At 42.1% G+C, this 72,089-nt stretch overlaps 1 protein-coding gene across 1 annotated transcript; it reads left to right on the forward strand.

Moving 5' to 3' along the window:
• The first annotated feature begins 2,811 nt into the window (after positions 1-2,811).
• On the forward strand, positions 2,812-13,976 carry bsdc1 (BSD domain containing 1). The gene is made up of 11 exons (XM_006807478.3): positions 2,812-2,846; positions 3,370-3,424; positions 5,908-6,024; positions 6,121-6,288; positions 7,388-7,442; positions 8,154-8,269; positions 8,357-8,425; positions 10,383-10,467; positions 10,551-11,018; positions 11,181-11,284; positions 12,459-13,976. Exons 1-11 carry the CDS (start codon positions 2,836-2,838, stop codon positions 12,486-12,488), a joined length of 1,278 nt encoding a protein of 425 aa, XP_006807541.2. The 5' UTR covers positions 2,812-2,835; the 3' UTR covers positions 12,489-13,976.
• Positions 13,977-72,089: the final 58,113 nt, after the last annotated feature.

The following is a 72,089-nucleotide window of genomic DNA, read 5'->3' on the forward strand; positions in this document are numbered from 1 at the left end:
GAGAACTTCAATTAAGGGAGAGCACACTTCCAGAAGCTTGATGCCTGTTCTTTTTACATTTTATGCTTAGTAAAGCCCAGCTCCCCACCACCACCCCTTTTCACTCAGAATACTGATGAGGGGAAAGCACAGCTGCTGGGGGTCAACACACATATGCAGTATGGTGTGCACATACGCTCACATGTATGCACACAGATGTACAGAGGAGGGAGATTGATGGAGGGACTCGGGCTGGAACTGCTTAATGCTGATTAGTCAACATAATGTCTGAAGAAGGAACGCACCGGTCTGGATTTGATGGGTTTCATAAACAGCTTATTGGTTAAATTAGTATTAATTAAAAGAGAAAAATCAGCATATTTTTAAATTATTACTTTCCTCCATGAAAGATCTGGGTTATAGTTTCTCATTGTTTCTCTGATGCACGTCTCCAAACTATGCTGTCAGATTGGTTGGCTGCTTTTGGTCACAACAGCAAGAATATTGTTTCCAAAAATGAGTGATGAGACTGTGTAACTGTCAATAAAAAATGATTTGTAGGTCAATTAAACCCTCCCTTAATCTGAAAATTTAAAATGGAAAGGTTGTGTAATACTTAGGAAAATAACTGGTGGAACATCGTTAAACTAGTCAGTAGGATATTAGGCTATTATTAAAAAAAAATACCATCCAAGAAAAGCAGAGATTTCCAGAAGTAAAGGTGAGGAAAGCTAAGCACTCTTGCCTGCATGTAAGGAGCACGGTAAAAACCACGACTGAATGGCGTTGGCTTTTGGGTGGTGAACTTGGAAATCACTCCACAGGCTCAGGAACACCAATAAGAACATACAAGTTTTTGCAGCATCCAAAAAAGCACATCAACACTTTACCATGTCTGGAAAAATATTAAAAAGGCCAAAAAAAAAAAAAAGATCCAGAAACAAAGCAGACTTGTCCAAGCCAAAGCTCAGTGAAGATGAATTAAGTGGAAATCTGTCCTGTGTTCTCAGCAAACTTAACTTGCAGAAATCAGGAATGTACATCATGAATAATAAATCTTGAAGACTGTTTAAAAGCAGCATCCATGATGGTGTTTTGGTGCATTTGTTCACATTAACGTTGAACATTACATACAGGTTTGAGTGAGTTGCCATCCATGGAAAGTGCATATTTCATCAATACAAAGCATTGTGGGCCCATGGTAAGAGCCTTGGCTGATCACAGTTTGTTGGCTTCTGCTTGCACACCTGTATTTAAAGGACTGAGCATAGATTCCCAGTCTGATTAAGATCAGGGGAGTTTTCTGGCCACGGTTTCAAAATGTACTTGTCACGAATTATTACTTTTTCCCTGTGCCACGGTCATCCACCATGTTTCATAATGCATAAATTGTCACCAAACTGAAAGAAGTTGATCTTTCAGTATGTTTTTAGTTTCGTCAAAAAAAGTAAGGCAGGTGTACAAGCAGAAGCTGTCAGGGCTGCAGTGGAAGGCCGTGTGGAGGTAAGATAAGGACCCAATACGCAGGCACTGCTGATCTGAGTGAGCTTTATTATGGAGAGTGACATACAAACAAGAGTGAGGGCAGCAAGAAAGAGAACTAAGAAAGACTCTAAACTGGGAAAACTAATAAAACAAAACTGAAAACTGAAACCTGAATCCCGAATCCCGAATCCCCAGGAGGACACAAAGAGAGACCCTCAGGGCAATGACATGGCGTGACACAGGGAAGTAACAGAGCACGGAGGGACACAGATGGACCAGTAACAAGCAGGAGAAAACACAGGGCTTATATACACACAGGAGCAATCAGGGAATGAGAAACAGGAGGGAGACACAGCTGGGGTAAATTATACATAACGAGACAAGGGGAAGCAAAATGAGACTCACTGTACGTAGGACTGGGAATATCAAAATAAAACAGGAAACAAGACACGATTCACAAAGACGCGGACTAGACACTGAGAGACAGACTGAAAGAATATGACACATGGGACACAAGGAAGATAGTGACTCAAACTAGAAACCAGAACAACAAATAACATCAAGAGAACAAAACAATGAATAACCAATAATCAGGAAATTAACTTAAACACAAAAAGCTGGGAAACACCCAGGGCAATGACAGTAGCCCACAAAATGTGATGAAGTGATATCAAATGATGAGGCAAGAATGGATTTCAATGAATCAGGGTTTGGCCCAGACTATGCTATCCAAGATGCCACAAAGAATTTCAGAAGTTACTTAAGAAATTGTTATGATTGTTCTTCACTACATCATAGAAGCAAATAAAAACAATCTAATTAAAAAAAAAAGCAGCAAACTTTATGAAACATAACCATATTATTCATGAGTACTAATCCTGTTTTTTTTTTTTTCCAAACGTGGTGCTGGCAACAATATTAGCACTTTCCACTTTTGAATTTTGTTTAATTAACATTTCACGATGCTTTTTACTGTAAAAACACGGCTTAAAACATTTATAGTAACGGTAATTTACGTTAAATAGTTTCTGTCAACTTGTGACTTGATTCTGTGCTATTGTTTTTACCTTATTAGTGCAGGTTCGCCGAAATACATGCGAAGAGAAACTGATCATACGCGCTCCCGGACTGTTTGGTCCTCTGCAGCCACCGTAGACAGGACACAGAAACTAAAATAGTTGTTTATAAAAACCAAACATTGGTTTTTAATGGGTTTATTTAATTGAGAATGTGATGTGGACATTAGTATGCTGTAGATGAGAAGTCATTAAAGTCTGTGTTTTCTTCTACTCTTTTTCTTTTTTTCCCTTTTTTTAAGCCACGCTGTCGGGGTGAGAGTTCAGTAAATACTGATGATGTCATCGTGTGAAGATGGCTGAAGGGTGAGAGTGAAGTCGCAAATTATTTTAACTTTTACACTTTAATCTTACAAAGAGCGACGGTGTCATGCATGCGTTTTGTGTCGCATTGTGTCGTGTATCTAACCAGATATAGTGTGTTTACTTTGCGTAAACTCTAGCGTGTAAAGCTCTCGGAATCTTTTCAGGAAGTGCGTTTGTTTACCAAAACACAGCCTGGCTAGCGTTAGCATATGCTAGTTAGCTTTTGCTGTTTATCTTTTTAAATCACGCAGTGAGAAACTCCGGGCTGTGTTGACTCATCCTTTTTACACTCAGTGATCATATTTAGCTTTGAAAATCACTTCGCGACTTATTCGAGCATTTAATCTAGCAGAGCTGACGTTAGCTTACTCGTTATCTGTCAAAGCTGCGTGTGTTTCTGGAATCCTTGACAATCTCAAACTCAGATCTTTTGATCGATTACGAACAGACCGTAAATGAAAAGCTTTGGTGCTGATTGTTAATATTTCCTCTTCTCTTTCTGGATTTATGTGCGTGGTCACAGAGAAGGCTGGTGGGGAGGCTGGCTGCAGCAGAGCTTCCAGGCCGTCAAAGACAAGGTAATGATCTCAAACCAAAAGACTTCCACATTATGACACTTAGTAAGCCTTTGTTTATGTTAATGCTCAGGAATATTATGAAATACTTTGAGGTTTTAAAAAAGAGGAAGAGCCAAAATACACCAGACAACACATTTTCATAGAGTCATTGCTGAGTAACAGTGCCAGCTGTTTCTCAGTTTTTCCAAGTGCCTTCAACGGGCACAGGCTTAAAGTGTTTTGAGGTTGGATGCTGATCCACAAAATAAGTCTCAGTGGTATAAATGTGGAGCTGTGTGGCAGAGAAATACACATGTCACAAGCATCTGCTCTAAACCAGATTTTGGGCAAAGCATGTGGTTTCTTAGCACTACTGCAATTTTCAGAAGAATTGTGTAGACCTGTTGCTTTTGCACTTTCTCTGGCATATTCTCCTCCAGAAACCCATTCAAAGTCATGCCTCACAATTTGATGATCAGTTATTTGTTATAAAAAAGGATTCGAAGTTGATTTTTTAGCAGAATAGACAGTTGTGGTCAGAATTTCCATCCATTTATCACGAATATTTTGGTAATTTTAGGCTTATAACGACTTCTTTAAACTGTTCTTTTTCCCAGGGTGGAGTGATTGTACAACAAACAAGTGTTGGATGCACAAGTTTGAATTTATTTGGGATTTTCTCTAATCCACATGGGATCAAAAGTATACCCTCCCCCCCATAACATTTGGTTAAATGTCACTTAGAAAGTTACACCTTGACCAGATGCTTTTGGCACACATAGACAAGCTTCTGATAATTCCAGGTGGATATTTAACCACTGTTCACGGTGGATTTAGTATAATTTGGTTGGTTTCTTGGTGTTCTGGCTTTTAACCACAGTCCACAAATTTTCAACATGGTGAGGAATTTTGGAAGCTCAAAGTTAGTCTGTTTTAGGCTGTTTTGTTGTGTGTTTGGATCATTTTTTTCTGTTTGAACAACCAGTTGTGTCCAAGCTTCAACCGTCAAGCTGCTGATTTGGAGAATTTGGAAGTAGTTCTACGTCTTCATTATTCCATCTGCAATGCTACCACCACGCTTGACAGGCTGTTCCGGTTGAATACCTCATTGTTACTTCTCCAAACATACCTCTTGTCATTGTGACCGAACAGCTCAATCTTTGTTTTGACACGCTTCAAGGTATAGGTTTTGGAGGTGGGGCTCTTTTCTTGGTACCTCAGTCTATGGCGACGTAAAACTAGCTTCGCGATGGACAGTGACACTGAGGTTCCAGCAGTTCCCAGTTCATGGCAGGTTTGAGCATCTGAGCCGTGTTTCTGGGTTGTTCTTGAATATGCGAATCAATTTTCACTCACCTGAAGGTGACAGTTTGGGTTCTGGACACAAAGGAATGACTTTTACTTAAGTACAGTTGTTTGAACTGATGATCTTGGAGTCTGCAGTTGATTAGAAATGTCTCCAAGAGATCTTCACGATTTGTGTGAATCTACAATTCTTCTTAGGTCTTCACTGAGTTCTTTGGACTTTCCCATTGTTCTGAGTATTGGCCTGAAGGCAAAGAGAAACAATAATGGTGACTAATGAAGTTAAACATGCATAGGACTTGTCAGATATTATAGAACCTTCTGCACCATTTATTTAAATGTATACAAACAGTCACTTAAATCTTTTAGCCTATATGGATACTTGTGGCCCTGTGTGGATTAGAGAAAGCCCCAAAATAAATTCAAAGTCATTAAAGCTGTATGGTGTACAATCGTTCCACCCTGGAAAACGAACAGTTCAAAGAAATCACTAAAGTCCCAAATTCCCTTGACATTCATTCCTGTCATGAGTGGATGTTGTTCACACCTTTACGAGTTGTAGTTATGTGCTCCACAGTTTCAGAACCACTAATGGGTGTAACATGTTTTCAGTCTGTAAGCATCCATTTTGGCTCCTTCTAGCGCCTGTACTGTAAGTGGACAAGGAGACACTCAGCAGTACTTTTATTATGGTGCTTCACAAAAAAAACAAACTGTGGTCAACACTCCCTGTTGGACAGGATGTGAGAGGAGAGATGAAGACAGGGCCACGGTTTTATAGAAGAAATGAGTTATATAAAGCAACATGGTTGTGTCAGCCAGCATTTGAATGTCATATCAGTATACGTTTAAAAACTCACTTTACTGCAACGGTTTCAACAGTTTCTACTTTTTCCTCAATAAAAAATGTTTGCTTTAAAGCTGAAGAAAAAAAACATATGATCTTTTACTTTAAATTTCATACTCGGTAGCATTGTACCACCGCTCAGTTTAGATCAACTCAGATACAAAAAGATGAAATGGTCCCAAATAAATGATTTCTTTAGAGTAATTAAACAAAAGACCAACTCATATTTGTAAGAATTTTGGCACCGTCTTGGTGTATCGCCGCTTGTGACTTTGATAGGCTGAAGCAGCAATTTCCTGAGAGATATGATAAGGTTGAATCTGGATTTTGATCTTTGTCCTTTTCTTTACAGTCATCTGAAGCCTTAGAATTCATAAAGCGAGACCTGACTGAGTTCTCCACTGTGGTGCAGCATGATACAGCCTGCTCAATTGCAGCTACGGCCACTGCCGTCAGAAACAAACTTGCAGTAAGTGTTAGGCTTTAACTGCGTCGTGTCTTTCATGAATATCTCCCAAATGCCTGCTTACATGCAGATCGATTGTGTATTTATTCTGCTTTTTAGGTGGAAGGTTCCTCTGAGACTACAGAAAAAGTGAAGAAGAGCCTCTCTAGTTTCTTAGGCGTAATATCAGACACGCTCGCTCCACCTCCTGATAAAACTATTGACTGTGATGTAATCACGCTGGTGGCAACACCAGCAGGAACCACAGAAGTTTATGACAGTTCAAAGGTGAGTATTAAAGTGTTTGTATTAGCACGCCCGTTAATTCATTAGTTAAAAATGGCTAAACACACATGAGGTCCGAATGCATCACGCTGTTTGCACCTTTTCTCACTTGTTTAGGTCTAAGCATGAAAGGCTGTTTAATGGTTTTGGTAACAGTTGAGATTATGGTTGAAATCTGCAGTTTCAGTTCTTCACAGGGCCTCATTATTGTTTCCTAAATCTGATGCTCACAGTACAGTCAAAGGAAACGTTTTTGTGACATTAGCTCTGAGAATAAAACAACAGGTTTTGAAGATCTCACAATGAGAACAGGACATGATACATGAGAGGAAACATCCTGACCTGACTCACCCAGCTGTTAATTATCCTTATGGAGGCCCAGCTCCACAAGCAGTGGGTGCAGTTGAGTTTACACGGTCATTTTTGCTGAGACTGAACTTATTTTTAATTTTGGTCTCTAGCTCAGATGGAGGATCACTAACAGACTGAGCTGTTCTCCTTCAGACTAAATTATACTAACACTGAGAGACTCCCTAAATCCTGTTCTTAAATGCTCTGGGCACAAGTATTACTGGAGCTGCATAGAGTGGCGTAAATTGATTGGAACACCATCATGATAATGTTCCCTTCAAGGGATTGTGGAGGGGAGAGATCGTCTGCCTCAAACAAATCCTCTGAATATTGACTTCTTTCTTTCCATTTTCCAATTCCTGCTATATATCTACATCTCCACCGTCTCCTCTGCCTTTTGCCCATTTTCAACAAGCTTTGCTCCTGATAATATTTTGGCCACTGTCATAGGGCTGTTTTGGAAATAGAAGTTACCATATGTGGTGAATATAGACAGACTAAGGTTGCATGATACAGATAGACCTGGTAAATTAACTTGTTAAAGCTGGAGCTGGAATTTTGTGTGAGACGAAGAGAGAGCGAAAACCTTTTTGCTGAAAATCTTTGAAGAAAATGCTTCACGTTGCGTTTATCAAGTACAGAGTCCGTCTCCAGTTTTAGTCTCTGTTGTGTTATCAAACTGCAAAAGTGAGCACATGATGTGCGTGTGGAAACAAAACGATCTCCATTCAGCGTTTGTTGTTTCCTGCAGGCACGTCTCTACAGTTTGCAGGCTGACCCAGCAACATACTGCAACGAGCCAGATGGTAAGAAAAATCATGATCAACTGGTTGAAGGTCTGCAACCGGTGTTCTGTTGCAGACATTTACAGTCGACACTTCATTAGGTACACCTTGCTATTGGGTTGGAGCCTCTTTCAGAACTCTTTGGAGCATAGATTCAAACAGGTGCTGGAAACATTCCTCGGACGCTTTGGTCCATATTGACATAATAGCATCACATCAGCGTGATCCTGAGATGCTGTTCTGTAGATATGTTTTTGTAATGAATTATTATCAGCTCAAAGCAGTCTGACCATTCTTCTCTGACCCCTGGCATCAACAGGACGTTCTCTCCCAGAGAAATTGCACTTATTGGATATTTTTTCCTTTTTTGCGCCATTCTCCGTGAACTTTAGAGATGGTTGGATTGGAAAATCCCAGCAGATCAACGTATTCTGAAATATCTATACCAGCCCATCTGGCACCAACAAACATCCCACATTTAAAGTCACTTAAATCCCCTTTGATCCCCATCCACGTCATTGGCTGATTAGATATTTGTAGTAAGAAGCATTTGAACAGATTTGCCTAACAAATTGTTTGTTGGCAGACGTATTGATGTAGTGTTTTGTTTTCTCTTATACCTCTGAGAGACCTGTATTTACCTTTTGCGGGTCAATAAAATCTTTAGGCCATATATTTCAATCTTTTGATCAGATTTACTGGAGTCCTGAAATGTTGTTTTTTCTTTGTCAGGCCCCCCTGAACAGTTTGAGAGCTGGCTGTCCACCTTCAGCCTGGAAGATAAGAAAGGCGAAATCTCTGAGCTTTTGGTCAACAGTCCCTCTATACGAGCGCTTTATACCAAAATGGTATCACTTGTTGCTCTCTTCGAACGTTTGCTCCTCGTCTCCTTTTGAATAAATAAAGAAGATAAGAACTTTGTCTCTTTTGTGCAGGTGCCAGCAGCCGTAGCACATTCTGAGTTCTGGCACAGATATTTCTACAAAGTCTTCCAGCTGGATCAGGTAAACCTGCCGTTTCATATGATTTTCTTTTTTCCTATATACACATCTTTCATGCAACTTAAATGTTTTGTCTTGGGTGCCACCTGCTGGCCAGTTTACCAACGTGCTCAAACTGAACCTTAAAATGAGCCACGTACACAAAGAACTATTGAATGAAAATTTCTTTTCCAAATGTGAAAGCTAATCCAGTAACACGGTCTGTGTTTGGGCGGGAGGATATTTGTGGTGTTTTCTTGTCATTATGATTTCTTCACACTGACACAAACTCACAGGAGATGAGATTTGCTGAATAACAGCGGCACTCCCGTTGGTGCCTCTTTGTATTCTGTCTGCACGTTGCTCTCAGTGTGAAATAGGAATTATGCTTTTAACGCCTAATTACCCCGTGTGCATTTCTATTATGATGTTTTTCTTCCCCAAACGGAGAAGACGTTCTCCTCTTCCCATTAAAGTTGTTATTCAACACATTATTATGGAAATAAAGGCTGCGGCAGTAAAGAGTACTTTTATGTATAAAACACAATAATTTATTTATGAAAGTCGCTAACATTACAGCAGATTGTTGATTGCCGTTTTCTCAAAAATTGCACATCCAAACTGTTTTAAAGACATTTGCAAAAGGAAGGCAAATACAATCAGTACATTAAAAATTAAATCATGTCTGATTATGTTGGAACCAGTGTGAGTTTTAAATCATCAGTTTTACACTAAGTACAAATCCTGTTTGAGGTTTTTTAGGGTAAAGTTGAGTTTAAGGTTAAACTAAAGAACTGGTACTTGGCTGTGTTCATGTGATTGAATGTCCTCGGGGTTTGTCACTCATGGTGAAACATGAGATCTGCTCATCTGAACAACCACAAACTCAGCTGATGCTAGCAACCTCAGTTAGCTACGCTGCATTAATAAACTGAATGGTCACATCAGACATATATCGGCTAATTAGCGCTAAGTAATTACTAGAATTTCCCTTAGCAAATAGCACCTGAAGCACAAACTTGGTCTGAACTGCACAGCCGTAAGATTAATCAGATACGTCCAATAAAAAGATCTGAAAAGGGTGAGCTGTCGATCAAAGAGGCTTTCCTCTTTTCTTTTCTGTTCTTTCTTCTTTTTTTTAAAATTTTTAAATGAAGGGAACTTTTAAGAACCAAAACCATTTTTTGTGCCAGCCTCTAAATGCTGCTTTTTAATGCTCTAAAGCTGAGACGCTTCGGGGGCCAACGTACTTTTGGAGCCTCAGATGGCGATTAGAAGAACTGTAGATGGTGGCAGTTGTTGTAGCTGTACAATGCCCGACCATTAAATGACAGAAAAAAAGTTTTACAGTATTTACAATTTACAGGTTCCTACAAAATTTACAAATTAACTTAGGAATTTACAGTAAAAAATGTGCAAATAGCAGAAAGAGATTATAAAGATTATAAATTATAGGATTATAGGAAATGTGTGGTGATGTGATGTGTGTGAGAGAGTCCAGTCCTACACCTGTACACCTGTACACAGTCCTACATATATATCGGCTAATTAGCGCTAAGTAATTACTAGAATTTCCCTTAGCAAATAGCACCTGAAGCACAAACTTGGTCTGAACTGCACAGCCGTAAGATTAATCAGATACGTCCAATAAAAAGATCTGAAAAGGGTGAGCTGTCGATCAAAGAGGCTTTCCTCTTTTCTTTTCTTTTCTGTTCTTTCTTCTTCTTCTTTTTTAATGAAGGGAACTTTTAAGAACCAAAACCATTTTTTGTGCCAGCCTCTAAATGCTGCTTTTTAATGCTCTAAAGCTGAGACGCTTCGGGGGCCAACGTACTTTTGGAGCCTCAGATGGTGGCAGTTGTTTTTCGGGATGGATGGATGCTGCTTGGGACAGACATATAAAGACTTGTTGAATTTTTAATGGGTCTATGATTCACAGATATTGAGACTATAGAAGCTTTTGTTTTTCTGTGTTATCTAGGAGGAGGCGAGGAGGTTGGCGCTGAAGCAGAGAGCAGAGCAAAGTGCGCACACAGAGACGCTGGGCTGGGAGGAAGAAGAGGAGGGTATGTTCGGGAGATTTAATGGTTATCTGCCAGCTGTGCTTTGTAACACTTTCACTCACACTGGCTCCTGCGTTTATTGTCAGATGACTTCCTCGGTGCCACGTCGTCATCGCAACTCAACCTCACGCCCCCGTTGGACAGCAGCAACCTAACAGTTCCTACAGGGGCCGCTGTGCTGAGTCCCGTCCTGTCCCCGAGCGAAGAGCGTGAAACCACCTACTCGGTCAGCAGCGACAGCGTCAGTCTGCCGACTCAGGTAGAAGTGCGGCCAGAGCCCGTAACCACAGAGCTGGCAGAGAAACTGACAGAGGCCAGCTTGGAGGATGTTGTAAACAAGACGCAAGACGAGCAGAGACCCGGAAACAGTGACTTACCTCCTGAAGCTCAAGTGGAGGCCGTTACCCAGCCCGAGGTCACAGCTGACGGGGTGTCAGCGCGAGCCCCGGCCTCAAAACCGGAAAACTCAAAAGAAGATGGACCACAGGACCTGAGAGTTTTTGAGCTCAACTCTGACAGCGGGAAGTCTACGCCCTCCAAGAACGGCAAGAAAGGTGCGATGACCCGAGGCAGCTGGTCTTACTGTTCCAGTTGAATCGAAACAGGATTAGGTTCAAGGATGCGTTTATGAGTTTTCCACTTAATAGGCTTAGAAGAAGCCGCAGAGTCAAGGTCATAAAGTCCCAACTTGTTGTGTCTCTCTCCTCCATCTCCAGGCTCGAGCACCGACGTGAGCGAGGACTGGGAGAAAGACTTTGACCTGGACATGACGGAAGAAGAGGTCCAGATGGCTCTCTCTAAAATCGAAGCATCTGGAGAGGTTTGTGGAGTCTTTTTTATGGGGAGATATATATGAATAGGGATGGGTATTGTTTAGGTTTTATCCGATACCGGTGCCAAACCGGTACTTTTGAAATGGTGCTGGTGCTTAAACGGTGCTCGACCCGGTGCTTAAAGAATGGAAAACACAAAATTGGTCCAAAAACCTCTCATGTTCAGCTGTTTTTTTGTAAAAAGATAACAATGTTAGCCTTTTCTGCAGCTATGGGGCATATATGGTATCACTCTTGGCTGGAAGCAGCTTAAACAATGGAAAAAACACAAACTTTGTCCAAAAACCTCTCATGTTTAGCTGTTTTCCACTTTTTCTTTGGTCATTTTAGCCTTTTTGGCCAGGGTGAAGGGAGTATCTGCCATCAAACAAGAAGACAGCCGCATGTAACTACGACGGTGTTTGCTAGTTCACCTTACATGCATTAATGTAATAACGTGGTTAGCCTACTCAATGTAAATTACACACGAACAACATTAAGCGACTCACGCAGAGAAGAACGGCTGCTGCTGCATCATCATCCTCATCATTTCTGCTACACTGGCAGGGCTAGAGGCCAGGACTCTCCTCTTCAGGTTTTTGGGGGATGTTGCTAACTCCGGGTCCGATAACAGGCACCACACCCGCAGTAGATGCGCTCGGTGTGAGGTCTCGCAGCAAGCTATCAAATACGGTGCATTTCTCGGCTTTTAAAAAAACCGCTATGCGTCGCCAGGTGTTACCTCCTTTGACAATATCACAGTATCAGCTTAAAGCACTTGTTGCAGGCTGCTGAGTTTGCATCTTTTGCTGTGAAGTACAGCCAGACTTTTGACCGCCTCGTCTTGGGCATTTTAATCTGTAGCTCTGCTCTAAAAGAACGTACGTACCTGGACCCGCCTACTATCCTCGGAAACGTAAAATGATTGGCTGGAATCCAAAGTGTATCATTCCATACCAGTTGGTGGCGGTAATGCACCTTTCAGTTGTTTGCCAACCGCCAATACAAATGTAAGGAAGAAGGAAGTATCACAGCTCAGGAAAAAAAAAGCACCGAAATGTGCGCTGCTTTTCGGTCTGGTTACTACCGTTTATGGCACCGGATACCGGTACCCATCCCTATATATGAATAATTCATGTTGTGTACATTCTGCTCACTTTTTTCCCCTCCTCCTCTCACCAGCTGGATGAAGACTGGGAGAACTGGGAGTGAGTGCCTCGGCTACACGAACCCCGTCCCGCCATTAAAGCTAGTTCTCTGCAGACGAACCATGCTTAATGTGTTTTAACTCTTTGTCCACTCTGTCACCATGTCATGATTGTCAGTGGGGGATTTTTTTCTGGCGGGTTTGGACCATATTGGTAAACCTGTTGAAAAGCGCAACTGGAAGACCAAGGCAATAAGAATTAGAGTGCTCTGTCAGCTGTAGGCCTCTAGCGAGGGAAATGACTCTTGGCTATTTGTTGGAGTAACTTCTCACTTTAGAGAGCGTATGACACTAGCGTAGGACAGGTTGTAATCATTCTGACCTTAAAGCTCGAGGGCGAGTCGGAATGTGAAGGGTTTCACTGCAGCAGCCGGGGAGGAGCTGTTTGTCTTTACTTTGTCTTTATCACTTAAAATTCATCTTGTATATGTTGCGAGTGTATTTCCAGGCTATGACTTAAATGCTGGCTGCGAAATAGCCATAAACTGTAATGCTGCTTGTCTCCTTTCTAAGATGAAATACTTTAAACGTGACTTTTTCTTATTTTTTTTCCTATGTGAGTGATCATGAATGATGACACGTTTCTTTCTCATCTGTTTTATGCAAGTGAATCTTCAAAATGGAAAAAAATATTTTGGCCTTTTTTCTTTTAGATTGCTTTTCATTTTGGACTCACTCCCGACGCTTGTTGTACGGCCTTGTAAAGCACACAGTAGTGTGACGATGTAATCCAAATGTTTTTGTGACACCATCTGAAACACAACCAGCTGACGTGTCGTTATTTCCTCTCTCCTCGTCGCGTGATTGATTCAGATGTACAAGATTTGTGTTGGTGTCTGTCATTTTTAAGTAATTATAAGTTGTTTATCTGTTTGTCATATGTGAGTAGAGGGAGTTTGTTAAGAGAACAGTCACAGTTGACCCAATAAAGAGAGTTCAGACCGGTTCTGGTATTGTGATTCCAGATGCTTTGGTTTGAATTTGAGGAAAGCTCGCAGGTTCAGTCAGAACAACAATCCTATGATTTATTTTTTCTTTTCTTTTTTTGTTTGTCTTCGTTGGTCCATCGTCAGAGCAAAATGGCTCAGCAGGCAGTGTGCCAAGCAGACGAAAGGGTGAAGTGAGCACGCTCCACGCTTTTCCGATTTCCTTATCCATCATCTGTAACGTATTGAGGAAAAATAAGCCTAGAGGTGTAATATTTATACTACAAGAAATGCTTAATTATTGTATTATGTGCTTTAGATTGCATGTCTGTGCAATAACATTATGCAAAACATTGTGCAGATGGTCACTGTTGAGTTGTATGTTTAGTTTCGTTTTGGCTGTTCTTCAGGTTTTGACGATGTGTTGCATGTATATAACTCTCGGCTGCGTGTTCCCTTCAGAATCACACGTTGAACTAATCGGAGCTGTCGACTTCTTTTTGTTTAACGTCAGTTATTTCACTTTATTTTCCAGGTGATCTCTGTCATTAAAGGATTCATGGCTAACGAGCTCCGTGTCTTGCTTAACGGCATACTGCAGGACGACAGGAAAACGTTAAAAATGCATAATATGCGGAGATACTTTTAAGTTTCCGCTAGAATTTTACAGTTTAATTTGTAAAAACTTGGCTGCTACAAAAGTACTTATATTAATGTCTTAAGATGAAAAAATCAAAAATGATGCGAAAAGCTGTGAAACTACTTTTAGAGGTTTAAATGTACGTCTGTTCATACATTCACTGCCTACATAATTAGGTGCACTTTGCTGGTAGAGGCAGGCTGTGGTGTTCAAATGATGTTTGGTACCGAGCGCACCAAAGTCCCCACAGCGTTAACCCAACATCAGAAGCCTGAGTTGTTAATAGCAGGCAGGATGGACGTTTATACCAAATTGTGACTCTACCATCTGAAATTCACAGCAGAAACAGACTCATCAAACCAGCAACATTTTTCTAATCTCTCGTCCAGTTTTGGTGAGTCTGTGAATTTTAGCGTCACTTTCCTGCTCAGAGCTACAGGACTGACAACCAGTGATACTCGTATGCAGATTTTGGGTGTAACGAGTGGTTATTTGAGTTACTGTTACCTTCCTATCAGCTCAAGGCCTCTGACCTCTGACATCAACAAGGCAACCGCTCGATATTTTCTCTGTTTTCAGTAGTGATGTGCGGATCGATACTGAAATATCGATTCCTCCGATACCAGTCATTTATGTTCTAGAATCGATTCTCATATTAAAATATCGGTATTTTAGTAATTTAGGGTAAAATTGTAGTTTATCATTAACAGGAACGCAGTGGAAAGAAACAATATCATTCGGATTGTCTACATTGGAAGGAACTACTTCCTCTTCCGCCTTTCATACTAATGTGCGACATACGGCTGTATAAATGTGTCGTAGCCCCTTGGCGTGCGCACTCACAACAATGGCTGAGCTTAAATGGAGTCACATGTGGATGTATTTTACCTCCACAAACAGCCGAGACATGGTTTGCGATACATGTGGCAAGAAAGTGAGGTGTTGTGGCCACACTACTAACCTTGTCAAACACCTCAGAGTAAATCATATCACAGAATATAACGAGCGTATGTTGAGGCGAACTAAAGAGGAGGAGTCAACAGGGACAGGTGCTGCTAGGGTGAGACAAACGTCTCTCACGGAGTCCTTTAGTGCTGCAGGCAGGCAACGTGTTCAAATAGGCACAACTTCAGTTTTTTTTTATTTCTTTATGATGAATTCTGCATTATTAAGCAATAAGAATAAGTAATCTAATGTCCAGTAATCATTATGACACTATAATTTGAGATACAATAAAACATACAATAAATAAAATGTTTTTGTACAAAGTATCGTATCGGATCAGTATCGTCGATACCACCCTGAATTTTACTTGGTATCGGATCGGAAAGGAAATCAGTGGTATCGCACATCCCTAGTTTTCAGACCAACCCCAGAATTGGTTGTGTGGGAAAATCCCAGCACATCAGCAGATAGGTTTGTACGGAGCCCCGCAGGGGACATGGGAGAAAAAAAAATTAAGACGGACTTTTGCGAGATCTCGCAAAACAAACTCGGGATCTCGCAAAAGTCCGTCTTAATTTTTTTTCTCCCATGTCCCCTGCGGGGCTCCGTAGGTTTGACCTCTTTCACTGTACTTTTTTATAATCTTTCTTGGTCCAAGTTCTTTGGCCGTTATTTAAATAAATGCGTAGTATTAAGACGTACAGAGGTATGGAGAAATAATTAAAGCTTCCTAATAACACCTGAGAGTTGCGGGTATGTTCGAGCAGGTGTTCTTACTCTGAGGAATAACGGAGCCATCTGTGGACTTTACAGAAGAGCGCTGCTATGATGTGAAAATAAGAATACAAATGACTGAATGTGAACTCAAAGATGTCTAAAATTTAAAGGAAAACGGGTGAAAAATGATCACAAATTTGAATGTGGCTGGTAAATTATTTCATATTTAGCCTTTAGGGTTGGAAAACCTTCAGTTGTGGCATATGCTACAGCAAGAGCATATGTTTGCACTGACCGGCCCTGCCACCTGATGGCGCTGTTGCTCCATTTAGACAGTTTTAGTCACAAGCTGCCACTCCTTTTCTTTCAGCTGCAGCATCCATCTCACACACGGATCAGCCACGTTTCAGACACACACCGATGTTTTTATCATCAGTTGAATTAGTAGTTTCCCTTCTTGCATTTTCCACACACAGTCTCACCTAATTTGACACCCTCCCCCTCCCCGGATGCCCCGAGGGGGCAGTCAGTGAAACGCTCTGGTGGGTGCTTGTGGTGGCATCTGCTGGGCTAATGTAGGTCACGGTGGAGGGACACCTGTACAGCGTGCTGCCTATGCAACATGGATGCTGTCTGAAAAGATGGCTACTGTCTGCCTGTGTCTGTGTGGTGGGTGTGGTCATGGTGGGTGACTGGTGATGAATCTCCATTTCAGATTTTCAGATTTTAAGCATGGATAAACACAACCTTGAACCTTGGTCTCCTGCGGCTGTGTTGATGGATATAATAAAGAAAGATTAGGCAAATCACATTCAGCTCTTTATAGCAGGAGAGGCCATACATGAATGACCCTGGAGGTGTGTTTGTGGTGCTCACAGCTGCTTCCAAGGACAGAGTCACCTAAAAGACTTGAACATGTTTACCTGCCTATTTCTTTTATATTATTATTATTAATAATAATGCCGTTTTATGCTGAAACCAACAGACTCACAGCACTGTGGTAATGGGTTGTGCATATGCTGCCCTAACTGGACCTCAAATAACACAGAGTCCATATACATCACATTCTTTCGTACCCTGTTCCCACTCAGAGGCCTTAGTCAGCAGAAAGGCTGTAAAAGAATTTCCTGTCGAAGCCCACCGCTCCCTGCGCCTGCAGTTGCATGCGTGTGTGCTTTGCATTAACGCCGCCTTTCAACAGTGTCATGTAAAGATCATTTTAATAGTGGGTGGGGGGAGAGAGGGGTGGGGGGGAGGCAATCAGAGCGGAGAAAGAAATATTCCCCTCCTGAGGATCTCCGCAGCGCCTCCCCCCCTCCGGTAATCCATCCTTCACCAAACTCTTCCTGCTTCTCTTTCTGGCTCTTTGACTTTCTCTCGCTCCCGTCCACGGCCACATAGACACTAACCGGGTCCCGCACGTAGACCTCGAGTCTCCAGCAGAAAAATGCATAGAGAGTCAGGGTGAGGTCATTGTCTTGAGAGCGAGTATTATTCTCGACACCCTAAAGGGAGAAACCCTGTAACCCCCTCTGCCTTTCAGTAAGCACAAAAGACTCCCTTTGAGGGAGGAGGCCGTATGGAATGTGTTACCAGGGTTTTCTATAACGTCCGGCCTCCAGATTCACACCCGCTCACCCCTGCATCTTTGTGCTGTCATGCAGGATGTGCATGTTTTGAAGGTTTGATTAAATTCTACGTCCATTATGGTTCAAAACTAGCGTTACATAAGCTTTGATGCACGTGTGATTCACCTTCCCTTTCACAGTAACTCTGCAAACTACACGTCTAACATACATTAGTCTCCTCCCTTCCAAAAACAGAGAAAATGCAGGCACCATGCAAAGATCTGATCCATCCCTGAGTCTTGTGGGGGAGAAAAAAAGGCTTCTAAAGGACTCTTGAGATGCCTCTAGATTTTTCCATGACAAACCATCGCCTTTCCCAATGCCGAGCGGTGGGAACTGCCTACTTTGTTTGTGCAAAGCGGTGTCTGGGAGGAATGCAGGGTTTAGTCCGGGAGGGGACAGTTGGGGGAAAGTATGATAACTCCCACTCCATTCAGATTTATGGTGAAGACAGAGGGGCTCCTCTGGATGCATGTCAGGGGACCAGCAGCGCACCGCCCCTCTTCTCCCGGCCTGCCAAAGCAAATGTTTAGTCGAAACCCCCTGGCTATTCTTTACATCCTCTGCTGTCTTTCTCTCCCTCTCTCTGCCACAGTACGGGAAGGTTAACAGCAGTTTTCCTGTAACGGTTTTATTCTGCACACTTTGTGTGAGCAGGAGCTTTGAAACCTGAGTATACGTCAGATTTGGATATGATTTTTTTTTTTTAAATTGTGGAGTCTGCACAGCTCTGCACACATAATCTTGCAGTTCAAGATGATTCAGGTTTCTAAAAGACCTTTACCTTTTAAAGGTGATTTTCATTTCCAATATTAGTTTGATATTTAGGATACCGGCTATGCCAAAAACTGAGCTACAGGCAGCAGTGAGTTAGCTCAGTGTAGCCTGAAGGCTGGACGATGGGAAATACACCGGGGGAACTGCATGAACTCTTTGGAATTTTAAGGTTAACAATCATCCAGCCTCTGAAAGCCACAGATTACAAACAAGGTTGGGAATAAATATTTAAATGTGGGCCTCGCTGCACTATATTCCTGCAAATGTTGAACTGGAGCCTGATTTACCTTCTGTGTGTTTTCCTCAAATAAAGACGTTTTCATGATAAAACGATGCAGAAATAGAGACAGACTGACTCAGAAATATTCAGAGCATAGGAAAGTAAGTGTTTGGAGAACCACTGACTCTCTGCTGAATGCTTTCACAGCTCAAATGATTCTTACGTCCATGCCTGCTTTATTGTTTTACTACATAAAATTGCATATTTTATTTGGTAGAAGAAAATGTCCAATTTGTGAAATCTACCAAAACCCAGTAGACAAACTACTGCTTGCTTCACTCTATGAGGATTTATTTCTCAGACCTGACAGCGCTCCTGTTTCTTCTCCATCCTAAAACTAAACTCTCAGTGACAAGCTGAGGTTAGCGTGTCCCTTCGAGTGGGCATGTGAACTTGCTTGAATGATCACAGTAATATCTTATCACCAGTGTTGGGGAGTAACGGAATACATGTACCGCCGTTACGTATTTAAAATACAAAATATGAGTAACTGTATTCCGTTACAGTTACCGTTTAAAAAGGTGGTATTTAGAATACAGTTACTTTGTTGAAATAAATGGATTACACGGCGGTACTTCCCTGTTTCATATTGTGGCGGGTCAGGACTGTTTGGGTTTTGTTTGACAGCTACGTTCTGTTGTTCCAGGCGGCAGCGTTACGGTTGCCATGGTTACAGGGTGACGCTCTCTCTCTGCGTGTTTCCTGGGTGAGAGAGCGCCTGTTGTTGTGCTAAGCTAACAGGCAGAATGCTACAGGTATAGCTCTAAAGAATGTAGCATCATAGGCAGTGTAGTCCGTGCTGCAGGGAGAATGGACTGCCATACACGTTATGTGTCTGTGAGCGAGGGAGGGAGAAAAAGGAAAAGTACGAGCTGTCATCGAGCAAAAACGGGAGCTGGAAGCATGTAAATATAATAATAACCACTGCAGCCAAGAAGAGTGTCTGACGAGCCCAGTTGTAAGTAAGCTATTAAGACTCGACTGTACACCGTGTTCGTGTTTTCCTCCGAAAAAATAAGTTCCGTTGGAGCAGCCTTTCAACGCCTCTCTCTGTCTCTGCTAGCAAAGTTGACCCAGACAACAAAGTAAAGCTAGTTTTCGGCTACGAGCCGACACGAACCCACCGTATTAGCCAGAGGTCCCTTTACTACGGTTCGGAGCCGCGGACCTTCAGTAACAGTAATAAATCACAGCAATAGTACATTCATGTAGTTGTAAACAGCATGATAATATATTACGTAATCCAAAGTATTCAGAATACGTTACTCTCATTGAGTAACGTAACGGAATACGTTACAGAATACATTTTGGGGCATGTATTCTGTATTCTGTAATGGAATACATTTTAAAAGTAACCTTCCCAACACTGCTTATCTAATCTGTTCACAGAGTCTTTCCTTACACTGTCATCTACTCACTGAGTTAAAAAAAAACATTCTTTGTTTTACAGATTACTGAGCACAGTGTACGATGTGTGAGTCATTTCACAGCAGAGTGAGACTTTTATGAAAGTTTTAAAAATCCTTTAAAACCCATCTGTTCCCCGCTGAGCCGGGCAGACACAATAGCCCACAAGTCTCCACCTGTGACTCAACTGTGCTCATTTTATCCTCTTCTCCAATTCTTTTTAACAACCAGACCAACCACTCTGAATGTCCTGTTCCTTCCCCTCCGTTCTGCCCTCCACCTCCTCCTCCTCTTTTCATTACTGTCCCATTCATTCAGTCATCCGTTTTATTCTCAGGCTTCTCCACTGCTCCGGGACACCAACGGACCCATTCATCTTTCTCTCACTGTCTCTCTCCTTTCCTCCCTGCCTCCCACCATCCCTGGTCTAATCACAGGACCACACACTCCCTCATCTCATCTGATGTCTGGTAATTGAAGGTGAGATTGTTTTTGTGGTGGAGGAGAGTTGAGGCGCAGTCGAATTTGACTGTCTGCACCATGCAAATTAGACTGTCAAAACTTCACGGAAGTCTCCATTATTCTATGAATATAAGCCGGCGCTAGCTAGGCTGTTACATAAATCTGCCTTGTAAATTGCTGAAACCAGGAGGGAAGCTGGTGCACAGTGTTCTCTTGAGATAAGACAAACTGAGGACTCATAAGGACTAAACTTCACCCTTATAATAAACAGTTATACTGTTTGCAGATTCAACCAACATGCCTTTAGAGGCGGTGAAACCGGTTGGTTAATCAGGTTTTTTGTGTTCGGTAACTCAGACTATTCATTAGGGGTGAGGAAAAAAATTGATACTGTGTAGTATGGTGATATTTTGTTTGCTAATAATGTATCGATACAGGGACAGCAGAAATCGATATTTTGTTACAAAAAAGGTTTTTGTGCTCTGACTTCAGAGCATGTTGATCCTTTTTCTGAGCAAGAATCCTGACATTCCTTCACTGTCCAAATGTGTTTAACTTTTTTTATGGCAGCAATAAACATGACAGTTTACTTATTTTAATTTAAGACGTGTTTTATTTTAATTAAGTTTAAAACTTTTTTATTTATTTAAAATTATATTTTGTTTTAATTTACTTTCAGATTCTTCAGTTGCTGAAGGGGCTGCATAGTTTTCATAAACTGCATAGTTCAGAATAGCTATAATTGTACCAGATGGTTGCGTTCAGTTAAGTTGGACTAGACTGTAATACAAACCGTTCAGTTTGTCAACAATAAAACTGAAATGAGAGAAAGACTGAGTGTGAGACTTTGATATTAGATAAAATGAATATTGATAAAGTTTACCTTTATGTACAGAATCTGAATATCGCGAAATATTTTAAAAAATTGCAATAATATCGTATCGTGCGTTAAGTATTGTGATAATATCGTATCGTGGGATGTATGGTGATTCCCACCTCTGCTATTCATATGAGCACATATGAAGTGTCAAAACCAGGAAACATACAGTTACAGTAAGTCTGTAAGTTTTTGGATAATCAGTTTTTCTAATTTTGCCAGTACAGTGAATTTTAAATCAAACAATAAAGATGGAAGTGCAAACTTTCAGCTGCAATCTAACTGTTTCAGAATCACAGCTATTTCTATACACAGTCCTTCATTTTCAGAGACTCAAACGTAACTGGACCAACGAAAATAACCCTAAATATAAGAGTTCTTTTTAATACTCGGGTAATAATCCTTTGCGATTATGAGTGTCTGATATCCATAACCATGGACATCACCGAACGCTCTGCCGGGCCTTCAGCGCAGCCACCTTTTTGTTGTGTCTTGTTTGTGGGCCTCAGCCTTCAGTTTTTGAAAAGCTGCTCTGTTGGGTTCAGGTCAGGTGGCCATTGAACAATTTCCCATGTCTCTGCCTCGTGAAACTCTTGGGTTCCTTTCGCAGATTGCTTTGTGTCATTTTCCATTTGCACTCTGAAGCGCTGGCCAATCATTTTTGCAGGATTTGGTTGAATCCGAGCAGCCCCGAACACTTCACAGTTCCTGCTTCTGCTTCTATCAGCAGTCACATCATCAATAAACACCAGTGGCCCGGTTCCACTAGCACATGCCATAACATTGCCTCTGCGATGTTTGACAGTTTATGTGGTACGCTCTGGATCACGAGCTGCTCCTTCTCTTGGTACAAGTTTGGTTTCTGTCCAGAGGATGTTTTTCACGGCCGAGCAGACTGTTAGATGTTTTATGGTCGTTCTTGTGTGTAACTGGGGGTTTGCACCTTGTTGTAAAGCCTCCTGCAGGTTTAAAAGGTTTGGTTTGTAGAAACACACTGCATTGGCTCTCGCTTGTGAGTTGTGACACTTGATTAAAAAAAAGATTAGAAGTATTTACACCAACCTGTTCATTTCATGAGGTTTTATCGCACGTGAGGGTCGGCTGAGCTTGTGGGTGAAACTTCATGCTGATCACAGTTTCTTCTGCAGTTTGCACTTTCGTTTTTATGCAGTTTGTGTATTTGTCAGTGATGTTTCTCAGCACTAATGTTTGTGCAGTGTGGTAACCAGTGTTGGTCAAGTTACTTGAAAAAAGTAATCAGTAACTAATTACTGATTACTTCCCCCAAAAAGTAATCCCGTTACTTTACTGATTACTTATTTTCAAAAGTAATTAATTACTTAGTTACTTAGTTACTTTTTAAAAACACGATTTACAACCTGAATAGGTGATAAAGTGATAGATCTTTCAGCCCAATTCTACTTTTTCTGCATAATCATCATACAAAATGTAATCAAATGGAAAAGTCTCTTTTTAAAACTTGTTTTATTAGTTTTAATCTTTTAACTTTATGCATCAAGCAAACATTTAATTATATGCAACATTCTCTGACTGGAAGAAATTTGTTTAATATTTAAACCTATTTTCTGTACATTCCAGCACATAAAATATTTTTTTTTTGTGTGTGTTTACACTCACTCTTTCAAATAGATGCAAGTAAAACACAGCAGAAAATAAATAAAGTCAAAGACTCAGCGGTCCTGTTGCTCTATTTTCACCTGTAAAGCAGGAGTGGGGTAGGCGGAGGTTTACCCTGGTGCAGGTGTGCCGCGGTCAGTGGAAGAATCCGTGAGTTTTTCTGTGAATTTCCCATTACGTCGTAGCTACTCGGTGCTTGTTTGGAAGTTTAGGGGTTTTTTTGCTGTAAAAAGAAGTTTTCTTCCCACGCACAACAGACACTAATTTTTTGGTCACTTTTTATGGAATCAAACTCAAAGTAAGGTCAGTACTTCCACGCTTTAAACGCTGCACGCTCATACTCTCTCTGCACTCGATATATGATCCATTGTTGATCTGCACACAGCTGTTGTCACGAACGTCGCACTCGCTTACGTCACTGTCATGAGACATTCTCGCAAAAAAATCACGGTTTTAGTAACGCAGTAACGCAGCGTTCCTACGGGAAAGTAACGGTAATCTAATTACCGTTTTTGCAATAGTAATCCCTTACTTTACTCGTTACTTGAAAAAAGTAATCGGATTACAGTAACGTGTTACTGCCCATCTCTGGTGGTAACTGAATAAGGCAGAACAAAGCGATCAACTCCATCTTATCCCTTTTGTGCCTGTCATCAGTTTCTCTTGTGTTTCGCCTGCTGTGGCTCGTTTGTCTGTGTCACCTCTGTATGAAGACATCTCTTGATGTTGGACCTTGACAATGAAAGTGCTTAACCATAGAAATACATCTGTCATCATGCACCTTAGTTCTCTTCTGTGATCTTTCAGGCCAGAATGGACGTTGCTGTCGATTTGACCACTTCTGTCTTTACTCAGATTTAGTCTTTCAGGTTAAGGTTTCAGGTCCAAACAAACATTTATGCACAGGAAATTCTTGTTATGTTTGATATTGTAAAAAAATGTTATAATGTAAATTTAACACTTTCAATTTCTTTCAATAAGCCATGCATGCTTTCTGTCTCTCTGAGCTCTTTATTTAGGTTTTCAGCCTTTCACTTGTACTGACTTGAACTTTAGATTACTGAGAGGTCCTGTGAACAGCTACCAAATGCAAGTTTAACACTTGAGAAATAGCAGAGATGTGTAGAAATAGAGACAATCTCAGAGGTATGCGCTTTTTGTGTGTAAAGTAAGGAGGAACACGACAAGCCCGTTATATAGCATCCTCGGATAATCCTAATCCTAGCCTGCTGTTGTGTCCAATGTCAAGTCCTGTGGCAAAAGTCATTTCTAGGTCTGGGCTTAGCCTTGAAAAAGAATTTTTTTTTAAAAAAAAGGAGGAGAAACTGTTGGTTTGCATGCTGCCGAAGCTGCTGCTGGCCCGCCAAACCTGCTGATCCTAGTGCTGCGGCCCCTGGAGGACCCTCTTCCTCCTCCTCTGTCCCAATCCCAGTCCAGGGGATCTGACAGACACTGTGAGAGTGCCATCTGCCCTTCGACAAGATTACACAGTGCACTGGGCCAAGAAATCCGCCAGCACAGCAGATTAAATATGAAATATAGGGCAGGAATAGTTGTGCTGCTGCATGTCTAGATTTAGTTGTACCACGTCCATGATGGTGCTATTAAAACACTTTTATTCATGTCTCCACCTCAGTCTTTCAGTATTTTTGTGTGTCATTGTGTGTGTGTGTGTGTGTGTGTGTGTGTGTGTGCATCTAAATTCACACCTGAACCTCTCGTCTCCTGTTTTTAAATTCTAATAAATGCAGTCCACCTTTGTGCTGTTTATTTGCTAAAGTCGTTGGTGGTTAATTTCCCCCAGAAATGGAAGCTGAGAGAGAGAAAAAACAGAAAACAAATCAAGAGACAACTGAGCGCGAGCGAAGACAACCACTTTGCCTGAAAATGGTTACTATAGAAACTGTGCCTTTCTTTCCTCTCCCCTGGTCCATTTGGAGTCGCACATTTTTGTTTAACACTGGGTGCAAATTAGCACCACCCATCCTCCTGTAGTCTGCAATGCTGTTGGTGTTCCCGTAGTTGTTATATACTGTAATTGTTAGACATGCCAGAATCAATTAGTAGGAAAAAGAATCCTGTTCCATAATCAGTATTACAGTCCCAGTTATGAGCCCCCTTGCAGGAAGTCCACAGAGCCATCACTACAGCTCACTTGCAAAGAATTCCACAACCGACGTTTGTGTTTTTCCTCTTTGCTGTATGAATGAACAACCTCGTCAAACTCTGAATGTGCCTGGAGAAAGAGGGTTGTGGGAGGCTTTTTGGCTGCCTGAGAACGAGCTTGGAACAATCCAGAGCCACACAACCATAACCCTCACAGTCGGAGCCCTACGGCTCGACACACGATCGGGGTCAGAGCAATGCAAATGCAATGCAAAGCAGTGTGAGTGCACGCATCCTTTTTAATGTCTCATGCCTGGTGAGTGAGTGAGACCGCTCTGATTTGCAAAGCTAATGCTATGCATCACATCACAAAAACAATGGAAAAGTTTTATGCTCTAAGTTTTTTTGTTATTATTATTATTATTGTGGTTTCTTCCCCGGGCATGAATGATGTTTTTGTTCTGCTTTGCATATTTTTCTGGACTTTTATCTTGCATCGCATTTTTACTCTTCTTTCACACCCCTTCATCCGGTCCCTCCCCCCACTACATTACCTCTGGCTCTTTAGGTCTGGATGCCAAGCTGTTTTCTCTGAGTGCCCATTTATAGATTACTCACCAAGAAATCATGTGGCACAATTGAATTACCACTGCTTACAGAGGCCTCTATTACTGCTGAGGCATCTGGAGAATGCTCCTTTTAACCAGCCAATTGCCGCCAAACCATCCACGATCCCAGCGCACAAAGGGACCCTTCTCTGTTGCCCTCGTTGGCCCTGAGGCACTACTGCAAATTAATACATGCAATTTAATACAGGCATAACAGAGCACTGCAAAGGGCACAGAAAATAGGTTACAGCTTGTGTTATATATTTTCTGATAATACATTTTCACATCTGCACATTTAGTTATAAATCTCAGGTGTGTTTTACAGGGCTGCTGTCTCCCTGCCTGTGTTTTCTGTGACTGATTCCCCCTTTTTCTTTCCAGCACAGGGTGTAGCGGTTGCTGACTGGCCTCGATCCACAGCTGCAGATGTTCAGTCCAAAGGAATCCACCATAAAGATTTCATAGGCAGCTCTGACTGCTGCTACATATAACTTACAACTGATGTCTGCATGTCAGGAGAAAAGTGTCAACGCCTTTTTTTCCAAGTATACTTTGGTTTTCTTTACCATTTAAATTATGTACAGTCATGTGGAAAAGGAAGTCTTCATAAGACTCTGCAGTCCTGTAAAAAACACCAGGTAGACCCCATGATTCAATAGTCTATAGCAGCGGTCCCCAACCCCCGGGCCTCGGACCGGTACCGGTCCGTGAGTCGTTTGGTACCGGGCCGCGAGAGTTGAGGCTCAGGTGTGAAATGTATAGTTTTCAGTGTTATTTTGTTATTGTTTTTATCGTTAACTCGGTTTTCCTGGGTCTTTTCACGTGTGTTATGAATAAATCTTCTTTTTTTCGGTACCGGTACTAGTTTTATTTTGTTGTATTTATCCGCGACACCTTAAAGGCCGGTCCATGAAAATATTGTCGGGCATAAACCGGCCCGTGGCGCAAAAAAGGTTGGGGACCGCTGTTCTATAGAACCACCTACAGCAGCAGTAACTTGAAATAATTGTTCTCTGTATGACTTTATCCAACACATTCTCACTCCCAAAGCGTAACATTTTACGCTAGGTGACAAATCGTCAACATATTACGTTTTCTGCTACCCACCACGTTCCTAAATGACGACCTCGGAAAAATGAGGAAATATGAGAACCGTCTGGACTCAATCTACACATGTGAGCTCTTTTTCTTCAAATCGCTTAGAAACACGCTATTTAACATTATTAAAGTCATGGTTAAGCTCAGGAAAAAGGTTATGGTTAGGGCTAGGGATAAGGTTAGGTTTAGGGCTGGAATACAGGGCTGGAATGTCTATTACCGCGGGAGCGTCATTGCACTGGATTTCAGCCATAACCCGCCGCGTACCATAAGAACGCCGAAGGTCTCCTTTTGCGTTCCACAGGAACGCAGCGGGACGTGACAAAACGTCGGCATGTTACGCCTCGGGAGTGAGAACGGGCTGCTTTATCAGTCTCTCGGATAGTTGTCAAGGAATTGTGGGCCCCAGTTCAGTGAAGTTTCTGGGCATTTGTTTATGCACAGCTCTCTGAGATTCCACCACAGCATTTAAATGGGCCATTGCTGCACACTGAGTCTTTTCTTTTTCAGTGTTATAGATTTGTTGCTGTGCTTGGGTTCATTGTTCTGTTGCGTAAACTAATTTCCATTCCGGAGCATTGTATGGCCTGACCTCGGGGTGAATTTGCTGGAATGTCCACTCCTGGGAATTTTGTGGTATTATATTAGCACACCTGAATGCTTAAGAACAGCAAGCTGACAACACTTCTGCTGTCATAGAGGTTTTGATACTCATACTTGCTGATGATCAGTTATTAAAGTGCATTTTTTTTTCACAGTACTGCCTAGAAACCTTGGAAAACTGACTTTTTTCACATGACTGTATATAAGTCATCATATTTGTACCAGAACTGTGGATTCAACCAAATAATTATGTAGGAAAGACTTTTGATAAGGGGTCAAGCAAGCAGGGGAATAGTTGCTCCGGTGTTCTGATCCAGGTAAATTAGTGAACAGGATGTAAGACAGCAAACATGGCAGGCAAGTACTGGAAACACTGACTTGGAAACAAACAAAACTTGAGCACTGAGTCTAGACCGTTACTGCACAGCTGTTTGTTACAGCTGTGCAGTATACTGAAAGTTGGAGTCTGAGACATGCAGATGAGTGGCAGTAGACTCAATCCTTAAATACAAGGAGGTCTGATGAGTGATGGGAAACAGGTGTGCCAGTCAACCGACAGCAGGCAGTGGAAGGATGCCACGCCCCCCCAGCACTGCTCACTCACTCGCATTAGAGGGGAGGTGAAGAAAGAGGGAGAGAGCGAGCACAGAAAAAAGGAGCCAGCACAGGAAGCCGGTGGAACCATAAGAGTATGAGGCTGGCAGCTTGTCTCAGCTTGGATATTTTATCATGGAGGACAGTGGAGATTAAACATGCTTTTGAAGAATGTGTTTCATTTTGCAGGTATGTCACGAGAAGCCAAAGCATTAAAAGTGTGTTTAAACAACAGACTGACAGTTTTATCAGAAAGCTCACCGCGTTTCTAGAGAAGTCCCTGACAGTCAGATTAATACTGTGTCAACGTGTTTCTGCATAACTGTTTTGTACTAATCAAAGTAGTAGATAGATGTGTGCTGGAAATTTCACAAAAATGTGGCAGCAGATGGAAATCACCAGAGTGTTTATGTCCAGAGGATTCATCGATCTTATACAATCAATATCTGTACGATGTTTTCCTCATTGCCCAGCCTGTAGTTGCTAAAATATTTTTACTAAGTCTGTACAAAATTTACTGCGGATACCACAAATGAATGTACAGAATTTTTGAAAATCCATTCAATAGTAATATGCCACCGTTCAGTCTGAGCTATAGTAGTAGAGTCACTGCCCCAGCGTTGCCTTTCATAGAGAATATCTGGCTTGGAACTGGCAGTGAAGGAAAGAGGAGAAGAAAGAGATACGAGTGAGAGAGAGAGGAGGAAGTGAGACGGATCCTGAGACGTTTTATTACCTGGTCATTTCCCTTTTCGGAATGACAAATTTATATTCATAGTGCTGCTACGAAAATAAATACCAAGTCCTTTAAAGGTTAATGAAATAGCTCTGGCGGTCTCCCACTGCCATCATCGGCACCCGGCCTACGTCTGGCTGCTATGGCAACGCTCCCGCTGTTGATTTATGCTGCAGATAATTAGGAGCAAAGATGACAGAGCCCACAGGTGTGAACACAAACACTCAAACACTCATTCATACTTATGCACAAACACATGCATATGCCGTATACTTGCGCTGTCACACGCCGCTACGAAATCTCATTATCGAGTGGTTTTTGCTTCCTAGATTTAATATCCCCTCTAATTTGGCAGCTCCAATCACCGTCCGTCGTTCTCATTCAGAGTGGCAACTTGGCTGACTCTCACTGCAGATACTCTTTCTCACACTGTACACAAATGTACGCCACTTGCCAAGCATGAAGCCGTGTCTCCATTGCACTAGCTGGGAGAGCCTCCTCGTTTTAGTTTTGACGCATTTCTAGCATGTAAAGGCAGATGGCTTGAGCACGATTTGAGGCAGCGGCTTCAGGAAAGCCTCAGAGGGGAAAGATTCCCTTAAACTAATGAGAAGGGAATGATAAGGGGGAAAGAGGCTGGGGCATGAAAACAAGAACGAACAGCCTTTAAAGCCGGTGGGGTCATACATAGATAGAGAACCGGAAGGGGGTTCTTTGTTGTAGAGCAGGAGTGGGCAATTCCAGGCCTCGAGGGCCGGTGTCCTGCAGGTTTTAGATCTCACCTTGGGTCGACACACCTGAATCACATGATTAGTTCGTTACCAGGCCTCTGGAGAACTTCGGTCGTGTCCAAATTCATGGGCTGCATCCTCCTGAGGACCCGGCCTTCGCGGTCTACGTGGGCCGGGTCCTCAGGAGGTCGGGTAGGCCGGAAGTAAACGGCTATGGAATTGGACGGTCTAGCCTTCTCGATCTACTCCCGCCCTTAATTCAGAGTATTTCCGGTTGTCAGCGCCACGGCACGAAAATCAAAAATGGACCCGAAATCTTTCTCCGTTTTTTGTGTTCATTTTAATTATCAACGAGCTAACCCACATTCTCGCCTGAAAATATGTTTACAGTTTATTTTGTGACCCAGAAAGATTAATAAGAGTAATTTTAAAACTTAGTAGCGGCCGCCATTGCCGGAAACTGGAGCTTGGCTGGGCCGCGCTATGAATTCTGGGATATGGTGGGCCAAGAAGGACACACCCGACCCATCCTTCAAATTCGGGGAAAAGGAGGACGCATTTGTCGGCTGCATTCGGAGGAGTCTACGAATTTGGACAGCCTTCGGCGCGTCGCTGTGACGTAATCGGTCTACAAATGCGGCCTCAGGAGGATGCAGCCCATGAATTTGGACACGACCTTCAACTACATGTTGAGGAGCTAATTTAGCCATTTAAATCAGCTGTGTTGGTTCAAGGACACATATAAAACCTGCAGGGACACCGGCCCTCGAGGCCTGGAGTTGCCCACCCCTGTTGTAGAGGAAGGTGAAGTCAGTGCACAGAGGTTCCCTTCTTCTTCATCACTCGGCTATCTGCAGCCCTCTGCAGCTCACTAATCCTGTTCAGAGGCTCCCTTCACCTCAGGGTCCCATTGAGAGTGTGAAACTAATCCAGCCAAATGGATTTCATCAAGTGAAATGGAAAGGTAATGATACCTCTGGCACTTTGGGGTTTTAAATGTCTACTTCAGTATTTTTCTTCTTTTCCCCTCCTTTCGTCCTGCCATGTTCTGAGAGGTTTCAGGTTCCAGCTGAACATGGGTGGAGTCTCTAAAAAAGTGCAACTTAGCGTAGAGCTTTAATACACTTACAACAAACACACACATGTACACACAAATGTGCTTTAGACCGAGGAGAGCTGAGAAGCATCATCCTTCCAGCCTGACAACCCATAACAACCCTCCTCTCTCCCCAAAGGCCTTACTGCAGGGTCACTTAATAGACTACATTTCAACGCACTGCAGGCACAGACGCTTGCAGGTGACATCACCAGATGGATGACGGGGGCCACTGCAAGGCCGAGGGCTCCTCTTTCGTCAGACCAGTTCACCTTAAAAGTGCACACTCCCCCACTGACACGCTCGCCTGGCTCCTCTACCGCCCCTCGCGCCCACTCCACGCTGTAAAAACGTGCAAAACCCAAAGTTTGCAACCCCAACCGTAAAAAATGATGGATGAAGGCGTGAAATGTGACCTTTCTTTTTGCATTTTTCTGTCACAATCTTCCTCCACCCACCTGCACACCTCTCCAAGCGTGTCCGATGTGCTCGCTGGAATGTGCTGTGAACCCACTGTTTTTATATCGTATACAAATACTTCGCTATCTGCCCTTTACGTCAGTATTTATCAGTCTGACAAATTTTACTTTTACTCCCTAAATTTTAACACAAACATCTACAACTCCACTTTCTACTCCTTAACTTTTTAAAACAGGCTCATCACTTTAAGGTAAGACATTTGAGGGGAGTTATTAGTTCACGTAACTGCGTGCCTTCAGACATCAAATCAAGATGTCTGTTAGCTGCGGTCGCAGTATTTTAGCATCTAGCAAGTGCCACTGAAAAGGAGTGCGTAAGTGGCAGCTAATTTCAAATGCTACATTTCAAACAGCTTGACAAATATGTGCAAACACACAGTTTTTCTTTGTATTTGTGCATATTTGTGAGATAACTCAGAGATGGAGAAAGAAGCAAGAGAGTGGACAAGAGGTAAGGTTTATTCGGTGACATGTGACAAACCTCATTCATTTCAGTGTTGTTTGCAGCACTGTGACAAATATACAGTAATGCACTATCCTGGACTGGTGCACAGCAGCTGTGGTGTTCATAGTCAGTTTGAGATTACTTCAAGGGCAGCAGATATCACATTATATTTAATGTGATGATGCTGATTAGATTGACTCAGTGAATTCCACCTTTATACCAGCTTTACACTGTCTAGGAGTGGGAAATCAGCCATATAGCACAGGTCAGCTGACCACAGCATGTGTACAAAATCTAGTTGCATTCATCACAGAAACTATTATCAGAAACTATTGACTTATTTCTAAGTGTTTCTTTCCCACACCCAGAATTCTGGGTCTGCCAGAGGCCTCCTCCTGTAAATAAGGAGTTCTTGCTTATCTGATCACCAGGCATTTCTCTCTGATACTGTAGGGTCTTCAGCCAGCTGAATACTGTAAATAAAACTAAAGTGCAGTTCTTTCGTGTCATTACGGCTTGTCATGTGCGTGCCACTAGGTGAAGTGTGCCCGATGAAATGTGTCACTGTTTGCTGCCATTTTAATGATATATTGATATAGAGTCTCAGAGACTATCAGCATATAAAGATGGAGATGCTGGAACAGCTTGAAAAGATTTTCTGGAGAAAACATTTGCAAGTGGCGGCACTCTGCCAGTCTGGTGGAGTCTGGCGCTCCTACAAGCACCGTTTGTAAGCAGTGATGAGGCTGTAGTGACGCCACGGCTGGTGTGCAATGCAACCAAGGCAGTGACCATATTGTAAAGGTTTAGAATATGCCTATTTGTAATGTTAAACCAAATAAATGGGTACTCTGTGGCACCAACACGTCCCGACAAAGTGTCCGTATGTGAAGAGTGTGCAGTGAGATCCTCTGGCAGCTTAAAATTAAATCACATTACATCGCAGATGGAGTAAGTCATAAGTTAGGCGTTAGAGTCCTGCTGCGTTAGAGGCATGGGCAAGGAGAGACTTAATGCATTCCTGGGTTCCAGATGTGCACATCAACTTATTGTATTTCCTCAAAGAGGCTCATGCTATCCTCAAAGTGGTGACATTTCATGGAAGAAGATGACGTTTGGGTTAAAGACGGAGAGTGAAGGGAGCCAAAAATGTGTGAATTCTCCTTCTCCCCAACATACACACTGACACATGAAAACACAGACCAACCCATCAATCACTTGCTAAATAACAGCACAATTCTTTTTCCACTCCTTCAGCCTGCCTCGTGGATGCATGAGTGTTTCACTGGCGAGTTTTATAAATGATAAACAACTGAAGTGGAATTGTATTCACACCCATCAAACAGCAGGCTCAATACGAGAGCCAATGGAGAAGTGCTTTAAGGAGGAAAATCCTCTGATGACTGCTGACTCCAGAAAAACTCAAATCAATATCAAATCCACCAGTTTCTCTGCTGAAATACTTTCCTCCCTCAGATTATTTTTGTCTGGTTCCAATAACCAACACATGGCAGCGAGTAAGAAACACTGACAAAAGCATTACACTGTCATTCTGCATGTTAATAAAGAGTCCTTGTCAAGGGAGCTCATGCAGAATAGATTAATCCACATTCATGCGCCTTTATATCCATCACTTCTACATATTTGTATTCTGGCATCATACTTTCTGTGCATTTCTACAGTACTGCAGGACTGTTAGCAAGCAGGTGCATCGTTAGGTCTACTGCAAAGAAGTAGGATCACTAGTTCTAAGTAACAGACTAAGAAAACTAGGATTCATCACACATCCCACAAAAATAATATTTATTTTGTTCAATAGTGCTCTTATAAATGCTCCAAAACCCAGCATACCACAAACACAGTCAAGAGGTCCAGTTCAGTCATTTGATTGGCAGTGGTTAAGACTAGCAGACAAGTAAGTCCTTTTAACGCTGTAAAATATCTAAGCCTTAATAGAATTTAAACAGTTGAGTTATTTTTAAAAAGCCCACTTTAAAGTAGAGTTGGATGTCTCGAGACCGGTCTTGGTCTCGACGTTTACGTGGTCTTGGTGTTGTCTTGGTCTCGACTGACTTTGGTCTCGGTCTTGGTCTCGTTGTCTCGGTCTTGCGTTCTCAAATCGACGTAGTGTTCGGGAGATTTGGAGTCAACCATCAGCGGAGCGGGGGGTGGCTTACTGGGCTTATTTTTTCAGAAGCATGGGGTCTTTTGGAGTGTAATTTGTTAGTTAGAGGCCTGACTGACAACTGTATAAAACAAAAATAACACACGAAGCACAGAGCGCACCGTCGGAAATTCCCCCTAATTTTGGTACGATCCGAGCTCAGGCACTGGGGGAGAAGCTGCTGCCTGCGAGTTTGCTGCAGACAGAGGAGAGCTTAAGTTTGATTTGATGTTACAATTAAAAAAGTGTTTTTATCTGAAGAGTGTGTAAATATCTGGTTTCAACTGTATATTTGATGATGTTGGTGTTTGGCTTGATTGTCAGCACAAAGAGGGAGAGAGAGGGAGAGAGATGGAGAGAGAGGGAGAGAGAGAATGAGGACAGAACAGAGATGGAACAAGAGCAGGTGAGACACACATGTTAGTCAAATGGTTGTTGCCAAAACTCATCAGAACATGTATCTAGTGCCTAGTGTAACTTTTTAGATACCATTTGTTACTTTTCAAATTCCATATTTATTAAGTTATGCAGGCTTATGAAGGCTAAATAATTATATAAACTTTTCTGAATCTTAATAGTGGACTTTGGTAGAATTAAAAAATAAGTGTAGTGCAGGTCTATGATGATTTTTAGTGCTACTATCATCTAGTTTTGATTCTGGTCCTAAGTAGTCCTGATTACTTCCAGATCAGTTCTGGGTCTGGTTGAATTGGGGTTTAGTCCCTGTGTCTTGATGCAGCCCGACTTTGTTCTGCATTGCTGCTTAATTAAAAACTAGTTTAAGGTGTCCTGCATATGTGATATTTATTTTTTTCCTATATGAAGTCATTCTTTTTTGAACAAAACTTAAAACAGGGTAGAAATGAATCTTTCAGTCATTTCTACCCTCACTTAATTTCCTTTCGCTGCTCAGCTCTCACACAGTGGCTCAGCTATGCTCCAATCCCTCCATATTGTGGCCAATCACATGCAAGGATATAGGATAATATCATTATGTGAAAAACAGAGAGGGTGAGAGACGCGGCAGTCAAGTGGAGCATCCGTCTGTCCTCTCAGTAAGTGAGTGAGACAGTTGACAGCGGTGAGGAGGGCTGTGCGAAAGCAAAAACACATAAATATGCCTGACACGCGTAAATGTAGCAGCATCTGGCTGCAGTTTAAAGACTTTTTTTGTCTCGGTCTTGGTCTCGTCTCGACTTGGTCTTGGATTAGGCGGTCTTGACTACAAGTCTACTTTAAAGTTATGATGAGGATAATTAGTTTCAGAGATACAGACGGAATAAAAGATGGACGTAGCGCTGGGGTCTGAAAATCAAAGCGACATGCAAAAGCCAAAAGAATAAATAATTCAGCTCAATTTGCAAATTTCTGAAAGTAGTTTTATCCATATGGTCATTGGCTGATGAGTCACCAGATCTCAATCCGATACAGCACCTTTGGGATGTGGTGGAAAAGAACATTTACATCATGGATGAGCAGCTGACACGTCTGCAGCACTGTGTGATGCTGTCGTATCAATTTTGAAAATTTCTATTGGCAGTTTTTAAGCCAACAGGGAATCCGAGTCCTAGCGAGGTGTAAGCAAATAAGTGGCCAGTGAGTGTACGTGACAAAGGAACGTGCCTTCCTGACATCTCGGATGTACTAATGCAGCAGCCTCATTGATGTGGTGTGCAGGAGGGGGTGGGGGGGGGTCCGGCCACACCTGTCAATGAACACCCTTCACCACATCAAAATGCATCACACAAGTAAACGTCTCTCAATTCAGTGGTGAAAAAGCAACGCGTTAAAACGTCTCTGCCCTCTGTCATAGCACATTCCTCGTTTCACACTGCAGCCACAGCACACCCAGTCAAATCAAAGTGTTCTTTTGTGAACACCACAACCTCGTACCCGGGGCCTCCCATCCTCGACCACTCCACAGTCCGGAGTAAAGAGCGAGCTCTGGAGTTCCAAAGCAGAGGATTACAATAAACCGCCCCACCCCAAACTCTGGTCCCACGCCAAGCCTCAGATATTTCACTTTTGTTGACAAGACACTTTTCATTCCAGTACTCCCCCCTCCCCCGTTTTTTTACTGCACCCCTCATCTCCTCACTTACAAACTATCCATCCCCATGTGTACAGCACTGTATGCATGATGAGGACTTGTATTATGAATCATCACAGATGTTTTGTTGGACGTCCACACTTTAGAGAATTGTGGTTGCATATTAAGTCCACTCCTTAACATTCCATACACACATATGGAAGTGTTTACATCCAGGGAAAAACTGTTTGGGGGTTTGAGCCACTCGAGGCCACAGGATCGAATGTGGGACGGGGGTGAATTTTTTTTTTTTTCACACCCACACCAAAAAATGATGGGATAGCTGTAAAGACCAAATTCCCTGTAATCCCATCTTTGGCATTGCAACCACTGACTTAACTTCTGTCTTTCTTGGTTTCTTTGGTCACCACCTGTTCATGCAGATCCACCGTGATGAAAAGCATGAGAAATTTATCTGCTTTTTCTTGATAACCCTCTCCCTGAATGAAATTATCCAGCAGTTCATGTATTTCTTGCTTTGACCCTGTTTTTCTTCATCTTCTTTATCTCCTCCTCCTCAACTGCAGGGAATCTCCAAGATCTCATTACTGAACCGAAATGGCAGGAATACAGCGCCTGATTAGCTCCAACTGACCTTTAGTTTGTTTTCCAGTAATGCGGAGCAGCACTGAGCGATATCCTCAAGTCATATTCATGGCTCTGCAACACTCTGCATGCATGATTTTCGCTCTACAAACCAGATGATGAGAGTGACCCTGCTCATCCACCCACACCACACTAAATGCATTTATTTAACATGATTTTACTCAGGGCTGTTTTAGTGACACAGAAAAAACAAACGTGTCAGAGAGATAAGCCAAACTGCCTCATCCTGTTAGTATTAGTGTATTCTCAAAAGGCCCACCGCACCCCGGCTCTCTCTTGGCTCGTGGGCTCTTGTAGATGGTTGAGATGAATGGGTGGGATGGGGAAGGTGACTCCTTCCTCCTCGTCCTTTTCCCCAGCTCCCTCGGTTCCTGATCTCTAAACACTGAATGTAAAGTGAACATCTGTCCATCTATCTATCTCTATCTTTACCTCTCATCCTCCCATTCGCAGCTGCCTTGGCTCCAGCTCTCTTTGGGGAGGAGGTGGGTAATTATGCGACGCAATGAGAAACAAATAACACTTGCTTATAGCCGTCTGCTGGTTTGGATTACACTGATTGGCTGGTGTGTGTGCTTCGGGGCCAACTCTTTGAGAATTTGTTATTAAATTTTTGACCTGTTCTGGCTGCCAGAGGAGAAGAAATACCATCTGCACCTTCTGGAGAGCTTCCCCTGTGATCGGGCTCTGATGTTGGGCTCAAGCTGTGAATTACTGTCTGAGCTGGAAACGAGGGACTCACATGAGCCGTGTTATGTTTTTAAAGCCTCAAACAGCTGTGAGGTAGCCATTTGGAGCTGCCCTTTTCAATGAAATTACACAAACTGGAGCTGCTCGGGCCTGATTGGATTGTAAAACGCTGGCGTCCTTTGACGTTGGTATCAGCGGGGTTGTGATGAAAAGGAGCTAATTCCATATTGGATATTCTTGCACCTATAGATTTACTCTTATCCTCACGTTCAGTGGAAACAAAGTGCTTTTGCACAGTGCTGTGCAAAAGTCTTGAGCCACCCCTCGTTGCTGCGTGTTTTGCTTCCAGACTTGTATCTTTCGGCACTTTGTTACCAGCAGCCTCTAACAAACACATCATTTATTCAATTTCTTTAGTTAAAGTTATGAAAACATGCCTGAAAAAACACAAACTGACAGGTTAAACGATCACCAAAAAGGTGATTCTCAATGAGCTACCAGCCAAAACCTTGGATTATATCTTGGGATGGTGTGCACGCTGTGTTTGTCCAGGAAATTGGACAAAGGAAGACGTTTCAGGCCTAAAAAACAAAACTATCTACAGCAGATAAGCACTATCTGAAAGTCATGTCCTCAAGAAATAGGAAAGAAATCTAGCAAAGAACTGACAGGACCTGAAATATAGATCTGACCCTACAGTTGATCCATCTACTGTTCACTGAAGAATCATCAGAAATGGTCTCAGTGGAAGTTTGGCTGCCAAGAAGCCATTCTTGGGAACGAGGGGGGAAAGGCTGATTTATGCCAAATTACGCAAGAACTGGACTGAAAATCAGTGAAACAGGCCTTATGGATGAATCCAAAGTTGAGACTTGTGTTTCAAAAAGCATGTACAAAGTTGTCAGGAGAAAAGTACAACAGCAAGTGTCAATTGTCATCTGTAAAACACAGTGGAGACTTTCACTAGCTGGGCCCACGTCCTCGTTTTAGGTTTGGCAGTGTTTTTATTAGACAAAGGGGAATGACTTAATCAGGAATTGAGCTGCGGTTTGGGGAAAGTCTTGATGGGGACTGGCAGATCCCCGTCTACTAATGAGAAGTGAAGAAGTGAAAGAATTGAAAAAAGGAGAGGTTATATCTCCCGGCTGGCCTGGGAACGCCTTGATGTTCCCCCAGACGAGGGGTGAGAGGGAGGCCTGGGCTTCTTTGCTTGGGCTGCTGCCCCAGCGACCCGGCCCCGGATAAACAGAAGAAGATGGACGGATGGATGGATGGATGGATGGATGGAGGGCACGAAACCAAGAAACAGCTTGTAGAACTGGGGGGGTCATATACACATAACACCCGGAAGAAGCGTGTTTGGAGGCGTGGTCCTGCTCCTGAAATTCAGATAAGTTATCTCCAGTTGTGAGAGTTCGGGTCTGCATCTCAGTCACTGATTTTGGGGATCTTGTCAAAACTGATCCAATTATGAACGTAGAAAAGTGTCAGATTCTGATGCACCCAACCCAGAACTCAGTATTATTGAAGCAGTCTGGGATTGTTTTGACAGAAATTGGAACAGAAGGCAGTCAACATCCAAAAAACAGCTTTGATTGTCCTTAAAGGAGCCGGGAGTACCATTCCTGAAGACCATGAAAAGATAGTAAATGCCAAATACTGACTTTCAAGGATGTTGCCCCTTAAACTGTGTTTACAAGTAAGAATATTAAGGAAATGAAGGGTGGCTTAAGAGCTTTGAACAGTATTGTAGTGTTTCGGATGCTAATATTACATTTTTACAACATGTAAAAATTTGAATGATGAGGTCAACATCACAGCTGCCCCACCCTCACACTCAGGGTGAGGCATGCGGGTATAAATAAAATAAATTGGCAGGTAGGGGGGCCTTCAAAGGGACAGAAGGTAAAAACAACCCATTTCCATCAGTGGATCAATGGTTGCATGAAGGACAGTATAAAGTAGATAATGAGCATCCTGAACTGTTAATCATTCAAAGTTACTCTACTAAGAGACCAGAAATATAAATATTGAGCTGGAAATGAGCAGAAAGAGGCACTTTAAGGTCATAATCCAATCACACAAGAGTGGTTTGCAGTCCATCTCATCTTACTCTCTATTCATGAGGCTTATAAAGGACTTATTTTCTTAATGGACATCAAAGGTTTATGACCTTATAATCCACACTGTCCCTCTTGGACAGAGGGAAAGGATGGATCTCGCTGCTTTCTAAATGTATTGCAAAAGACAATATAAGGTGTTATGGTAAGCAGCTTACTACACCTATGAAGTTTCATTGTGACAACATCTTCCTGTCACTTTAATTTTGAGAGTAAAAGGAAGTGAAGTGCAGTAGGAGAGCCACAAAGATCTATTCAGGGATGAAGTTTAGGTAGATGAATGGATCCTCGAATACACTAAACACCACATTTAACCTGCAAAGTGCTGCAATTCAGACAAAAATTTGTGTCAATGAAGTTTTTGTGTCAGCGACTAAGTCGTTGCTGCCAAAATGACACATTCCTTCAACAGCGTCTAAGCCAGAGTGTTCAACATGTTTGACACTGACAATGAAAGCCTCCTGTGCCAGACTGCTATTTTTCTCGGGATAGCTGACTGCTGTTGTGTATCAAAGAAAAATATTCTTCAATTTCTGTTTGTTTTTTTGTCTTTTTGTCAGGCAAAAGAGTCTGTGAATGATTTTTCCCTCGTGAGAATTTTTAACTTTTCAAATGTAAATTATTTGTAGATCTGGGTTTTATTCATAGAATTATTGGTGGGTTATATCACCAATGGGTTCAACATAAAAGAGAAATTATCCCTGTGCTCTATATTATATTATGAAAGCTGCCAGTATGGGATGAGATTTAGGTGATTAACTTCTTGCCATACCTCAAGTCGTGTTAAAAACAGTGACATCTGACCTTGTCGTAGTATGATCTGGTTTTAGGTGTTAAATTAAACTGAATTGTATTTATATTCATCGGGTGATGTCCTCCAGCTCGCACTGGAACAGTTCGCAGCCGAGTGTGAAGCAGCGGGAATGAGGATCAGCACCTCCAAATCTGAGGCCATGGTTCTCAGCCGGAAAAGGGTGGAGTGCCCACTCCGGGTCGGGGACGAGTTCCTGCCCCAAGTGGAGGAGTTCAAGTATCTCGGGGTCTTGTTCGCGAGTGATGGGAGAAGGGAGCCGGAGATCGACAGACGGATTGGTGCTGCAGCTGTAAATGCTGCACCGGTCCGTCATGGTGAAGAGGGAGCTGAGTGTAAAAGCGAAGCTCTCAATTTACCGGTTGATCTACATCCCTACCCTCACCTATGGTCACGAGCTGTGGGTAGTGACCGAAAGAACGAGATCGCGGATACAAGCGGCAGAAATGAGCTTCCTCCGAAGGGTGGCCGGCCTCTCCCTTAGAGATAGGGTGAGAAGTTCGGCCATCCGGGAGGGGCTCAGAGTAGAGCCGCTGCTGCTCCACATCGAAAGGAGCCAGCTGAGGTGGTTTGGGCATCTGACAAGGATGCCACCTGGGTGCCTCCTGGGTGAGGTGTTCCAGGCATGTCCCACCGGGAGGAGGCCCCGGGGCAGATCCAGGACACGCTGGAGAGATTATATCTCTCGGCTGGCCTGGGAACGCCTTGGTGTTCCCCCGGATAAGCTGGAGGAGGTGGCTGGGGAGAGGGAGGTCTGGGCCTCTCTGCTTAGGCTGCTGCCCCCGCGACCCGGCCTCGGATAAAGCGGATGAAGATGGATGGATGTATTTATATTGTTTATATTATTTCGTCTAAGATGGGTTGGGGAGGCGGAGGAGCCTGAATTCTTTCTTCTTGGGCACCTGTGACTCTTTGGTCTCATCCACAGCTGGTATTTAACATCACGTCTCTGCCAGTTTTCTATCTCAGCGTGTAATCAGGCTTGCTCTTGGCCACTCACTGTAATGTACTTATCACTATGCTCCTGTGCATGTTCTAGCACCTTTCTGCTACACATTTGCTTCTTCTCAATCTTTATTGCTGAGGATTCTTTCAAGGAGATGTACCACTTCGCCCCGCCTGTCTGCCCATCCTCCTTTAACTTTCAGACTTCTTTTGGAGAACAAACCAGTGATCCAAGCTCCATCGTCTCCTGCTCCAAATAAACTATCCCACATCTTCGAGACTTTTTTTTAAAATTGCCTCTTTGTCATCCAACCTCTTCTCTCTTTCAGAAACACTGACCTCTGAGCTTGGACGTCTCCTGCAAGAGTTCAGTTTGTTTACATTCATCCCTGTGCAAAAACCTCTGTTGTCAATAAATCTGTTGAACTGTGTCCCTGGTGTATATTAAACCCATTATTTGATCTCCTAATTCCATCAGAAGAGTGATTGTGAAGCTTGCAGCCAGGGCAATTACTGGATCCTCTTGTGAACACTCGTGGCCTCCCTTTTTGTTTACAGACACCTCTGGTTTCACTCTTGCTGTGTACACTGCCTGATGATGAAGCCGCTCTGATGACGTAAGTCACGTATATTGTGTACAAACAGGTTTTTGTCTCGTCTTCTCCAGAACCTGCAGCCAAAAACTGAATTCACTGGTTTCCGTTGCTAATAGAGACACTTTTGTTTAGCAGCAGTCGATCAACATACTTGACAGAATAACTGTAAACTTATTGGTAGCAGTTTAAATCGTGTTTTTATTTGTGGCAAATTCAAAACCATTTTAAACATAATGAGATGACAATAATCTATTTCCTTAATAACGATTTGTGCATTTGGTTGCGTGTACAGTACGCACAGTATCTGAAGTGTCCATGTGTTTGCAGTGCAGAGACAGCTGTGTGCGCATGTGAAACTGTCACACAGCGACACAGTTTCGCTGGCTTTGGAGCCTGAGCAGTTTAATCCTTCAGTACGTAGAATTAATTTGCTGTTCCTTGACTCCCTGGCCCAGAGCACAGGGCCATATGGCCCAGCTGGTCATTGTGCACCAATCATAGAAGACACAACTTAGAAGCAAAGGTGAGGCAGAGTGTGATGGGTGCTGTTAACACCCCGGATCACAGCAGTACACAATGAAAAGCAATAGTGACACTTTGCAACTCTCCGAGGGTTGCAGCGACCACTTCTGCTGCCACGCTGGGACATTTTTGATTGACGCCGATCAGCGCTGCCACTTCCACTGTGACAAACCTGCTGTAGTTATCGCCACTCTCACTTTGCCGAATATTTGAGGCTATCCATAGCTGCAGTCGTCTGCGTGGGCGCCCTGCTACAACAAGTGTTGTGTCTGTGTAACACACTGTGACTCACGCATAGTGAATATTTTACACCCGACCCCAGGACTGGAGGGAAAAGTCCACTCTGAGACGTATACTGTATGCATTACACTGAGACTGCAAAAAGATTTCGCTGTTAAAGCTTTTCAAGCGCTACTGCTGGGCTGTAAGTAGCTGCTGGACGATCCAGTGAGTAGTTGTTGATTCTATCATCACTCAGAGGAGTGCCAGGGTGAGTATTATAAATATAGACATGTTTCATGCTGTGATAGCAAGCCTTGGTGCTACAGAGATACGTCAGACCATCACTACGACACGCACCTCCCACCATCCTCCTGCGGTGGCTCCTAGCAACAGAATTTTCCTGAATGTCAGGAGAGTGAGAGATGGCGCTGGGTGTCTCATTACGACGGCGACAAACTGCATGCCTAAAAACAATGCAATTACCTACAGTGCGTCATCTCTGTTAGTCATATGTTGCGTATCATGCATCCATCAGTTCGACAATGGCTGCTTCTCTAAAGGGAATGAATGGAAAGTCGGTTCTGTTATTTTATTTACCCGCCTCTGTCGTTCTTCTTCTCGCTCTTGGCTCGTTTAATAATTCCGTGTGCTTTCCTCCACTGAACTGGAGAATCGATAGTCTTTTTGTTCTCCTGTACGACATAAATCATCCCATTAAGAAATCTTTTGTCGCAAATGGCATCTCCTCCCTTTATCTGATACTCATTCTCTCAGTTTCTCTCTTTATCCCATTCTCCTCTGCAAGCAGTCTAAAACACTCCTCCGGGATGCTTGCTATGCTGTAATTCAGAAGTAGATTAAGAGAAGATATAGGGTATCTAAAGGCAGCAGGCCTGGGAGAGACAAAGAAGAGAATGAGGGACAAAGACAGAAACCGAGAGCGGCAGAGATTGATGGCTGCAGAACTCCTAGTATAGTAAGCAAAAGTGGATCAGATAAAGAAAGAGGGACACGAGAAACGAGACAGGCACCCACATCGATAGATTCAGACAGACGGTCTTTGTAGTTGGACCACAGGAGCAAAGTTAGACCAGAACAACTCAATTCAGACCTCTTAGTCTTAAAGACACTCTGGTGATCGGAAAATTAAAGACTCTGCAGTCTCAAATGGATTGGAAAGACCTCATGATGACAGCACCAAACTAATTAGTTAGCAATTAATCCACCAATTTACTAAATCTGATGGCAACAGTGAGTATGGATCAAGCAGGCTAATATGAAAAGACAAAACGCATGCTGGGATCAGTTACTTTCATCTGGTTGGAAGCCTTTTTGTTTATCTTATTACACAATGAGAAAAATGTGCCATTAAACACAAACTGTGGAAAAAATAATAATTTGGAACAGAACTCCAGAAAACATCAGGATAAAGAGTTTGCCGTTGTCCGGTCTCACATGCAGAACACATCAGGGAATAATTTTAGGAGCGTTCTGACTTCTGGAAATAGAGGAAGAGCTGCTGCTTGTTTAGAGAGTGCAGAAAGATGAAAGCCTGACACCAAATGGTTGCTGTGGATTTGTTTAATATCTGATATGACTTTTGGGAACGAAGCACCTTTTGTCAGGGTGCATGAGATCCTGGATCCCACCACGGATGTGGATTAACTAATCCAGGTTAACAGGTTGTTATCAGTCTTTTATATCATCCAACATACTTGGTTAGCATTTCATCTAAAATAAAGAGAAAATGGTTACTTCTACTCAAGGTCTCAATTGCATCCTTGATTTCTGAATTGTTTGGGATTTCCTTTGCTTTTCTTTTACTTTCTTCTTTGTTTGTGATTGCCTGTCCCACCTATATTAGTGTTACTTGTGTCCTGCAGGTTTAAGAGCTCACCCTGGGTCAGCACACCTGAATCAAATGATTAGTTCATTACCAGGCCTCTGGAGAACTTCAAACACACGTTGAGGAGGTAATTTAGCCATTTGAATCAGCTGTGTTGGATCAAGGACATCTAACACCTGCAGGACACCGGCCCTCGAGCCCTGGAGTTGGTGTAAAGTTATTACTTCTTATCAGTTTTCAGTAAAGTTGTCTTAAAAATATTCAGTAAAGTAACCTCCAGCCTTCAATATTCACCTTCATTGAAAATTTTCTAATTAAAATGCAACCACACTAACGCAGGATCTCGAACAAGCCCAGTACACAACTCAGTTTGTGGGTTAGTCGATACAAACAACATCTCGGCTTAAATCACTGTTTTTATTCAGCTGGTTAATGACTGGTTACAGTGACGTGCTTGTCAGACTAAATAATGAGTTACAGTTAGGAGTGACATGGCTGTCAAATCAGCACAAAGCACCTAACCCTTCTTCAGGTGCAGTAGTTTTCCCACCACCTGCAGCCAAACTAGAAAACCACAATACTTCAACCTGCACCGTTTGGAGCAGCTTGTCTCCAGCTGGCCCGTGAAGCATGGCGTCCTGCAGGGTCCGTCCGTCACTCTGTCGCAGTTCTGTGCGTCTTTGACAGCAGGGACAGGTAGAGAACCGAGTCGCAGTGCAGCACAGTCCTTCTGGCTCGGAGAAAATCTTCATCATCCTGAGACACAGTTGGGCTGTTAAACTATACAGCACCAATAACACAACACAACTTTTTGCTCGGTCATCCTCACCTCCTCAGTTTCACAGAGTTTTACCACTTGCAGAAAACACCTGTGATATTTTCATCTGTAAAATGATACTGGATAAACTTCCAGTTTACCTTCCTCCCCTTTTCTATCCCAATAAAACCAGCTATGGTCTTCCAGATCATTCTTTTAAGTGTTTTGGTGGATCTGACGGAGCTGGACATGGGTTTACCGTCCTGAAAAACCTAAGTGTGCTTATACGTATTATTAAAATGAAAAGCACCATAAGGAATGTATTAAAGGAGGCGTGTGGACGTTTTTCTTGAGAGCCCCTGTGTTATAGATCTAGTATTTTACAATATTTAGCATTTTTAATATTGTTTGCTGCTACCTTAGGCAGGTCTGCATTTGGTCTCAGTGTTAAAATAAAGTAGAAAATAAATTGGTACTGTGCCTAATTAATCTAAAAAGATGAAAACGTATCTTTTTAATTTGTGTGGAATTGAAAAAAGGACGTTTATGACAGAAGAACGTGACATGAGAGCCGACTGCAAATGAACAAATAAGTGAGAACCATAAATACAGTGCAAAACAATAACACACCTGGTGGTTTAATCAAAGCAGCTACAAGACACACTGCCGAAAGCAGTCCTTATAAACAGTGGAAGTACAACTCAACTGAATTTCAAATCAGCTGAAACTCTCATGCAACCTGGAAGACGTTAGCGCCTCAGCAACATCTGCAACAAATATGAGGCTTCACACTGAATTGAAGGTTAATCTGCAGTTCTATAGTATCTGTTTTCTTAACCACTTATCCAACTGAGGGGATGAAGACAGATGACTGGAGGCTCAACAAGGATCTGGACGTAGGCTGCCGGGGGATTCCCATGATGCATTGAGTTTTTCCTTTCCAGTCACCTTTCTCACTCACTATGTGTTAACAGACCTCTCTGCATTGAATCATATCTGTTATTAATCTCTGTCTCTCTTCCACAGCATGTCTTTATCCTGTCTTCCTTCTCTCACCCCAACCGGTCGCAGCAGATGGCCCCGCCCCTCCCTGAGGCTGGTTATGCCAGAGGTTTCTTCCTGTTAAAAGGGAGTTTTTCCTTCCCACTGTCGCCAAAGTGCTGCTCATAGGGGGTCATGTGATTGTTGGGTTTTTCTCTGTATCTATGAAGCGCCTTGAGGCGACTTTTGTTGTGATTTGGTGCTATATAAATAAAATTGAATTGAATTGAATTACTAAGGAAAGGGGGCTCACAAAAAAGCAGAACATGAGCAAATAAAAAGGAAAGTAAGAAATGAATTTGAGCTAGGTTATTTTAACCTGCACAAGCAGAACTTTAAATTGGTTTGCACCATTCGTGTGGACTCAAATCCACAACTTGGGTAAGAGTTCACTGTAAAATCAGGGTTTGGTACACTGACAAAACCAAGCAAACAAAACAAGAGAAGAAACGTGTGAAACATGAGAAGACAAAACCAAAACCTCGGAAAAAACGTGATGGTTTCATCTGCATGGGAGTCTTACATTTTGGTATACTCATACACCCTTAAATATGATGCTGTAACTGTGTTTTGTCCTGACTGGTGTCACAATATCCAAGCTGGTTCGATGCTGCACGCTGGCATGGCCAAAACAAACACACACACAGACACGCACAGAAAGCCAAGTATCCATATTCAATATAAGTAAAGGTGATGTGATGTCTGCCTGCATGCTGTGTGCTACGCTGTCCAAACATCACTGTATCATGATAACAGTCTGCCCCAACAGGCGGCACCATCCCTCCTCCACTCTCTCCTTCTCTGTGTTTTTCATAGAGGGGGGTCGGCACACCCCAGTAACAGGTTTGATTGGAAAGCATCTAGCCCCCAGCAACCAATCCCCCAGCAGCAACGCACACACTCACACACACACACATACGGTTTCCGTGGAAACTGTGGTGCAGGGGGTAGACAGAATGATTCGGTCTATGGAGCGAGCCAGACTATGGTGATGAGGGGACGAGGCCTCCACCACCTCTGTGGTGGTGGGGGTGGCGCTACTGGTTCACGATAGAGAAAAAATAGAGACGAGAAGTTTAATAAGGGAATGATTTGGGGTCAGTTTAAATTCATTCATACACAACACCCACTTAATTCATTTCTGTCGACTCGCAGTTTCCAAAATGAGGATTTCAATCTCAAAGGGCATTTTAAATCAGAACTGACCTGTTAAACTCAAGACTGTTCGGCACATGCAGCTGAAAAACCTCCAAATTAAAAATTAAAGTGTGAGGCCAAAATGGGCTCGAAGGATAAGAGACATTTAGGCAAAAAATAGCAAGTATATTCACTAAACTGGGGCTCTATTAAATAACTGTGGAGCTATTTTGAGTCATGTAGTGATTGCACAGTTCATCTAGAACCACTTTGATCAATCAGAAAAAACCTTTTGGGGTATTTTTTCATGCATTATCAAAATAACCTTAAATGGTTTTCACTGGTCACCAGCACATAAAACTGCATGTACAGAATTACCCATCAAATCTAAAGGTTTTACAAAAAGCTGTAGTTCTATTTCAACCACAGATTTTAAATTCAGAATTCCCTGAGTGGTGGATATCTCTCCTAAACGTCTCCACTGGTGACGTTTTTCTAATGGATAAGGCCTGGACCTGGTACACCAGCTGTAAGAAGTTAAATAGGAGAAACTACCAATGTAGTAAAAGTGCATTTTTCAGTCCCGCCATCAGAAAGTGTTGGCGTTACTGTAAAATTAATCTCGTTCTTTTTGAACAAATCGAATAAAAGCAGGGCAGCGATGGCGAACGAGCTGGCTGTCTGGATTGTTCTACTTGGAGCCGGATGTCATGCAGCTTCCAAAAACCAGGCTTTTTGGAGATTACTGACTCTGAACCAGTTCTCTCTGGTTACTGGAACGGGATTAACTGCTGCTGCTGCTGCTGTGTGTGTGTGTGTGTGTGTGTGTGCCTGAGGTTTGTATGTTTATGCATGCATGCACATATGTGCATGTGTGACAAAGCTGGAGAGCAAGTGAAAAAAAAGAAAAGGGAGACATGGAGAGAGGCCAGCCATGTGTGTGTTTGTGCTTTCCCAGCATCCTTTGTTGTCTGGCCTGATAAATGTGGCTTAGCCCAGAATCGTCTGTTTAATCTTGCCGCCATTTTGTTGTTTGGTGCCGTCTACGGCTCTTCCCTCTATCTCTCTCTCATGGCAGTCATACGTGTAGCGGCGGGCTTAACTACCCGGCATGGTAACCATGGCAACACTGACAGAGGTTTATCAGTGGCCATGGCGACGGCTGATGCACTGTGAGGTGGCTCGCTGTGGTTAGGGGATGAGGTGGAGTTGGTGGAGTCGGAGCAAACGGCTGAGGCGGGGGGCGGCCACACCTTGGCGAAGAAGGTGGACAAACACTGAAAGCTCAGTTTTAAGGTGGTCTGTGTGGTTTATTTCTAAGCATCAGCAGGGACATGCATGTGTGAGTGGAGGTGGTTTATTTGGTCCTTTTCTGGCTGTGTGCCTGACAAACTCATCAATCCTGCTAAAATCAAACCTATAGGACCTCATACATTTAAATGTATACATTTTAATTTTTATATCATCACATTTTGAGTAAAGAGTGCTTAAATTTAACAGCAATAAATCTCCAAAGGAACATCTCTGAATTCACTGTGCAAGTACATATAAATAGAGACTAATATTAACAGAATTTGTTAGCCATGTGTCTCTGCACATACCCAGCAATAATTTCGATATTAGAAATAAATATAGCAGTGAGTCACTGAGCTGGGATTGAATTTCCCTTAACAGCTTTTTAATTATTATTATTTTTCTCCCCTTTTAGTAAACAGTGAGTACGCTTTAGCCTTCTGTGGGTGCAAAGTTCCCAAAAGGAAACAAACAGTGAGCTGTTACAATGATGCAGAGTCTTCAGACATCCATGGAAAGGAGGTTTTACGACACTAGCGACAAGCTGGTGCTTGTCACAATCCTGGGCCGTTTGACCCAACGCTTTGAATTATAATATAGTTTGATGTTTATGTTTAAGTTTATTTATCATCTTAAGCTCCTACGTTTCTCAGTTATACTTCTTTGTGTTATCACCACCTGTAATTAAGTCTTATGTTGAGTCTGCGTGTCTTAACCTGTCCTGCTCAAGTCATGCGTCCCATTGCTTCCTGTTTTATTTTGAAGAGGTCTGGTGTCCCATGTTCATTGTGTTTAGTTTCACTTCCCCTGTCGGGTCATTATGTTCATTCTAATCAGCTGTTTCCCCATGTGTTTCCACTTCCCCTGATCACCTCCTGTGTGCTTTTAGTCTGTGTTTTCATTCCTTATCCAATCATCTGCTAGGCTCATGCTATGTTTTCCAGGATTTTCATGTACTTAAGCCAAGTCTTCACCGTTCAGCCAGTTCACCCAGTTTAGGTTAGTGTTTAGTTTTACCTTTGCCCCTTGTTTTATAAAATTAAAACCAGCCTTTAATAAACAGCTCGGTTTGAGTAGATATTACGTTTGTTTCCACCCTGTGTTTTGTCTGCATTGGGATCCTCTATTCTCTACTCCACGCAGCCTGCATCCACTGACTGTGACAGCGCTAAGCTAGGCCACAACAACATAAACAAAAACGCAGACCATTTGTAAAACACTAGTCAGTGAAGACTGGCCAAAGAACAGAATAAAATAAATCTGATTTGTGACAGTTAACCATGTTACTCATATTTAAGAGAAACAACCTGTGTCCAGCCTCCAAAACTTGTTCAGAGGTTGGACACGGGAAGAGAAGAAGACACAGCTGAACATAATCAAGACAAAACTCTAAGTAAGGACAATCTATTAGTAAGAAAAACAGCAAATGAGGACAGAAATAACCAAAAAAAACTCACACTGAAGAGGCAAGAATGATAATAACCTAAAAGAACCACAAAATAAAGACAAAACAAGGATCCGAACTTCAAAGCCAAACTTCAAAAACAAAAAACCCAGCGACCGTAGCAGAGGACTTGTTCACAACCAAAAAATTTTTCACTCTCATTTCCTGTATATTGTTTACATGTTTGTTTGAAATAAACATTGCACATAAACATACATAATCAGTTTTTAAATCCTTTCATCTTTTATCGTCAGTTGTACATCTGAAGCGTAGATTATACTCATTGCGAACATGGACAGCGTAAGACCCAATGACTGTTCTGCTGTTCTTGCGCTCTTCAAGTCCACTGGCTTGGAACACGTGTAGCTGGCGTGTTGTGATGTAAATTCTCTGTTGGAGCTATTTGTTCTTATTTTTTATTATTTTGAAATTAGTTAAAGTTTGTTGTTAGTTTACTTATATTTTGGGGTTTATTTACAAGTTATTTGTCGGTTAATATTTTGTTTCAATGTTTGTTTGATGTTACTTTGTTAAATTAGTCAGTAAGAGCTGTAGGGCCATTTTTGTTTCTATAAATAAAGAGACTGGTATAGGACCAGCATGCACTGGGATGGGCCTATGGTTTTTTACCAGAGCAGGAGAAGCAGCAGGAAGTAACAAAAAATGGATCTTGTTATTGCCAAACTGGATAAAATAAACCATAAAAACGCAACTTTCAAGTTTGGACAGTGGACTTCTTTTGCCTGCGTACGAAATAGTATCTCAGTGCAGCAGTGGCTCGTGGACTTTTAATTGTGGGATGTTTGGTTTGTCAAACAAAAGGAGTTGCCTCTACATTCTCCACCAATGATTCCACGTGGTCACAAAAAAATGGGCGAGGAGACATCGGCGTGGACTAGAGTGGACCATGCTGGAGTCACAAACGCAGAAATATAATCCCTGCTTTACTGCTAGATGGTGACAATAAAGCACTTAGAAGCATCAGCAATCACAAATTGTTAGCCAGTGAGCTAATTGCAACTTTTTTTCACTATGACTTTAAAGGAGTGACTGATGCTGTGTCCCAATTCGGGGTATGCACGCTTGAAGTACGCATTTTAAGTGCGGTTACGTCACCGCCACGCGACGACGGCTGTCCCAATTCGAAGTGTACTTGAAATGCATACTCCAAATGCGCCGTCGATTTCCCCAAATATCAAGCGTGGTCCGGTGCACGCTTCGTGGTCCCATATATCCCACAATTCATAGCGCGGCGGTGGGTGTGGATAATTTTGCCGCAAAATACGGCAGAAGGGAGCGGCCGAAAAGTGAACTGTCAAAAGTAAGTACTGAATATGACGTCACTTATTCATGTGCGAATGTTTAATAATGAAGAACATTAAAACATTGCTGTTGGCCACATGTCGGCAAAGTTATGTGACACTAGTGATGTTTGTACTTTCAGCATTAACTTGGTTTTAAAGCCTCTACTTCTAAATATACATATAGTCGACCTTAATCTTACAGAGAATCTGATGATTTTATGGATAATTAAAGTCAGTCATATATCCACAAACACAACAAGCTGACAGTCAGTGATATAGATTATATATATACATATATATATATATATATATATATATATATATATATATATATCATAATAATCTGACAATACTATAATATTGGCCATATTATATTTACATTACCATAGTGAGATGACTTTAGTCTCATGAACAACATTAACTAATTATTATTTACTAGCTAATCTTAAATGACTGTTCAGTACAGAAATGAAGCCCTTGAATCATGTTTTACAGTCCTGTGGTCTCAGCCTCAGATACTCAACTAATCAAAGTGATGTCATGACAAAAATGATTGACCAACAAAACAATTTTCTCCTTCATTTCTGTCAAACAAAGCTGTATGTAACGGTTAGTATCATGGTTGCTAGGCAACCTGAACAGCGCGACGAAGCATATACCGTCCCATTTCACAAGCCTCTCACTTCCGCACTTCTCGTACTTATAGTACGCACCGTACGTAGTACGCGTAGTGTGCGTACTTCAAGCGTGCATACCCCGAATTGGGACACAGCATGAGACTGTCGCTACCCGATCCGTACCGGAAACCCGATCGGTACCCCGCATGCGCAAATCTTACGTCACTTCCTCTCTTTGCCAACATTGCGACATTCAATATATTTGAATGACACGGTTAGCGCCCAGTTAGCTCCTAGCATTTCTCAGCAGCTCTGCCTCCTTTTCGACTACCGGGACATTTAAACAATGGATAATCCGTATCCGCAACAAATTTTTCCTTTTCTCCTCAACAGAGAGCGTTCCCCGATTGAACAACAGGGTCTTAAAATAAGAAGAATGGTGCCTAATGACAGAGTTAATAATACAGACTTTGTAATATGTCACGTGAAGATTCAGCAGCCAGATTAAGTGTTTACTGAAAATTGACAGTGATAGCGGACATCATCATCACTATTCCAACAATCCTCTCCACACAGACAAGCATAAACACACTCGACTGTCACTAAATCAAATTTAACACACGTTTGTAATGACGCTAATTCAGTTTACAATAGGGTTCATTCGCTCAGTCAGCAGGTGGCAGTATCCTCTTATACTGGGGAGCAAACTGCCATTAAACGAACAGAAGAAGAAGAAGAAAACCCCTGCACATGCGCGGTACGGATCGGGAGTCCTGATCCGTAACTATCTTTTTACTTTTTTGTTTTTGTCTACATTATATTAAATGTTTCATTATCGGAAACAATTTAAGAGATACTTATTATTCTTAACAGATACTCTGACCTGTAACTATCGTAAAACGCTTCGACCGGAAGTAGACACCTTTTGCGCATGCGGGGTACCGATCGGGTTTCCGGTACGGATCGGATAGTGAAAGAGACCATAATTTATAACACGTCCATTTCTCCATTGACTTCTATAGGATTGCAAATCTTTTTGTAACCACAGGTATCACCCCTGGTGGCCATTAAATAGAATGCAGTTTTAAGGCATTTCTAAATGGGCTTCTCTTTTTTAGACCCCAAAGCTACTTTTTATTTTGCTGTAAGATTAGAAGCTGCTGTACAAATAAGAGAAACGTGCAAAGCCAGAGATGACTACAACTGTCAAAAACGAGGTTCATCACAACCTCTGCATGGCAAAACGAACCTTTCATGTATCTTCCATGACAATGTGCAGTTGTTTAACTCCATTCTGACTTTCAGTACCTATGCCCTAGCTTAAAGGTGCTCTGCAAATGAAACCAGAGCCAGTGCATCATCACTTATCAAGCAGATTAAAGAGAGCTGGGATAAAAAGCGTGTCCAGCAGAGAGAATCAATACAGGTAATTAAACCAACCAAGGTTGATCAGGTTGCTGTGAAGTTATAACTTTTTTATATTTCATTTTCTGACTGATAGATTAATTTAAACCAGTTGTATTTAATAGCCTCCCAAATCCTTTTTCTACAGCATGTGTGAAGCAGCGTTGACTGGGCACCAATCAGCACTGTCTGGTCTTAAGGGACTCAAATCTTGCCTCTCGACTGAAATGAGAATTTTCAAATCAATTTCTCTTTTTCCTCTCCCTCCACGTCGAACGGATTTGATTTTTTTCCTTCTCCTCCTCCACCAGAGCTGAATTGTAATTTAAAAAGTGTTTGGTGTAAATACTGCTATTGTTGGAGGCGTAATCAAACATTCATGAGGGAGAGGGATCTAGGGAGAGACGGAGAATCTAGGTCACAGAGTCTCTGAGACGGCAGCTTCACCGAGTCTCTTTTTCTCTCTCTCCTCTTTGTCTTCTCAGCTAGCTTTCCTTCCCCTCTTTCCTCCACGATTCTCGCTCCTCTTCGCCCCCCCCTCCTCGCCCCCCCTCCTCACCTCTCATTTGTATTCCTCTACTCCCCTTCTCCTTACATCTTCTGCTTTCTCATCTCTCCACATCTCCTCTCTGTCTGCATCTTTTCCAATCTTAGAACCATATTTTTTTCCCTTTTCTTGTCCCACATTTTACAACTCGTGATTCTGATTATTTTTACATGTGACTAAAAACACACCTGCAGTCATGTTTAACCACAGCTGTACATACCTCAGCCAGTAGATAAGCTACTAATGCCCCCCTTGACCATCATCAGTCAAGGAGAAGGTCATGCTGTCAGTGCCTTTTACAACCATCTCCAAGCCAACTGTGGTGCTCTGAGCGCCACATTAGCAGAGAGTGACCTTGTGAGCGTGTCCACAGTGTCAGTGAGGACAGAACAGATGCCACCAGGAACATCGGGAAGAGAGGGATGCAAAATTAAAATGAAGGAATTTTTTACTGTTCCTCAAAAAATAATCCAGTCTTGAGTTGATCATCATTATTATCTGTAACTCTGTTTCATGCATATATTATGCTAATATATACAAGAGTGGCTTTTTTATTTAAAACACCAAAATCCTGCAGATCTTTGGCGCCTTATCGACATCCTAAACCACACAGGAAGTGCAGACAAGCATGTGACCTGCCACGCAGCCATCCATCTAACCTCCTGATGCACACTTTGGAGCTCTTTAAGATTGTGTGTATCTGTGTGACATCTGCCAAACATGTGACACAATGGCGGTGTCTGACACCCCAGACTGAGAACACAAAGCAATGAACCATTTAAAATAAGCCTTATGCCATCACAGGTTAATACCGTGTCCGCCTCATAAGCAGTAGATGAGAAAGTTCAACATACAGACGCTTATTTGAGATTCTTATCATCGGACTGCTCATCGTTTCAAAGGCATTTATGAAAATGTCGCTTTTTACTTGGTGGCTTAATCCAGGAGTGAAGTGGTAATTCTGATAAACACCTAAAAGGTGTTGATGCTCTTGGTAGAAATTATTCTTAAAATCTGATTTGAGAAGAGTGCTGGCTGATAAAAGATGGAGGAAACCTTCACTTTTTACTGGTATTTTTTAAAATGCCCACTAGAGGGCGATAGATGTGATACAAGAAGTCTTTTGACCCTATAGATGTCTATGAGAAAACCACCTTCGACGTAACCTCTCTAAACACTTCACTGATGACTGTATGGGCTCAGTCACTCACTTCAAGTCCAACTAAATAAAGCACTAAATCCAGTTTGCAGTTTTTGGTCTAAGTAAGAAGGAGGGATAATCCAGGATATGTTCGCTGGCTGATAACATAACTGGTGTCGTTAGCGAATGAGAGTGTGGTTCCACTGTCAGTTTCCCCAACGTTCACTTCCTGGTTTGAAAACACAAAAGTGGTGACTGTCAAATTGAGGTGCCCTGGTAGCTATGACCATTGTTTTTACTGTCTGTGACCGACAGGGAAAACATAGGTGACCCTGATAAGTAAGGACACATTGAGTAAAATGGAAATGTGGATTATAAATGATTTTTTCCATAATGTCAGACAGAAAATATGTCCAGTTAATAGCAAGAACGTTTGGAGTCATCACCCAGAAGTTAGCCTGTAAACCTTTTGCTTTACATTTTTGTTTTAAACACAATTTAGTTTCCAGTTTGGTTTGACCTGTTTCTGATTAGTTTTTAATCTTCGAAAATGTTACATTTCACTTTTAATACAAAGAAGCGGCTTTATGCTGCAACATGTTTACCTGTGCTGGATTATTCTCACTAACTATAAATTTCAGACTCGCCACTGTGAGGATGGCCTGCTTTGGCCAGTCAGAGAAACTCTCATTTATACAGTTTAATATATAAGGCGATATTCGGATTGCTGCCTTACTAGATATGTTTCCTGCTTGCAGTGAAACATGCTGGTGGTTATTCTCTTCATCCGCAAGGTTACCTGTTGCTTTCTTTTCCATTTGCACGAACTGAACTTGGCAAAAGTGCTTTTGTCTGTGTAGCACCGTTGGCTTGGAACGAACTGCAGAACGACTGGAAAATGACAGAATTCATTTTATTAAGTGCTTCTTGAGACTAATTCCACAACATGCAACTGTTAGATTTCTTGTCATTTTAATTGAAATTTAATTTTAGTTGTTTTTGCGTGTGTTTAATTGTGTAATTGTTGTAACTGTGCTTGCTGCTGCCTATCTTGGCCAGGTCTGCCTTGAAAGATCAATCAATCTCAATGGGATCTTTGTGGTTAAATAAAAATAAAGTTTCAGTTCAATAGTTTCAATGTAAGCTTTAGTTTTTTTTTATTAGTATAATATGGCAACACTGATGAACACTAAAACTGTGAACATTTTATGTATAGTTATATAAATTTAATTAATTTTTACTTCAGTCCATTATCTTCTCTCATTAATGACACTTCATTTTTAGCTAACTTTAATAAACAAGAAATAGAATTACTTAAAAAAGGCTGCTGATTGCCTTAATTACTTTAAGCTGATTAGGAAATGTTTTTGGAATTCAAACGTTCTTCGGATAAATGTTGCATTTAGTGGTTATTTGCAGATAAATTAAGGCATTTTAATAAGTCAGCCTAAACATTTTCAGTTTCCATGGTGACTTTTGAGAACAAAACATTCTTCCTTAGGTAAGCACAAGTAAATTATCATTAATTAGATAGTGTAATTATTGATATTTTAATAGGATGGTTACTTTCTGGTCTCTGCTGGTCTAATTTGTATTGAAAGCAGCTTTATTCTCCATCTAAACACACTGAAGCAGAGCATCCATTGTTGCTGCTGTAGCCAGTGTATCGTGCACTGCAGGCTGGAGCAGTGGGTATATCTTATATATGTGTGTTTGCATGTTTTCCTCTGGCGCATGTTGATTTTAATACCAGTCCTGCCATGTTCCAGCTGATCAAGAGCCTAAATCCCTCTCTCTCTGTCTGTGTGTGTGTGTCTCTCTCCCACCCCCCTCTGCGGTATTAGAGGGTCCGAATGCACTGGCCGCCGCAGTAGACCCACTGGCATTGAACTCTCTCCAGCTAATCCATTTGTATGTTTTCAATTACATATCGGCGGCTATGGAACAAGTGGACAGTAAGCTCCTGGCTTCTGCCTGGAAAACGCTGTCCCCTTGTGACCTAAATATCAAGCTAAAGAAGAGAGGTGGGAGGTAAAACAAAACCAAACCATACAAAATAGGTCACATATTTCCCAGTTCCACTCCACAGGATTGGATTGTGCTGAGGAGGAATAATCACGGTCATGTTTGAATCTGACAGGCGGATTGCAGGGCTGCTGCCTCCCCCCCCCTCAATCGGTCATCTAGGACGAGCCAACTGGCTGAAGGGATGACTCAGTTTTCTGTGGCAAGCTTCGGTGGAGTTGCACACTCCGGTTTGGCTCGGTTGTAACCTCAGACAGCAGAAAATCACAGGGACGTCGTCCACGGTCTTCAGCTTGGTTGGTGCAAAAATGAGTTTACACATAAAAATAAACAGCATGAAGAGAAAGACATTACATTACAGCTGAGATGTCCAGGGCATTAAAATGCACGAACCACATTAGAGGATATCAGTTTTTCCCTCAGTTATTTTCAAATCCCTCAACTCCATTATTATTTTCTCATTTAATTCTCCCTGCTCCTGGAGCTCTCGCTCCACCGTTAAGTTGAGTTTTCTGTCTGGCTTTGGCTCCTCTGTCACCGTCTCTTCTGTTTCTGGTCATTACTCACCATTATCAGGGGAACCTGTTTTTGGCTCAGCGGACCTCCAGCTGAACCCATCCTTCCACACCAATCCTCCCTTTTTTCATCCACTCCATTCGACTCCACACACCACCACACACACACCTCTGCTTCGTACAACCTGATGAAGAGCAGCTTTGACAGGCTCATCAATAACTCAAGGAGGCTTGAACACACAAGCAGCTGCAGCCAGGGGAGATTTTGAGATTCGAGAATCAATTTTTTTATTTTTCAGCTGTGTCTTTTTAGCATCCCCGGCTGCCTCTAATACATTCAACATCTCGCCTTCTTTACTCCCTAACACGTCCTCTGCTTTCCCACATCCTTACCAGCTTTCTCTCCATCAAGCAGAAGTCCTTTCATAAATGTCACATCCCATCAGGCAGCACAGCGTCGGTGGAGCGGACGGATGCAAAAGAAAAGCGAGAACGAGGAGAGGGGGCACACCAAAGGTCTGCCTTACCCAGTCGTGTCTACCTTACCTTAAAGTAAAACTACATCAGGGAGCAGAAGAGTTAGGTCCTCTTCTTCTTTGGCTTCTCCCAGGTTTTACCTTTTACTGTCTGATATTCCTGTGTGGCACTGAAGACGTTTTAACCCCTATGTCTAATTCAGAAGTTCACGTGTAAAACACAAGCATCCTGACAGGCTCATGTGTTCTCCCTTTTAAAGAGGCAGGTGATGATGCAAAGGATGGTGGAGGAGGTGAGATCTTGAATGTTGCAGTTTGGCAACTGGATAAGAAGTAAAAAAAAAAAGCCCACACATAAGGAGTAACAAGGTCAAATGTGGAGGTCTCTTTCTGAGCTTACACATGGCATAACAAGCGTTAACAAGCGCACATGTCGCCAGCAGCCTCTGTACTTCCGGTGTGCGGCGGATCTAATGTATAAACAGAGACAAGTTTAACCCGGCACGCATCGCTGGCTCTGTGTCGAGCGCGCTCCACTGAGCAGGGGAAAGTTTTCATGTTTGGCATTATGTCAAAGTGCTCCTTTAGAAATAACTCATGCATCAGTAATTGGCAGTCCTCAGAGCGTGGCTCTGTGGCGGCGGCGAGTTTGACCGATTGTGCCCCATATGATGTATCGCAAAAAAACAATGCTTGGGAGTGTGCTGCTACACTATCATCGCAGACTGGAGGGCTGCATGTGCAAAGTTTGTCCGGCAAAGTTGCCTTTTGTAATAAACTCAGAGGAGAACACGAAAGCTTTAAATCCCCAAAGAAAAAAAATGGTTACTATATTTTGTTACTGAATACTGAATAAAACATTGTATTGATCAAGTGCAAGTTCAGCTGTAAACAGTTGGCAAAAGAAGCTCATGGGTAGCACTTCAGGAGCTTCTAAACATCCAACACAATCTTCTTTATTATGTTAGCTTAAAAAGTTAAACCTAAAGCAAATGACCTTCCAATTTCAGCTTAAATTAATATAAGTTTCGTTGTAGCATTACTAGTTGATATTTCATTTAGAGATTAAGTTGGTGATCTAAAAATAAGTGCACAGGAAGGATGCATTATTAATGATTTACTCATTTTTAAACTCTCTGATGATACCTGAAACTAATTGTCTATATAGTTTGTAATATTATTATTCTCAGTATTTACTGACACTCTGATCATTAGTCTGAAATGTCAAAGACATCCCAGGACATATCATCACCTTGTTTTTCTTCTCCTGATCAGTCCAAAACAGAAAGCTATGCAGCCAATGTTAAACAGGGACAAATCAGCAGATGTGTAAAAACCACTAAATTGATGTTGTTTTACCTTGAAATCAATAAATTGGTCATTAAAATGAAATAATGGAATAGTTTGGGTCAAGTTACCTTTAAAAACCTTAAAATTAGCTTAAATTACAAGTTTATTAAATCCATTATTGAATCCATTATTTCAGAGGATTACCAGTTGAGATGAGCAGCCCTTTAAAGTTATTTTTCTCTACCACAAGCGAACAGCCCTCACAATTCTGCAAATGTTATCAGTGGACTGATAACATCCAGTGGGAGACAGTTCCCTGCATGCATCCTGCTATGATGTGGAGTTGAGTAGAGAAACCAAATGCAGGACACTACAATCAGAACTAAACTAAAACTGAGCCTAGACACAAACACAGACATGAAGTAGAGGAAGGCACAAATAGAAACGACTACAAATGAAACAAAATGTGAGCTAAAACAAAACTAAAGCTGAGCACTGGAATGACATTAGAAGCCAAAGCTTCAAAACCAACACAGCTCAGACTCGCACGAAGGAAAGAACGGGTCGTTCCAAAGAGCTCACTGAATGTCTTCACCCTGATCAAGTGGTGTTACTGCGAAGTGAAGGCCTTTGGGAACCACAACAACTCAGCCATGAAAATCCAAAATAAATTCAGACTTGTGCCCTCAAACTTTGTTTTTTTTAATGTCATTTTAAAGTCAACATTTGTACTTTTCAATCATTCCACCCTGGAAAAAGAACAGTTCAAATGAATCATTAAAAGCTCAAAATTACCACGATGTTCATGCCTGGATGGAAACTTCTGATTACCACTGTATACGACTATGCACGATCTGATATCCTCGTGTTGGTGTTGTTCCCAGATCATCATACTAAAGGTTGTTCCAGGATCAACATTGCAAGTGACCAATCAGAATGTTGTGATGTCATACTTTTGCGACTTCGGGAAAAACCGGCGTAAAACAAAAAACTGTACTTAAGCTGCGAGAAACCGCCTTTGTCCGCCGATCAACGGACCCTAACCCTGACCCTTTAATAAACGCTAAGCAGAATTGATATTGTCCTTGCAACATTGGAATTTCATAAATGCACAAATGGGTTGGTGCGCAAAAGAATAACGTCACAATAATGTGATTGGTCACTTGCAATGTTGAACCTGGAACAACATTTTCATGATGATCTGGGAACAACACCAACACGACGATATCAGATCATCCATACGACTATATAGAAATGCTAGTATGCACCGGTACAAATGTTACTTTTTGACTTGTTGCAGCAAAAGAAACTGAAAAATATGGTTACAAAACACCAACAGCAAGAAAAAATGGTAACTTTGTGGCACATTAGATCATCACTGTTCGTGATAGGCAATTAAGACGTATCAAACAGCTGATACGAAACACAGTGACTCATGCAACCTGTCATTACTCATCTATGAAGCGCATCAGTCTTCACAAAGAATGACTCATTAAAAAAAAGTTCTCAGTGTGAATACATTTGACTTTGATCTTGGTGAATAATAATGAGTCAGACTCAGAGAGACAGAAGAGCTGTTAATATTTGACGGGCGTCCACAGGGAACAGGTGTGTCCGAGCGCTGTCTCTCAGGTGGTGTCGGGCGCTGGATGGCTGCTTCTAATTAAACTGTCTCAGTGACAAGTGTATATGCATCCTTCCCGGGCCGTGCCACGTGGAGCCGGGCTTAACTGAGCGAATAATGGCCGCCTGGCGAGAGAAGCCTGACCTCACGGCCCCTCCCCTCTGGCTACGTTGCCAATTAGATGAACACTAGGTAATGACTGCATTGGCGTTGTTCATCTGGATAATAGATAGGATAGGTTACGTTCGTGTTCTTGTGTGTGTGCGCTTTATTTTTGCTCGCCCTGATGGAGGCCAAGCCCTCACCACCTGCTCCGGGAACGTTTTAGGGCAGCCTGTGTCAAATTATGACATTAGGAGTTTTATTAGAGCCCTGGCACTCCATAACAGATACACAGCCTTAGGTCTGCGCTGTCAGAGTGTGTGTGTGAGCCAGCTTTGTCAGCTAAATCAAATTTGTTGCGCTCCATGGATCTTCTATTATAACAGGCTATTTCAATAAAACCTGAGTACCTCCCACCGTGGCCGTTCTGGAAAAAACGGTGCTTAAGTTTATTGCACATTAGCGACATGTACCCAAAAGGTTTCCTCATGGGTGGAATAGCCGTGCAGCACAGACACATTCGCGCACATACATTCACTCAAAATGGCAGCTAAATGGCTAACCAGGCGCTTAGCTGAACCAACAGCAGAAGAAGGGAAAACAAACAGAGGGGTCAGCATTAAATCACCTCCATCCACAACTGTGTGTTACTGGGAGGCTCTGTGAGGAGAATGAAGGGGGGGCTTATTGTCAGTCAGTTTGTTGTCATGTTAGCTTTTCCTGCGTGTTCAGTCCAATATTTGGTTTTTATAGTTTTGCCTCTGTACACCATGAAAGTGGGTTTTAAACAGCCAAGATGCAACTGAAGTCCAAACCTTAATATTTTAAGGGGTTTAACAAACCTGTTTAACCCTCTCAGGCTCAAATTAAACTTTTTGTTGCTAATGCACAACCAAGTCCTGCAGTGGTACTGCTGAGTAAAAAAAAACTCATAAAATATGTATGTGGGGTAATCAGGTTGTTAGTTTTTAACTGTTCTGCAACGGGGATATTGAATTTTTTTAACTGTTCGGCAACGCCTGCCTTGAGAGGGTTAAGGCATTATAACCTTTTTTAGACAAAGCCCCCCATTTTCAGAGACTGAAAAGTAATTGAACAATTATTTCACGGCAAACTAAACAGATAAAAGATCTGAAGTTGGTTAAATGTGTTGAAGTCGCACGGTCCATCAGTATCTCTCAAGTTGCTGATGCAAGTGGAGGTGCCTGGTGATGATGTGACTGCTTATAGAAGGTGTGCAGGGCAATACTCTCTGCTCAGACTCAGACAAATGCTGCAAACTGATCAGGCATTGCCTCACCTTGCAAATGCATAATGACCCAAAAGCAAACTGCAAAAGCAAACCAAGTTTCTCAAGGTGGGGAAATGGGATGTTCAATAGCCAAATCAGTCACCTGATGTCAGTCTGACCGAGCACGCTTTTAGTTACTGGAGACCAAACTGAAGGCAGAGAGACCCACAAACAAGCTGTGAATACAATAATAATAATGATGGATTGCATTTATATAGCACTTTTCGGGACCCCTCAAAGCGCTTTACAATACCACTATTCATTCACTCTCACATTCACACACTGGTGGAGGCAGCTACAGTTGTAGCCACAGCTGCCCGGGGCAGACTGACAGAGGCGAGGCTGCCATATCGCGCCATCGGCCCCTCTGGCCAACACCAGTAGGCGGTAGGTGAAGTGTCTTGCCCAAGGACACAACGACCGAGACTGTCCGAGCCGGGGCTCGAACCGGCAACCTTCTGATTAAAAAGACGAACACCCAACTCTTGAGCCACGATTGCCAATACAGGTGGCACCAGTGCAGGGCCGGAGTGGGATGGGCCAAAGGACTTTCATCAATATTAAAAACAATCCATACATTTAAAATAATGTTAATTAGTTTGGTTTATTTGGTGCCTCTGAAGATGGGAGATTATGTATAAGAATAACTAATTTATTGTTTTAAAAACCACCGTGGATGTGTACAGAGGCAAAATTACAAAATAAAAATCCCAAATTTGTGGACGTCCCTGTTTCACACAACATGGGATTTTCTGCAATATCACTGCTGGAAATAATCCTTTTAGTTTGGCAGTGGGTGATATGACACGACACCCACTGGCTCACTGTGAATTCCCAGGACAATGACTTGCTCTAACCCAATATGTTCTCATCCCAGGGTGTAATATAATGCCATTTTGCTGGATGCCACCTGTGTCACCCTATTCTCGTTGGAAATATTGGCAGCCCAGACACACCTGTCCCATTTTCAAGACCCTATTTGGAGGTTTGACAGAGATCTTTGTGAGCCAGGCGACAGTGGTTTATATCTCACTGGGACCTTAGTGTTTTTCATAGTGTTTCACTTTGATTTCACCCAATGATCTGTTTCATTTTCCTTTCACTCAGAATAAAAAAAAACCGACTCAGGTTTTGGAAAACATAACTGTGGTTATGTTAAAACGCGCACGCTAAAACAAGACGGGCTGGGATTGATGGGCCGTCTCGCTAACGCCATAACTCGAAGCGTTGAGCCCGTCTGCCAAAGGAAACTGTAAATGAGCCATGCTGCGACAAAACAGCATTAACTCACACCGCGGGAGCGAGATTGGCCATTTCATGGATTTTGAACATTTGACTGTTTGACTTTCAGCCCAATTGATGGCAGCGCACGCGTCCTCGCATACAGCTCACCAGGAAATGTCCAGAAAAGTTCAGAGCTGCGGTGCATGTGTGAAAATGGATTTAGCGAGGCATCGCTGCTGCTGGAAGAGGTGCAGGGTGCTCGCCTTACCCTTGGAAGAAGGGGGAAAAGAAAACAGCAACTGCAGGATGGGTGGAGAGGACTGAAAGAATGCAGGAGCAGCGTTCCTCCCTTTCCCCCCGACTCCCCCTTCCTCATCACACTCCTCCAGTCCCATCATTCCTTGTGGCAGGAAATGGGGCGTGTGCCCTTTGACCTGTCAGGAATGTTTTCCTCCTCCGTCCCGGTCGCCCCTGACGGTCAAGCCCGTCACACGCTGATAGAGTGGAGCCTGTGAAACAACACCGTCACCTCCTGCCCTGCCCATCCATCCGCAGTTTACAGAGAAATGCCTCATTTTTATCTCCGCTCAGTTTCTGATCTAATCACATAACTCGCTGTGTGCATCCTCTCGCAAAGTGTTAACAAAAGTCAGGAAGAGGATACCTGTGATTTGATGTGACACGGAGCCTAGCAGGCTCAGACAGAGGCCTATCTGTCCCCGTGGCCCGCTGCCAGCTGCAGAGTGAGGTATTGCACTACAGCTGTGGGTGAGCTGCCTTTGGTAATGACTGTGAATGGGCTGTATCTACGGGCCATTACTCTATGGACTCAGCTGAGGCAGCAGGGTAATGCTGACTAATGGAGATTAACTTTTCGGCTGATGAATAGTATACCCCGCCGATGAGGCTCAGCAACAGCCACTGTTCCCGTTTGCTGATGCTTATTTGTTCATTTTCACAGCAATGACCATTAAAAGGAAAATTAGTTGGCATAGAGCTGTAGATAAGTTGTTGTCGAACGGAAGGGGAGAGTGTATATGCTCGCCAGCTATTAAAGTGTGAATCTATTAGACTGTATAAACCAGACAGCGAATTAATTTGTGTGTATTTACCTCACGGTAGCAGCGAGATTGTTTTTCCTGCAGTAAGCGCTTTGTTAATGAGATGACTGAAAAGCAATATTGGATGCAAACAGAAGTCTCCTTTTATATGAGTTGACAATACACTCAATTACCAATATTTGCCGAGCTCTGGGCCGCGACATTAAAGAGGAATTCTGTGGTTTTAATATTTCATATAGAAACATATCAGGCGTGGGCTCGTGTTATGAAAATAACCCTCTGTTTTCATTCCTCCGCTGACCGTTTCTGGCAAGGTGCCCTCTGGGGCTTTTCAAGATGGCTGTTTCATCTTATCACCTATTAGATCCAGATGAGAGCCAGGCCTCCTCCTTCTGACCGACCCTGTCTCAACAATTCAAAGCAGATGGTGGCTAGCGCTGGCCAAAAGCAGCCGTCTGAAGCTGTTGCAGTGTGAGCGCGCAGAGACAAGATGAGCCCGTGTTAGCTAGCTCGCAAATTCTCTTCCATTAAAGGGAGCGTGATGGAATGTCAGCGGCTGTTAAGCCGAGCTGAAGCTCATATACTGGAATAATCGTTTGATTTCAAAACATTGATCCTAAATGCTGTTTTCCTTTCGCGCAGCAAAAAGTGTCAGTCAGGATTATATCTGCGGCGTGACTGAGGCATGATCTCATGAACGTCCGAGAAACAGATATGAAACAGACTGATGAGACCCCTCCCTTAAAACACACATCATTACACCCGCACAATCCAAAGACAAGGGTCACAACATGTCACACACTCATAAAACACTTGATTTTATGTCTCGTATGTTTTCTCCGAGGCCTCTTCCTTGGTTATACAAGATACCGCTTTATTTTTCTCAGTCTTCACTTGAAAGTGTGGGCCAGCGTTCCTTTGGCACCTTTTTATTTGATTTCTATTGCTGTTCAAATATTGTTAGTTTACAGAAATTAAAGAGCTTGCACTTGTTTTTTTGCTTGTTCTTCAGTTGTTGCACATCCAAGCAACAACTGTGAACACCTGAGCTGTGCACAGTGACACTCTTTGTGAATCTACTGCAGTCTTTTTGGACACTCGCTCACTGTTGAAAAACTAGAAAATGACACACACACATCCACACCAAAAAGGAGGCAGCTTCTCTGTTGTCAGGCAGATTTATTTGCAGTTCAGTCCTCAAATAACATCCATGCGGCAGGTCGTAGGTGCTTTAAGATGCTGCTGTGAGCTCTGTTGTCTGATGAAAAGCAGCTGTGCTCCTTTTCTTCTCTTTCTGTCCCTGTTACATTGTTAAAGCTCAGCAACCAACAAAAACAACAGCATCATAAGAAATATAGAATATTTCATTTCCAGTTTGGGTAAATTGTTATTCAGACAGAACGATTATAGAGCATCTCACAGTCCTGGTCAGTGGCAAAATACGAAAGACTGCTGACTTGACAGAGGTTCAGATGATGATCATCGACATCCACAAGGAGAGGAAGCCGCAGAAGCTCGTTGCTGGAAAGGCTCGATAGTTATTTTATCGAAGTGTATTATAAGGAAAAGGCCCACAAGCATCAGCGATGACTGTGGCCGCTGGTGTCCAGAGATGGGCAGTAATGCGTTACTTGTAATGCATTACTGTAATCTGATTACTTTTTTCAAGTAACGAGTAAAGTAAGGGATTACTATTGCAAAAACGGTAATTAGATTACCGTTACTTTCCCGTAGGAACGCTGCGTTACTGTGTTACTAAAACCATGATTTTTTTGCGAGAATGTCTCATGACAGTGACATAAGCGAGTGCGACGTTCATGACAACAGCTGTGTGCAGATCAACAATGGATCATATATCGAGTGCAGAGAGAGTATGAGCGTGCAGCGTTTAAAGCGTGGAAGTACTGACCTTACTTTGAGTTTGATTCCATAAAAAGTGACAAAAACATTAGTGTCCGTTGTGCGTGGGAAGAAAACTTCTTTTTACAGCGAAAAAAACCCCTAAACTTCCAAACAAGCACCGAGTAGCTACGACATAATGGGAAATTCACAGAGAAACTCGCGGATTCTTCCACTGACCGCCGCGGCACACCTGCACCAGGGTAAACCTCCGCCTACCCCACTCCTGCTTTACAGGTGAAAATAGAGCAACAGGACCGCTAGTCTTTGACTTTATTTATTTTCTGCTGTGTTTTACTTGCATCTATTTGAAAGACAAATATATATATATATATATATATATATATATATATATATATTATGTGCTGGAATGTGCAGAAAATAGGTTTAAATATTAAACAAATTTCTTCCAGTCAGAGAATGTTGCATATAATTAAATTTTTGCTTGATGCATAAAGTTAAAAGATTAAAACTAATAAAACAAGTTTTAAAAAGAGACTTTTCCATTTGATTACATTTTGTATGATGGATTATGCAGAAAAAGTAGAATTGGGCTGAAAGATCTATCACTTTATTACCTATTCAGGTTGTAAATCATGTTTTTAAAAAGTAACTAAGTAACTAAGTCATTAATTACTTTTGAAAATAAGTAATCAGTAAAGTAACGGGGTTACTTTTTTGGGGAAGTAATCAGTAATTAGTTACTGATTACTTTTTTCAAGTAACTTGACCAATACTGCTGGTGTCAGTGCATCAAGAGCCATGTCACACATAGATGTCTTCAGGAGAGGAGCTGGAACTGTCACTTTCCTAATATTAAGGCGGGGACCAGCATCAGAAGGGTTTGACGTGGTGCAAGGAGAAAAGGAACTGGACTGTTGCTCAGTCGTCTAAAATCCTCCTTTTAGATGAAAATAAATTTTGTATTTCATAGAAATCGAGATCCTAGAGCCAAGACGAACAGGGGAGAGGCAGAAAATCAGAGATATTTGAATTTTGGTGTGACGTTTCGCCAGTCTGTGATTTATCTGCTGGTGCTGATGTTGGTTGGTCCGGTGTGTTTTATCAAGTCCAAAATCCATCTTAGAGCATTTCATGCTCCCATCTGCTGACAAGTTTTATGGAGATTTCCTGATTTCTTTACCCAGCAGGACTGAGCACCTGTCCAGTGTCCAAAGCTGCTGCCAGATGCAATCAGTTTGCCAATTCACCTGACATGAAGCCCAAAGAGACTTTTTGAGGAATCCAGAATCCAGAGGAGCTGAAGGCTGCTGTATAAGCGAGCTGACAATCTGAGATGTTGGATTTAAGATTTTAATGAACTCCAATAGAAGCCACGATCTTTAATATATTAAAGGTATAATGATATGTATAAACCTTTGAATATGAATGCTTCAAGGTTTATTTTTTGAATTAAATTACAAAAGATGAACAAAAATGAGCTTGACTTTTTAGATGCAGGTACATGAAAGAGTTTTGTGCACATTTAGCAAAAGTTAAACTGCTAGATTTCCTTTAGGAGGTGGTAGATACCAAAAAGCAGCTTCAAATGAATGCAAATGTTGCTTTTTATCTGCTGCATGTGTTCAATATCTCCCAGCAGTTTACCATTACGAATAAGCTACTACTGCAGTTCAGTAGTACGAACATATATGAGAACATCCCTGACAGTTTTGAAGTCTTAGCTGGTTTCCTGCCACTGTTCATAAACATCTGTGATATTTTTCTGAATAGAACTTAAAAGCTAAAATTCCAGATATGGATTAAAAGACGGCTATCAGCCCAAATCAAAGCATTCCATGAAATTCCAGGCCTCGTTACCCACCGTGTCGTGTGTGCTTGCTTACCCTCGGTTTCCTGCTATCATGCTGTGGGGGCCTCTCCCCCTCTTTAATCTGTGTTTACATTGCCGTCTGTCTCAGTTTGCCCTGGTTCCAGCCCCTGCCATGTCAAGAAACAGGGATTCCTCTCTGACCTTCTGTGACTGGATGACCTTTGGCCTTCCATATATGCGTTCACACTCAGAACTCCACCTTGACAATCTGTTGTGCAGTCCAGGATGCAGCTGCAGTCGTGCTAAGAGGAAAATAATAGATGGACCGAAAGCAGAGAGAGCCGGGGACTGAATGATTTGCTGCTTGTCTGATTTTAACACGGGACTTTCACATTTGATTTATTGTGTTGTCATCTCTCCGTCTATCTGACTCTCTGTTTTCTCTGCCTTCCCCTCCCTCTCTTCTCTCACTCTCCCATCGCCCTTACAGCAGTTTCCAATTAAGATTAGACCCCAACATGGAGGCAAAGCACTTTTGCACTGGTTGAGGGTGAAATGAGATTTGATAAATGGCTGAGAATTAATAGGTTATAATAAATAAATAGTAATGAGGCCAATAAAAAGATAGCATGTCTGAGCTCATCCAATGGAAAACTGCAAATTCAATCACAATAGAGTCAATTTAGCCATAATTTCCAAATCTGCCGGGGACAATCATCATTAGGTAAACTTCCTAATGTAAAAAGTCTGCAACCTTTTAAGAGTTTATATGTGTGCACATGATATATATATTTTTAAATTTGTACTTCTGCAGATGCAAAAGGAAACTATTTCATTTTAGTTAAAAATGCTTATTTGAATGATGGTTTCTGTTTGGATTATTTGCTTGCTGGGAAGTATCTGCTGGCTGCCTGGGCACTGCGCACAGCCAAAGCATGTAATAAACATGTAATGTCATCAGGTGTTAGTAGGTGGATGTTTTCTACCCTGGGATGTAGCTGTGCTCTTTCACACTCTGCAAAGTTCCTTTGTAAACAAACACGAGCAGGCTGTTTGCTGTAAGCTTAGAAATGATGCAATTTCTAAAATTAAACACAAAATCTTTATTATCTTATGACTCACGGACTCCATTTAACTTTTATCGAAAAACAGATTCTATTTTTATTCTCCGGTATGTTGTTAGGTTAGTTTCTGTGGCGAGTTTGCATGCTCTCCTCGTACCTACGTCGGGTTTCACCAGCTACTCCAGCATCCTCACACAGTCCAAAAACATGCATGCTAGGTTTGGTGAATCCACACTGACAATAGGTGTGAATGCACAGAATTAAATGTTGCTCTCTTGCAGCATGAGGTGTTTTCAATTCAATTTAATTCAATTTTATTTATATAGCGCCAAATCACAACAAAAGTCGCCTCAAGGCGCATCATAGATACAGAGAAAAACCCAACAATCATATGACCCCCTATGAGCAGCACTTTGGCGACAGTGGGAAGGAAAAACTCCCTTTTAACAGGAAGAAACCTCCAGCAGAACCAGGCTCAGGGAGGGGCGGGGCCATCTGCTGCGACCGGTTAGGGTGAGAGAAGGAAGACAGGATAAAGACATGCTGTGGAAGAGAGACAGAGGTTAATAACAGATATGATTCAATGCAGAGAGGTCTGTTAACACATAGTGAGTGAGAAAGGTGACTGGAAAGGAAAAACTCAATGCATCATGGGAATCCCCGGCAGCCTACGTCTATTGCAGCATAACTAAGGGAGGATTCAGGGTCACCTGGTCCAACCCTAACTATATGCTTTAGCAAAAAGGAAAGTTTGAAGCCTAATCTTGAAAGTAGAGATAGTGTCTGTCTCCTGAATCCAAACTGGAAGCTGGTTCCACAGAAGAGGGGCCTGAAAACTGAAGGCTCTGCCTCCCATTCTACTTTTAAATACTCTAGGAACAACAAGTAGGCCTGCAGAGCGGGAGCGAAGTGCTCTAATAGGGTGATATGGTACTACAAGGTCATTAAGATAAGATGGGGCCTGATTATTTAAGACCTTGTATGTTTGAGTGGTCAGTAAAAGTACAGTGCTAAATAAATGTGAGTCCATATTTCTGAAGCATTATTCCAGCTGCAGACTTGGTGAAAACCTGAAGCCTGGAGTTATATGATCGTTTGGATGGAGCACAAAAATACTGAGTGAAACAGCAGTTCCAAAATCCCTCAAAACCAAAATCAGTGAACTTTTTGCAGCCTCTCTTATAAGCGTCTGAGCATAATTAGATACTTCCCAGTTTAAAAAGTTGAATGGATGTACAGTACGGTGCTTTGGATATGAATATCATTATTTCTTGAAATTGAAATTCAGGGGCACTTATTTCTCCTTCCTGAAGTGCTATTAATCTCAGCCCTCTCTGAAGCCACCAAAATTCAGCCTTGAAATATGCTATTCGTTTTCCTGCAGACAGTTTGGCTTCTGTTAGTGGACTTATCCTGCAGCTGCCTCTCCTCTGCAATAAATTAAAAAAAGTTAAGTGAAACTTTGACAGCACAGTTTCATTTTCAGGGAACAATTGTAGGCAAAACATAATCTACTGCATAAATAAAATAAAATGAACATTTTAATGATATTATCTTTTTTGTCATTAACTAGTTCCGCCTCTTCTCATTTCCCAGGTGGCAGTTATATATTTTTGAGGTAAAAAAAAAATATACGTGATGTAAGAGCATCTTTAGTCTACGTATAGTCTAAGAGTGAGCAGCAAAAGGTTAAACGGAGATTTCCACAGTCAGCACATGTGTGTAGCATCCTGCACACTTTCCTCAGGTGTGCACCACGCCTCGCCTAAACCAAATAGCTTTTTCCTTGTAGCTGTAAACATGTTCGACATGTTAAACAGCTGGAAAATGTTCTGTCAAAGCTGCTGGTAACTCACAGATATGCACAATACGTCCTATGCCTGTGTTATGGCCAGAGATGGGCAGTAACGCGTTACTGTAATCCGATTACTTTTTTCAAGTAACGAGTAAAGTAAGGGATTACTATTGCAAAAACGGTAATTAGATTACCGTTACTTTCCCGTAGGAACGCTGCGTTACTGCGTTACTAAAACGTGATTTTTTGCAAGAATGTCTCATGACAGTGACGTAAGCAAGTGCGACGTTGACAACAGCTGTGTGCAGATCAACAATGGATCATATGTCGAGTGCAGAGAGAGTATGAGCGTGCAACGTTTAAAGCGTGGAAGTACTGACCTTACTTTGAGTTTGATTCCATGAAAAGTGACAAAAACATTAGTGTCCGTTGTGCGTGGGAAGAAAACTTCTTTTTACAGCGAAAAAACCCCTAAACTTCCAAACAAGCACCGAGTAGCTACGACGTAATGGGAAACTCACAGAGAAACTGCCGTATCCTTCCACTGACCGCTGCGGCACACCTGCACCAGGGTAACCCTCCGCCTGCCCCACTCCTGCTTTACAGGTGAAAATAGAGCAACAGGACCGCTAGTCTTTGACTTTATTTATTTTCTGCTGTGTTTTACTTGCATCTATTTGAAAGACTGAGTGTAAACACACACAAAAATATTTTATTTTATGTGCTGGAATGTGCAGAAAATAGGTTTAAATATTAAACTAATTTCTTCCAGTCAGAGAATGTTGCGTGTAATTAAATTTTTGCTTGATGCATAAAGTTAAAAGATTAAAACTAATAAAACAAGTTTTAAAAAGAGACTTTTCCATTTGATTACATTTTGTATGATGGATTATGTAGAAAAAGTAGAATTGGGCTGAAAGATCTATTTATCACCTATTCAGGTTGTAAATCGTGTTTTTAAAAAGTAACTAAGTAACTCAGTAATTAATTACTTTTGAAAATAAGTAATCAGTAAAGTAACAGAATTACTTTTTTGGGGAAGTAATCAGTAATTAGTTACTGATTACTATTTTCAAGTAACTTGACCAGCACTGGTTATGGCAATAGTGAGGTCAAAGTTATAGATACTAGTGAGCTGTTAGCATACATTGTGAAGGGTTAATGATGAGAAGTGGCTGTATTTTCATCTACCAGGATGGTCCGTGCACCAAGGTGCACACGTTTGAGTGCAACTGCGTGCCAACAGAACAACATCCGTCATTCACAGTCATTCAAACACATTATCTGTGGACATTTACAGCTTTAGATGATTAAAAAAAGGGTTATGTTAAATAATGGTTACAGTGCTAACCGTTTGAAGCATTGGCACTTTAATAG

This window comes from Neolamprologus brichardi, chromosome 19 (assembly GCF_056152115.1).
Source record: "Neolamprologus brichardi isolate AB-2024 chromosome 19, ASM5615211v1, whole genome shotgun sequence".
Classification (NCBI taxonomy): domain Eukaryota; kingdom Metazoa; phylum Chordata; class Actinopteri; order Cichliformes; family Cichlidae; genus Neolamprologus; species Neolamprologus brichardi.

Excerpts from the sequence above, each read along its gene's own strand:
- bsdc1 (XM_006807478.3), top strand. Across the intron at positions 6,025-6,120 it reads CCGTCAGAAACAAACTTGCA|GTGGAAGGTTCCTCTGAGAC; the intron begins GTAAGTGTTAGG and ends TCTGCTTTTTAG. Across the intron at positions 11,019-11,180 it reads CTCCAAGAACGGCAAGAAAG|GCTCGAGCACCGACGTGAGC; the intron begins GTGCGATGACCC and ends CTCCATCTCCAG.